This window comes from Chionomys nivalis, chromosome X (genome assembly GCF_950005125.1).
Source record: "Chionomys nivalis chromosome X, mChiNiv1.1, whole genome shotgun sequence".
In the NCBI taxonomy this organism is placed as follows: Eukaryota; Metazoa; Chordata; class Mammalia; order Rodentia; family Cricetidae; genus Chionomys; species Chionomys nivalis.
Genome location: NC_080112.1, coordinates 2,875,539 through 2,947,627, shown reverse-complemented (window position 1 = coordinate 2,947,627; position 72,089 = coordinate 2,875,539).

The window sequence follows — 72,089 nt, the reverse complement described above, 5'->3', positions numbered from 1 at the left end:
CATTTAAATGTCTCTCTGTACTTAGCTCATTCACAGTCAAAAAATTCAAAGATAACAAAGTAATATACATAATCCAAACTCTCTGTGAATTTTCCATTTTTACATGGCTTATTTTTCTTTACTCCTTTTATTCTATGACTATCTGTACTCTGTCTCTTTAAAGACTTTACCCTTTTTATAAAGCATTAACTTTATTTTATGACTCTCTATACTTTTTTTTCTTCTCTCTTCCAAGCCTATGTACATTTATCCAACACTATGACTTGTCTGGATTTGTCTTTATTGCATATCTGTAATTCTTTACTGTCCAGGAGCACTTTTTAAAATGCTAAGAACTTCTTAAAACTTATTGTTAGGGGAAATAGAAATTTATGCTTGCCTGCCCAGTCTAAAACTTAAGTTGTACCATTACTATGGTATATATGCTACTTCCTGATGGCTCAGCACAGTCTAGCATGGCAGAGTTCCTCAGCTGCCTCTGAGAGACATGCACAGTGCCCCATCTCTAGGCCCACAGTTGGTCCATGTCGCCATTAAATAAGCTGCAGCAGTCTGTTCACAAACTACAATCAAATGTTCTGTCTCCCAAAAGAGCCAGAGGTCACTCTGGAAGCATATCCCAGAAAGCTGGCATTTCAAAACCACCACTTTTTTTCTGCTGCTTCTGAGTCAGGAAAATCCCTCTTAAAGAAGCTGTGGTAAGCCACCATCAAACAGCAAGAAGCTGTGTTAAACTCTGTATTTTTTTTCCTAGAATTCCTTTTTAAGCCCTCTCAGGTTTTACATGGATATAGTTACCCACATTGGCACCAGTTGTTGGAAGGGGGGAGCTTGTTTGTCCCAACCACCCAGAAACAAAATAATCACACAGAAACTGTTGTGTGGGAAAATTGTCTGAATGAATGAATACCTTACCTGTACTCTACTAATACTTAGGAACTTAAAAGGTGATGAAACTACCTACATACACTCTCCTATTAGTTTCTCAACTCTTAAAGCTTGTATTGGGACATTACAACAATGTTTTGTGCCAGTTTTATAAACTTTTACACATCAATATGTGTTACTCTTTTAGATAAACCAAAGGTACATTTCTCAAGGTTCTGCTGCTTTCTTCAGCAGCATTTGATGGAGGATCTTTCTTATATATTTGTAATTGATAAACAAAATTGTGGGGTTTTTTAATTATTATAAACCTTGTATCAACTTTCCTGTCAAGATTATGTAGGAGAAGTTAAACATAATTGCATTCTATTAACCAATAAGAGTGTATTTCTTATGTATAGCTATATCAACATAAAGTTCTAAAATTCTAAATATGAAAACTTGGGAAGATGATAGGATAATGGATCTTCAAACACTGAAATATTCAGAATCTTTTTCTGGAAAAAAAATTAAAAGGACTTATAGCTCAGTCCTGTTTTATATTTCTAATTTACTGTTGATAATATATATAAATTCAATATACTGTGTAAGCTGTGTCCTAGTTACTGAATAGCTTATGAAATGCTACTTTGCCAAATAGACAAAAATAAAAAGAGGGGGAAATATGATTATATAAATGAAAAATAACAACATAATTGGGGGTTAAAACATGTGTAGGAGTAAAATATACCATAAAAATAGCACATAAGCTTAGGGAGAGAAGTAGAATTACACAATTATAAAATTTTACACTACATGATAAGTCATTTGATATTAATTGAAGGCATATTTCTTTGAAGTTTGGCTTATGTAACAGTGACTCTCAGCAGGCTTTACTGCTTATATACACTTGGGGGTTATAGGGGCCCAGTGAATCTGGTCAATTTCAGGGACTTCCTGAAGCTGATTTGATTTGTTTACTTCTGGTCTGGTCTTAAGAAACTTCCCTGTAGGATAGACTGTTTCAATCTAGTAGGAAACTGATATATAACATATTTCAAAATGCACAGAAGGTACACTTGAGCTCAACTTGGAAATATGCAGTTAAATCAGGTATAGATCATAATCTTTTTTTCTTGGTTTTACAAAACAGGGTTTCTCTGTATAGTTTTGGAGTTGTCCTGGAACTTGCTCTGTAGATCAGGCTAGCCTTGAACTCACAGAGATCTGCATGCCCGTGACTCCCAAGTACTGTGATTAAAAGTGTGTGCCGCCATTGCCTGGTGAACATAATTTTATGTATTAGAAGATATCATAATTTATGTTGAAAACCTTAAGAAATGCATAAATAAGTTACTGGAACTAATATGTCTGTTTTGAAAATTATTGACAGTATAGAAGTAGAGTTTGCAAAATTAATTTTCTGAGTACTCATAAAATTATCACTGTAGATAGTATTTATAAAATGAAACACATTCAAAAGTGTTCAGATGAAATACTAAATTTTAATAATACTAAGTTTTAAGAAATGATTTGACAAAGTATGTTTATGATATGAAAACAAAATAGAGATAAAAGGAAATCTCACAAATTAATAGATCATGTTCATGATCAGAACTATTGTTTTAATAGTAATTTTCTGTAGAGACAATGTACTGTAGTAATATGACCGGCGGGGCTGCGTCCCCGGCACCCAGCCACCCGCATGGCTTATGCCCCAAAATAATTACACGGAAACTGTATTCTTTTAAACACTGCCTGGCCCATTAGTTTTAGCCTCTTATTGGCTAGCTCTTACATATTGATCTAACCCATTTCTAATATTTTGTGTAGTACCATGAGCTGGCTTACCAGGGAAGATCTTAACCTGCGTCTGTCTGGAGTGGGAGAATCATGGCGACTCCTCACTCGGCTTCTTTCTCCCAACATTCTGTTCTGTCTACTCCACCCACCTAAGGGTTGGCCTATCAAATGGGCCTAAGCAGTTTCTTTATTAGTTAACCAATAAAAACAACAAATAGATAAAGACCCACCTCCATCAATGTACTGACAAAATAGTCTCAGCATGAAATTTTGTAATAGTTGATAAGCTGGATCCAAAATCCATTTGAAAATACAAGAAATTTAAAGTAGTCAAAACAATTTTGAAAAACTAATATAATACTTTTGGGATATATGTTACCAACTTAGATTTTCTATAGAACAACTGTAATCATGACAGCATAATATTGGTATAAATATAGACAAACAGAGCCATGAAAAGGAGTAAAATGCATAGACACAAAGCCATATGTCCTTATGATCACCTGATATAGAGATAAAATGAAAATTTATTGTTAAAGGAGTAGCTGAATAAGAAATGGTTTGCTGCAAATCAAAACAGTTCTGAGATTCCATCCTACACCTGTAAGAATGACCAAGATCAAAAACACTGATGACAACTTATGCTGGAGTGGTTGTGGGGTAAAAGGAACACTCCTGCATTGCTGGTGAAAATGCAAGCTGGTACAACCCATTTGGATGTCAGTGTGGCAATTTCTCAGAAAATTAGGAAACAACCTTCCTCAAGACTCAGTAATACCACTTTTTGGTATATATCCTGATGGAGGAAGGTCATTTGTCAATAAACAAACTGCCTTGGCCCATTTGATAGGCCATCCCTTAGGTGGGTGGAGTAGACAGAATAGAATGCTGGGAGGAAGAGGAAGTGAGCTCAGATGCAGGGCAGCTCCTCTGAGAGACAGACACCATGCTCCCCTCTCCCGGCCAGACGCGATGAAGCTCCGACCCAGGATGGACGTAGGCTAGAATCTTCCTGGTAAGCACACCTCAAGGTGCTATACACATGAATAGAAATGAGCCAAGCAGTGTTTAAAAGAATACAGTTTGTGTGTTGTTATTTTGTGGCATAAGCTAGCCAGGCAGCCATGAGCCAGGCTGTGGGAAGAGGCCCGCAGCTCCCCACTACAGAATGGCCCCCAACGTGTGGACAACTGAATCCACAGAAAGCTTGGGAAAGAATAGAGTAAAGCATATTTTCTTGGTAGCAGCAATTTCTTGGTTCTGTTCTGCTTGCTAGAGGCAAGCAAGCACTCTCATCTAAGAGAGGCTTCCTGACTCAGCTTTAACTGCAAAAACTTGCAGCTCTCTTAAGAGGTCCTGCCACAAAACACTTAAATGGTATTGATAAAAGCTGAACGCATGCTTTTCAGTTTTCAGCCGTAGCAGGAAAAAATGCGCTGTTTAAAAATGCCGTCTTTCTGGGTCGTCCTGCCAGGGCAAACTCTGACTGTTTGAGGCAGGAGGTCAGCTACAGAGAGAGCATTTGAGTGTTGTAGCTTGTTTGCTGGCAAGGACCTTGAAACGCCACAGAGTTGTGGTGATAAACATGGCTACAGCCGGTACCTCCGCCATGAGGCTGGAAAGCTAAGGAATGGGCTGGATCTAGCCGGCAAAGCCACGGCTTTAATCCTACCCATATTGCTCAGTAATTTGAAGGCTCGTGTGGTCAGTTAAAAAAAGAGAGATATGCAGTAAAGAGAGACTCAAAAACAAAACAAAAGAAAATTTCTAAATGATTTACAGTGTGTAAAAAATATATGCAGGCTAAAAGAAAGGAAGGAAGAAAGTAGTTGGGTGTGGTAGTACACACCTTTAATCCCAACACTTAGGAGACAGAGGGAGATTGACCTCTGTGACTTCAAGGTGTGGTAGCACACGCCTTTAATCCCGACACCTGGAAGGCAGAGACAGATGGATTTCTGAGAGTTCAAGGACAGCCTGGTCTAAAGAGTTATTCCAGGACGAAGATATATAGAAAATATAAAATAAAAGTAAAAGTAAATGAAATAGAGGTTAAAATAAAGCCGCACAAAGATGGAAAATACAATGAGAATCTTGATACTATATGCTATTATGCTCTGTTTGAATTGTTTCAATGCTGAGGAAGGAGCAACAGCTGCTAAAAGATATTTGTTTATAAATGCTGCTTAACTAATCCAAGATAGATATTTTCAAAATACTTTGACTTCAGAATTTGGATCTAAGGATATGATACTTTGGAAAAGAGTTTCTTCTTTTGTTTTCACAGCGGATGAGACCCTGGGATTTCTTCTATTTCAATATGGTATGATAGATCACACCCTCCTGAAAGGTTGCTGTAAACACCTTCAGAAAATTACTTTGCTCAACTGCCGACTGAGATGAACCTAGCAGACAGGTTATCCCATAAAAGACCCGAATAACAGCGCCCCCACTCAGCAGGAAGCAGTTTGGAGAGAAATAACTACGTCTATATCCCCAAATATTGTTTATAAATGTTCTTTTACATTTAAAGGGAGAGATGATATAGGTATGAATAATTTGCATTGCTATAGATTTTAAGGTCAATTTTGTTATATGTATATGTATTTTTGACCTTGATTAAGGTATTGTGATTGTGTAGTTCATTTAAAAATGTAATGTATATAGGTTGTTAATGGATAATTATCAATAATAGTCAAGCTTGTAGTCATGTTAGTTAGATTTTCTAGATGTACATAGATATATTTTAGATAGGCATTCTTCATATCTTTCAAAGATTATAAAATATGGCATTTTAAGTGTTTTAATAACTTAAGGTTTTTCATGACAATGAGACACGTCTGCTCCTGGCAGCACCAATCTACTTCAAGAAGAAAGAAGATGGGCATCGAAGAGGCACCTTATGGAGTTTGGTAGCCATTTGGGCAAGAAACTGCTCTTGCCTGGACTATTGTATAAACTGGACACAGAGAACCCACAGAGAGAGGACTACTGAACTTGCCTAAAGGTGAGATGATCTTTTGGGGTTCCTGATTCATGAAAGAGTCTGCGAGACATTCTGCAGGACACAGCAGATAGTGACTGACTGCCTTTGAATTTTCCTGCTTCGTGGAAATGTCTGCTGGATACCATGGACCTGTAGGCAGAAGATGGATGCCCCAACGGTACAGAGGAACTTTGGGTGACTGTCCAGGCAGCGAGATGTCTCTGTGATTTCTAGAGTTTTGAAAATTGTTTACTTTTTGTTTGCTTAGGTAATATTGTACTCTTCTGGAGTCTTTGATGTAGTTGAAGAATAGATAGCTAGTTATAGTTTTCCATTGTTATGATAAAAGATAAAATAGATATAAATATTGTAACTGTAATTCTTGCTTGATAACTGTTTTGTTATATGTAATTTTGCTATGTTAAAGTTAAAGCCTTTTTTTTTGTTTAAACAGAAAAAGGAGAAATGATGGAGGAAGGTCATTTGTCAATAAACAAACTGCCTTGGCCCATTTGATAGGCCATCCCTTAGGTGGGTGGAGTAGACAGAATAGAATGCTGGGAGGAAGAGGAAGTGAGCTCAGATGCAGGGCAGCTCCTCTGAGAGATAGACACCATGCTCCCCTCTCCCGGCCAGACGCGATGAAGCTCCGACCCAGGATGGACGTAGGCTAGAATCTTCCTGGTAAGCACACCTCAAGGTGCTATACACATGAATAGAAATGGGCCAAGCAGTGTTTAAAAGAATACAGTTTGTGTGTCGTTATTTTGGGGCATAAGCTAGCCAGGCAGCCATGAGCCGGGCTGTGGGAAGAGGCCCGCAGCTCCCTACTACAATATCCAAAGGATGCTCAATCGTGCCACAAGGACATGTGCTCAACTATGTTCATAACAGCTTTGTTTGTCATAGCTAGAATCTGGAAACAACCTAAATGCCCCTCGACCAAAGAATGGTGAGGAAAATGTGATACATTTACACAATGGAGTACTACACAGCAGAAAAAATAATGACATCTTGAATTTTGCAGGAAAATGGATGGAGCTAGAAAACATCATTTTGAGTGAGGTAACCCAGACCCAGGAAGATAATTATCACACGTACTCACTCATAGGTGGTTTTTAAACATAAATCAAAGAAAGACAGCCTACAAATCACAATCCCAGAGAACTTAGACAACAATGATGACCCTAAGAGAGTCATACATAGATCTAATCTACATGGGTAGTAGAAAAAGACAAAATCTCCTGAGTAAATTGGGAGCATGGGAATCATGGGAGAGGGTTGAAGGGGAGAGGAGAGGCAGAGAGGAGAGCAGAGAAAATGTAGAGCTCAATAAAAATCAATAAAAAAAAAGAAATGGATTGCATAGGCTCAGGCATTTGAATACTTGCTCTCCAGGAGATGGTGCTGTTTGGGGAAATTGTGGAGAGGGGCAGCCTTGCTGGAGGGAATACTTCACAGGGGACAACCTTTAAGAGTTCATACTCATGCTTCACTTTAAGTTTGCTCTCTTTGATTCCAGCATGGGAATGGAGATGTGATCTCTTAGCATCTATCTCTTGTTGCCATACCTGCTGCTTGCTACCATGCAGTCCTACCATAATGGACTCTTAGCCCTCTGGAACCATAAGCCCAAATAAAATCTTTCTCCCATATGTTTTGGTCATGCTTTTTATTACAGCAATAATAATTCCGTTTGTTGGGGTTTATATTCTGCCCAGTTCCCCACAGCTGGAAAGCCCCAAAGAAAATCACATGGAGAGTATACATTAGGTTATAAACTGATTGGCCCATAGCTCAGGCTTTGTATTAGCTCTTATAATGTATATTACCCCTTTATCCTTAACTATGTTAGCCACATGGCTTGGTACCTTTCTCAACAGGGCAGGTCATATATTGCTTCTTCGGTGATCTGGGCAGGAGTGCGAAGGGAGCTTCCTGCTTTCTAGAATACTCTTGTTCTTATCGCCCTGCCTCTACTTCTTGTCTGGTTGACCCACCTATACTTCCTGCCTGGCCAATCAGTTTTTATTTAAAACATGATTGACAGAATACAGACAATTCTCCTGCACCATTTCCCCCTCTTCTTTTTTAAACAAATGAAAATATCCATAGTCCATTGGTTGGGAATGTGGGCATAGTATTCCAGGCTACTTCCGGCTGGTTGGGGGCACTGATAATCGTATGGGGACCTAAAGAAAATTTAGAATTATCAAGTCCTGACTGGAGTATTCTGTGAGTCTTGATCATCTCAGGCAGCAGTCTTGAATCTGTTCTGGATATAGAACCTAGACATCTGGGCCATCTGTTCCTACCGGAGATTTTTCAGGTGGTCTTTCTTGATCAAACCTGATTTTTCTTAGGTCAGAATGAATCCACAGCCTCTCATTTCCTGTGGAAACAAGAGCAAAATCTCTTCTCCAAAGTCACATATCTTTTGACTTCAATTTTGAAGTCAAGGTATTTTCAAAATACCTATCTTGGATTAATTCAGCAGCACTTATAAGCAAATATCTTCTAGCAGCTGTTGCTTCTTCCTTAGCATTCAAACAATTCAAAGAGAATACAATAGCATACAGTATCAAGATTCTCTGTGTATTTTCCATCTTTTTGTGGCTTTACTTTAACATGTATTTCATTTATTTTTACTTTTAACTTTTGGCTTTTTGAGATAGGTTCTCTGTGTATCTTTGTTCTAGAATTCCCTCTGTAGATCAGGCTATCCTTGAACTCACAGAGATTTGCCATCTCTGCCTCCAGAGTGCTGGGATTAAAGGTGTGTGCCACCACACCTTGAACTCACAGAGGTCTCTCTGCCTTTGCCACCAAAGCTTTGGGATTAAAGGCGTGTGCTACCACACCTTGAACTCACAGAGATCTGTCTGCCTCTGCCTGCCAGGCATTGGGGTTAAAAGTGTGTACCACAACATCTAACTATTTTCTTTCTTTCTTTCTTTCTTCCTTCCTTCCTTCCTTTCCTCCTTCCTTCCTTCCTTCCTTTCTTTTTTTAAGGACTTTAACCTTTAGCCTGCATATATTTTTAACATATAGTAAACCATTTAGAGGTTTTCTTCATCTTTGTATCTATCTTTACTGTATATCTCTCTTTTCTGACCACATTAGCTTTTAATTTACTAAGCAAAATGGGTAGGATTAAAACTGTGGCTTTGACGGATGGATCTAGCCCATTCCTTAGCTTTCTGCAATTCCGGCCTCATGGCAGAGGTACCGCTGTAGCCATGTTAATTGCCACAACTTTATGGTGTTTCAAAAACCCTACCAGCAAGCAAGCTGCAACAGTATGTCCACAAACAACAGTCAAATACTCTCTATAGTCAGACCCCCTGCCTCAAAGAGCCAGAGTTTGCACTGGCAGGATGGTCCAGAAAGCTGGCATTTTAAAACGGCGCAGCTTTTTTCCTGCTACAGCTGAAAACTGAAAAACATATGGTCAGCTTTTCATCAACACCATTTAAGTGTTTCATAGCAGGACCTCTTAAAGAGCTGTAGGGTTTTGCAGCCAAAGCTGAGTCAGGAAGCCTCTCTTAGATGAGAGTGCGTGCTTGCCTCTAGCGAGCAGAGCAGACCTGAGAAATTGATCCTACCAAGAAAACATGCTTTACTCTATTCTTTCCCAATCTTTCTGAGGCTTTCTATGGATGCAGTTATCCATGTGGGTGCCATTCTGTAACATTAGGAGCAGGCTCATTGGGGTTTCTTTCCTGCCCTGCTCCTTCAGCTGTTTAGCCCCAAAGGAAATCACACAGAGAGTCTACATTAGGTTATAAACTGATTGGCCCATTAGCTCAGGCTTCTTATTAGCTCTCGTATCTTATATTAACCCATTATTTTTATCTGTTAGCCACATAGCTCAGTACCTTTCCCAGAAGAACAGATGACATATTGTTTTTTCTGTGGTCTGGGCAGGAGTGCAGAGGGAGCTTCCTGCTTCCCAGAATACTTCTTTTGCATCACCCCGCCTCTACTTCCTGTCTGGTTGACCCTCATATACTTCCTGCCTGGCCAATCAGCTTATATTTAAAACATGATTGACAGAATACAGACAGTTCTCCCACACCAACATTAAATGTCCATATGCAAAAGAGGCCTACAATTCAATGTAATCCCCATTAAAATCCCAACAAAATTCTTCACAGACTTTGAGAGAACAATAATCAACTTTATATGGAAAAACAAAAAACCCAGGATAGCCAAAACAATCTTATACAATAAAGGAACTTCTGGAAGCATGACCATCCCTGACTTCAAACTCTATTACAGAGCTACAGTAATGAAAACAGCTTGGTACTGGCATAAAAACAGAGAAGTAGACCACAATGGAATCAAATAGAAGACCTGGATATTAACCCACAAACCTATGAACACCTGATTTTTGACAAGGAGCTAAAAGTATACAATGGAAAAAAGAAAGCATCTTGAACAAATGGTGCTGGCAGAACTGGATGTCAACCTGTAAAAGAATGAAAATATATCCATATCTATCAAAACTCAAAACTCAAGTCCAAATGGATTAAAGACCTCAATATCAATCTGAACACACTGAACCTGATAGAAGAAAAAGTGGGAAGTACTCTACAACACATGAGCACAGGAGACCACTTCCTACGTATAACCCCAGCAGCACAGACATTAAGGGCAACATTGAATAAAGGGGACCTACTGAAACTGAGAAGCTTCTGTAAAGCGAAGGACACTGTCACTAAGACAAAAAGGCAACCTACTGAATGGGAGAAGATATTCACCAACCCCACAACAGACAAAGGTCTGATCTCCAAAATATATAAAGAATTCAAGAAACTAGACTTTAAAATGCTAATTAACCCAATTTAAAAATGGGGTACTGATCTGAACATAGAATTCTCAACTGAAGAAGTTCAAATGGCCAAAAGACATTTAAGGCCATTCTCAACCTCCTTAGTGATCAGGGAAATGCAAATCAAAACAACTTTGAGATACCATCTTACACCTGTCAGAACGGCTAAAATCAAAAACACCAATGATAGCCCATGCTGGAGAGGATGTGAAGTAAGGGGAACACTCATTCATTGCTGGTGGGAATGCAAACTTGTGCAACCACTTTGGAAATCAGTGTGGTGGTTTCTCAGGAAATTTGGGATCAATCTACCCCAGGATCCAGCAATACCACTCCTGGGAATATACCCAAAAGATGCCCTATCATACTACAAAAGCATTTGTTCAACTATGTTCATAGCAGAATTATTTGTTATAGCCAGAACCTGGAAACAACCTAGATGCCCCTCAATGGAAGAATGGATAAAGAAAGTGTGGAATATATATGCATTAGAGTACTACTCCGCGGTAAAAAACAATGACATCTTGAATTTTGCATGCAAATGGATGGAAATAGAATACACTATCCTTAGTGAGGTAACCCAGACACAAAAAGATGATTATGGTATGTATTCACTCATTAGTGGATTCTAGCCATAAATAAAGGACATTGAGCCTATAATTCATGATCCTAGAGAAGCTAAATTGGAAGGTGAACCCGCCCCCTCCCCCCCAAAAAACCATGTAGTTATCTTCCTGGATATTGGAAGTAGACAAGATTTCCAGGCAAAAATTGAGAGCTTGGGGATGGGGGTGGAATGGAAGTAAGGAGAGATGGGAGAGAGAAGTGAGAAGGAGAGGATGGGGAGAGCTTGGGGGAATGGGACAGTTGGGATGGAGGAGGGGTGGATATGGGAGCAGAGAAGTAGATAATTAAGGGAGCCATTTGAGGATTGACAAGAGACTGGACTTTAGGGGGGTTCCCAGGTGTCCAGGGAGATGTCCCCAGCTTGTTCCTTGAGCAGCTGAGGAGAGGGCACCTGAACTGGCCCTATACTATAGCCACACGGATGAATATCTTGCATATCACCCTCATATCTTGCATAGACCCCTCATCTGGTGATGGATGGAGATAGAGACAGAGACCCACACTGGAGCACTGGACTGAGCTCCCAAGGTCCAAATGAGGAGCAGAAGGAGAGAGAACATGAGCAAGCAAGTCAGGGCCACGAGGGGTGCGCCCACCCACTGTGATGGTGGGGCAGATCTAATGGGAACTCACCAAGGCCACCTGGACTGGGACTGATTGAGCATGTGATCAAATCGGACTCTCTGAATGTGACTGAGAAGGAGGGTTGACTGAGAAGCCAAGGAAAATGGCACTGGGTTTTGATTCTACTGCATGGACTGGCTTTGTGGGAGCCTAGTCTGTTTGGATCCTCACCTTCCTAGACCTGGATTGAGGGGGGAGGACCTTAGACTTCCCATAGAGCAGGGAACCCTGACTACTCTTTGGACTGGAGAGAGAGGGGGAGGGGGAATGTGGGGAGGGGGAAGGAAATGGGAGGAGGGGAAGAGGTGAAAATTTGTAATAATAATAATAATAAAAAGAGGCCTACAACTATTATCTCTCATGGTGTGAAAATATTAACTTGAAACTGATCAAAAGCCTAAATTGAAGACATTAAAAATTGTATCCCAGAAGAAAACATATGAGAAAATTTGAGTGACTGATTTTGGAATAGGAAAATATTTTTAAATTTTGTTATCATTGTGTTCATGATATAAATGTATAGACATGCAAGGCATAGTAGGTGTGGATATCAGGTGACAACTTTTGTGAAATCAGTTCTCTTTTCATTTTTACTTGGAATCCAGGAATCAAAGTCAGATAGCAATGTATGCATGACAAGCACCTTTAGCCACTGAACCATCTGACTGGCTTCTAAGAAAATATTTTTAAAAGAGGACACAAAATTGTCAACATATAAAAGAAAAACTGATGAGTTTTTGTTAAGAAATTTGCTCCTCCAAAGACTCTGTTGAGAAAATAAAATGGTAAACTATAGGCCAAGATAAAATATTTATCAATGTGTATCTGACAAAGGATTTATACAGACTTATTATGTATCTGCAGCTCAGTAATAAAATGGAAAATAATCAAATTTTTAAAAAGCAAAGTTGGGTTGCCACTTTCTCAAATAGAAATAAATCTTACAAGTATAATAAGTTAAAGTAAGAAAATCTAATAAAGTGAAATATTCATTTGAATAATATATAATACTTTAAAACATGTAAGTGCCACAATATTTTATAAGCATGTTGTCATAGTCAGTGTTCTATTGCTGTGAAGAAATACCATGACCAAAGTAACTATTATGAAATGTTGCGGGAGGTCCTTCCACTCCTCCACCCAATAGCCGCTGAGATACCAGCCCATTGGGGCGTGGTCTCTCTCCCTTTAAAAAAGCGGCCACTTCCCTCCTCGCGCTCTCTTACTTCCTGCTCCACTTCTGGTGACTAGACTCCCTTCCTGATTGCGCAGAGAGCTGTTGTCTGGGACGGTGATCTGTAAGTTTTTTCCCCTTTAAATAAATAACCATTATATTAATCATAATTCCAAACTAGCATGGGATTGTTTGTGACTTACGCCTTCGCCTTCAATGAAAGAATTTAATTGGGGCTCACATCTCAGAGGTTTAGTCCATAATTGTGACAGGGAGCATGGTGGCATGCATGGGACTGGAAGAGTAGCTGAGATATATATATATATATATCATATATATATGATCCTCAGGCTGAAAGAGAGAGACAGAGAGAGATTGAGAGAAGGGGGAGGGAGGGAAGGAGGAAACCTGGGCCTGCTTAGGCTTTTGAAGCGTGAAAGCTGACCCCCAGTAACATACTTCTTACAGCAAGGTCACACCTCCTAATCCTTCTAATCCTGTCAAATACATAGTTCCACTCCTTGATAACTAAACATTCAAATTTTGAGTTTATAGGGGGGATTCTTACTCAAAACAGTACATGTTTATTCAAACCATTTATTTAACCATTATGGCTGGTTGAACCATATTGAAACTTGGGGATTCTAATAAAATTTTTCAGAGTATCAGTCTCCTCTCAAGCAGAATTAGAGGGTACTGATTTCCAAGGCAAAGTGATGTATTTCTTTAGCAAATTGTGTTTACACAGGTGCTTGCTTTATAAACACAGATGCTCCCTTTTTATAAAAGTGAGGAAAACGAAGGTTTTAAGAAATCACAAATAGAGTAAAAATAAAATATAAAATTAACAGCTCCTAGAAAATATAAAAGAGAAAGAAAAAAGAGCTGTCATGGAGAGTGGCAGTGTAGAAAGAGCACACAGACCCCAATTACTCACATTAAAAAAAAAGAGGTAAATGGGCAAAATATCAGAATCAACCTTGCAGGAGTTTAGAAGCAGATCAAAATTGTAATAATCTAGAAAAAAATCTTCTCTTCTCTTTTTTTTAATTTATTAGATTTTTTAAAAATTCCAATCCAAGCCGGGCGATGGTGGCGCACGCCTTTAATCCCAGCACTCGGGAGGCAGAGGCAGGCGGATCTCTGTGAGTTCGAGACCAGCCTGGTCTACAGAGCTAGTTCCAGGACAGGCTCCAAAGCCACAGAGAAACCCTGTCTCGAAAAACCAAAAAAAAAAAAAAAATTCCAATCCAAGTTCCCACTCCCTCCCCTGTTCCTATTCCTTTCACACACACTCCCACCCCACTCCCATCCAATCTTCAGAGAAGGTAAGGCACATTGCCTTGTGGAAGGTCCAAGACCCTCCCTACTACATCTAGGCTAAGCAAGGTATACATCAAAAGAGAATGGGATCCCAAAAAGTTAGTACATGCAGTAGGGATAAATCCTGGTGCCACCAGCAGTGGCCCCTCAGTCTGCCCCAGCCATGCAACTGTCACTCACATTCAGAGGGACTAGTTTGTTCCTATGCTTATTCCTTTCCAGTCCAGCTGGAGTTGATGAGCTCCCATTAGCTCAGGTGGACTGTTTAAGTGGGTGAACCCATCATGGTCTTGACCTCCTTGCTCATATTCTCATTCCTTCCACTCCTCAACTGGACTTTGGGAGCTCAGTCCAGTGGTCCAGTGTGGGTCTCTGCCTCTGCCTCCATCTGTTGCTGGATGAAGGTTCTGTGGTGATAAGATAATAATCAGTCTGACTACAGGACAAGACAAGATCGGGCCCCCTCTATTGCCCAGGGTCCTAGGTGGGGTCATCCTTGTAGATTCCTGGGAATTTCTCTAAGGTCAGCTTTCTGCTAACCCTATAATAGCTCCCTCAATCAAGATATCTCTCTCCTTGCTCTCATCTCTGTCCTTTCACCATCTTGACCATCCCATTCCCTCAAGTTCTCCTCTACTCTCCTCCTCTACCCTCCTCTTCTCCTCTTACCATACCCTCTCCCCTAACCCCCATGCTCCAAACCCTGCCAGTCAATCCTGTCCCTTTCCAATTTCCAGGTGGGTCAATACATTTTTTTCCTTTGGATTCACCTTATTACTTAGCTTCTCTAGGATCATAAACTATAAACTCAATGTCCTTTATAGCTAGTATCAACTAATGAGTGAGTACATACCATATTCATCTTTTGGGGTCTGTGTTACCTCACTCAGGATAGTGTTTTCTAATTCCATTCATTTGTATTCAAAATTCAAGATGTCATTGTTTTTTACCACTGAGTAGTACCTTAATGTGTAAATGTGCCATATTTTCTTTATCCATTCTTCGGTTGAGGGGCATCTAGATTGTTTCCATGTTTTGACTATTACAAATAATGCTGATATACACATAGTTGAACAAATGCATTTGTAGTATGATTGAGCATCTTTTGGGTATATTTCCAAAAGTGGTATTGCTGGCTCCTGAGGTAAGTTGATTCCCAATTTTCTGAGAAACCACCATCCTAATTTTCAAAGTGTTTGTACAAGTTTGCATTCCCACCAGCAATGGTTGAGTGTTTCCCTTATTCCACATCCTTTTCAGCATAAACTATCATTAGTGTTTTTGATCTTAGCCATTCTGATAGGTGTAAGATGGTATCTCAGAGTCATTTTGATTTGCATTTCCCTGATAGCAAAGAATGTTGAACATTTCCTTAAGTATATTCTGGCCATTTGAGATTCTTCTGTTGAGAATTTTCTGTTTAGTTCAGTACCCCATTTTTAATTGGGTTATTTAGAATTTTCATGTCCAGTTTCTTGAGTTCCTTATATATTTTGGAGATCAGTCCTTTCTCTGATGTGGGGTTGGTAAAGATCTTTTCCCATTCAGTAGGCCGCCTTTTTGTTCTCTTTTTAAAAAAGTTTGGGAGGGTTTTTTTTGTTTTTGTTTTGGTTTTGGTCTGCTCTGTACTGTTAATGCCTGTCTCAGAAGGCCTCTGAGGTCTCTATAAGCCTGCTCTCTTGGTCATCTCTCCTGGTTTGCCCTCTTGGTGCTCTCTTTTAGTTCCCTCAGTGTTATAGCAAGCTCTTGGTCCCTCTTAATTCCCCTCAGTATTGGAGCAAGCTACGTTTCAGAGTTCCAGCAAGGTTGCTGGAAGATAGGCAGGTTTGGGGGCGGGATGTGGCTAGTAGTTTGAATGGCAGCTGAATGGGTTTGGGTTTGTGGGGAGCCTAGCCATAGGAAACTCCCTGCTGACTGGCTATAAAATCCAAGGAGTTGGGGAATGGGCTGAGGGTTTTGTCCCATAGGGAAGGTCCTCAAGAGTGGGACACCCTACCATGTTGCTTTCACTCACCTCTTAATTCTCTTCAGTATTGGGGCAAGCTGTGTTTCAGAGATCCACTGAGGTTGCAGGAAAAAAATCTTAATGAAGAAATTGTTACATTTTGGTAAGGGAATGCTGTGGCCTTTTTAATCTCCTGGTTATCATCCTCCTTCCTGAGATTAGTAGTTACCATGAGGCTTACTGACAAAGAAAACATTCTCAATAAAGACAACATCTGAAAGTACTGTGGATGGATTTCAACTTGTCTAACTGTATTCTGGAGTTAGTACAAGGACTTACATTTCTTTACCAAACTTTAAGCATTCTCAAAAGTAGGGGAAGCTTTTTAGGTGGCATCTCCAAAATGTATTTAATGGCAAAATATGAAGAAATCTAGAGAATGCAATAGGTTTAGGTAATAGAAAAACTGGAACCCCAGAGATAATTCTGTTATTTTAATGCCAGCTATTCTCTTTAGTGTATATTAAATAAACCTGTTTATTTAGAAAATAATGAAAATTATGAGAAGGAGAAAAAAGGAAAAGGAGATACATAAGGAGATATACAAATAGTTTTAAAGGTCAGGTATATTGTGACATAAGGTCTGGCACAATATGCTCATTGGTTCAACAGTGGCATAAATGTCACTATTCTGTTAAATTGCCACTTTCTGCTAATGTAGGATTAAAGTCCTGCTACACAAGATGGAACACATGCCTGGCACTGAAAACCTGTCTAAGAACCTATGGCTTCAGATGTCATAGGTCCTAAAAAAATAACTTTTTCTCTGTCCATATAAAACAATGCAGTTGCATTTTACTGAAGTGTACATTTGCTTTACTGGTTCTAACATCATACTAACATCTATAATCCCCTGCCTTCCTCAAATTTGAAATGATTAAGAGTTTGATGTCCTTTCATCTCAGTACATGGAACACCAACAGACAATACAAACTGTGATGGAGGAGGGTTATTTGTCTATGTGTTACTTTCATTGGTTAATAAAGAAACTGCCTTCGCTTCTGATAGGGCAGTACTTAGATAGGCAGAGTAGACAGAACAGAATGCTGGGAAGAAGAAGGCAGTGAGGCAGACGATATAGCTCTCCTCTCCAAGATGGACGCAGGTTAAGATCCTTCCTGGTAAGCCGTCACCTCGTGGTGCTACGCAGATTATTAGAAATGGGTTAATCAAGATGCAAGAGTTATCCAGTAAGAGGCTATAGCTAATGAGCCAAGCAGTGTTTAAAAGAATACAGTTTCCATGTAATTATTTCAGGTGTAAAGTGAGCCGGGCGGGAATGCAGTCCACCTTTCCTACTACAAAACTGGACATGGAAAAGCCTATGAGGCCTCAACACTATAAAGGACTATAGGAAACTGAGGAAACCTGGAAACAGGAGAGGTGCCAAATGGTCAGCACTGAAAACATACAAGCTTGTAACATTGTGTGGACTGAGAAAGTTATATTTAAGAGTATAACTAAGTCCTGTTGCATTATTGATACAATAGTGGCATGAATGTTATAGGGTTAATAAACCACTTTCTGCTAACATAGGATTAAAAGCCAGCTCAACAGGGTAGAACACATGCCTGTGATTGAAAACTTTTCTAAGAACCTATAATCCTATAAGCCAAGAGACCATGAATATGAAATAGAGTGTAAATGGATAAATGGGAGAGCTTGGAGGTAGGAAAATGAAGAGGAAATGTAATTATACAAAAGTAAAATAACATAATAAAATGAAACAAGAGAATGCAGGTACATAGTCTTGGGACATTTCAAAACAGTACTCACTTCATTTTTCTTTTATTCATGCCTGTTCTTTTTTGTTTACTATATTTGCACCAGTCAGCATTGCTAACCTGTATTCTATATAGAATATAGCTACAAATAATTAGTTTGAAATTTTAATCAATTGTTTTAACTTTCTTGTTCTTTTATTATGCACTGCTTGGATATAACACGAAGAATGATAAAAAAAAATAGCTGCTGCAAATAGAAAGAAAATTCACAATATCATGGATTACTATAAATACCAAGTAGCCTTTTGACAAATACAAATCTCTAATTAGGAACTTATGACAAAAAGCCACAAAAAGGATAATATGACTCTATGCACACATTTGATTATATAAACTGCAAGATCAGAAACCTGAGTATAAAGATATATCACAGACTAACTGCTCTTTAATCAGTTGCTATATTTGTACTTAATTTCATTTCCTCCAGGGTTGTTAACCAACAAAGAAAAGCACTTCCCTAAAAACTGATATGCGCACAAGTCACCTCGAGGAATTTTAATTTTTTTCTTTTCTTAATTTTTTTTCAATTTATATACCAACCACAGTTCCCCTTCCCTCACCTTCTCCCAACCTCACACCTCCCTTCTTTCCACACCCTCCATCTGCTCCACGGAGGAGGTAAGGCCTCTGTTGAGGAGTCAACAAAGTCTGGTATATCAAGTTGACGCAGAGCCAAGATCCTGCCCTCTGTATATGAGATAAGGAAGGTATCCCACCATAAGAAATGGACTCCAAAAAGCCAGTTCATGTTCTTGGGATAAATACTGGTTCTACTGCCAGTCCCCCACAACAGATCAAGCCACATAACTGTCACCCACATTCAGAAGACCTAGTTTGGTCCCATACAGGTTCCCCAGCTGTCAGCCCAGAGTTTGTGAGCTTGCACTAGCTCAGGTCAGCTGTCTCTGTGGTTTTCTCCATCATGATCTTGATCCCCCCCCCCCGCTGACCTTGCTTGGTTATATGATCCTTCCTCCCTCTCTTCAACTGAACTCCAGGAGCTCAGTCCAGTGCTTGGCTGTGAATCACTGTATTTGCTGTCATCAATTACTAGATTAGGTTCTATGATGACAATTAGGGTACTCACTAAATATTTTTATAAAAACGAAACCCACTACAGCAACTCTAGTATGGAGACTTCTATCATATGTAACATGTGCACAAAAAAATTTTAAACTGTTGTTTCCTTGACCACAAAGTCATAGAGAGACTCCCTAAAATGGATTTAAGGGAATAACCAATAACATGGGTAAATGAATAACCAATAAGCCCCATTTGTATTATTGGGAAGGTAGGATATAGAAAAAGAAGAAGTAGTATATTTTAAAAAATAATAAATAATCTGTAAATTTTCATAAAATATAACATTATTCAGTCTCTTGTAACTTCTAATAAAACAAAAAAAATTAAATCTTCCTAAATATTTGTTATGCACCTTGTAAAAAACTCCACAGTAGTTTTGACAATAACTACTAGCAAGAAGAAATCATCTGAATTCTGGAAGACCACCATTATATAGTAGGCCCTATCACCTACTAACTTCTTCACTGCATATAATCACTTCTTCTCTGTGAGCCTAATTTTCCTCAGGTTCAAATAGGAATTACTATGGACTGAATGATCATGACTCCTGATCAATTCACATGTTGAAGTCCAAATCTACAATGTTACAGTATTTTCAGGTGGATATTTGGGGGAGATAATTAGGTCATGAGAACAAAGTTCTCATGGATGAAATTAGTGTTTTTATAAGAAAAGGAGATGACAGGAGAGGAAGAGAGGGAAGAAGAGAGGGGAAGAGAGGAGAGCAGAGGAAAGGGGAGAGGAGTGGACAGGAGAGGAATGGCCTGTTTCCATGTCCAGAAACAACTAGAAAATGGCCACTTATAAACCCGAAGGAGGAGTATAATGATATTTTGTTTATGTTTTAACAAACAAAGCTTGCCTGAAGATAGTGCAGAGCTAAGCCACTAGAGGTCAAGTAGTGATGGCATACATTTTTAATCCCAGGATTTGGGAGACAGAGGGAGACAGATCTCTGTTAGTTCAAGGCTACCCTGTGTTGGTGGAGATTGCTCATTTGTTTCCCACCACCCAGACCCGAAATAATCACTCAGAAACTGTACTAATCAAATTACTGCTTGACCTATTAGCATATATATATATATATTGACTATATGGCTTATCCATGACTCTACCTACTCTCTCTATATATATGTCTCTTCCAGCATGGCTATATTCTGTTAAGCCACTGACCAAAAAGCAGCTTCTTTATTAACCACTAAAAACAACACATATACAGAAGGACTTTCCACACCATTTCCCCCTTTCTGTTTAAATGAAAAGTTTTAATTTTAACATAGTAAAATTACATATAAAAAACAGGTATCAAAAACTATAGTTACAAAATTTATATCTACTTTATCTTTTATCATAACTAAGGAAAACTACAACTATAACTATATTCTTCAAATCTATCAAAGACTCCAGAAGGATATAATATTACCTAAATAAACAGGAAGTACATTGTAAGCAACTTACAAAACTCTAGAATTGACAGAGACATCTCACTCGCTAGACAGTTATCCAAAGTTCTTCTGTAATGTTGGGACATCCATCTTCAGCCTACAGGCCCATAGCATCCAGCAAACCTTTCCATGAATCAGGAAATTTCAAAGACAGTTTTACCTATATTGGCAGTTTGTCAAGCACTTTCTTCTGTGTCCTGCAGAATATATGGCAGACTCTTTCATGAAACAGGAACCGCAAAGGATCATCTTGACTTTAGGCAAGTTCAGCAGTCATTTCTCTGGGTCCTGCATGTCCAGTTTATACAGCGTAGCATCAAGAAGTTCAGGCAAGAGCAGTGTCTTGCCCAAATAGTGAACAAAATCCATAAGGAGGAGACTTCATTACCCATCTTCCTCTTGAAGTAATTGGTGCTGCCAGGAGCAGATGTGTCTCATGTCATGAAAAGTCCTAAGTTCATAAAACATTTTAAATGCCATATTCTGAAGGTATCTGAAAGATTTGAAGAATACCTATCTAACTGAAATATATCTCTATATATCTAGAAAACCTAACTAACATGACTACAAACTTGACTATTATAGATGACTCTCTATTAACCTATATTTCTTAATTATATATTACATTTGTAAATGAGCTGCACAAACATAATACCTTAATCAAGAGTAGAAATATATATAACAAAATTGATCTTAAATTTGTATCAATAAACCAAGATCCATACCAATGTAAATCTCTATAGCATATTCCCATTTAAATATAAATAATCATTTATAAACAATATTTGGGAATTTGGATATAGTTCTTTACAAACTGCTTCCTGCTTTTTGTTGGGCAAAATAATTTTTGGGGGTGTTCACAGTGACCTTCTGAAGGGTATTGGTCCATCAAACCACATTAGTCTGAAATGAATCCACAGGTTCTCAGCTTCTATGGAAACAAAAGAACCTCTTTTCCAAAGCAACTTATTCTTAGACCCAAATTTTGAAGTCAAGATACCTTTAAATTATATATGTTGGTTTAGCTTAGCAGCCCATATAATGAAATGTCTCTCTGTACTTAGCTCTTTCCCAGTCAAAAGATTCAAAGAAAATATAATAATATACATAATCCAGACTCTCTGTGTATATTCCATCTTTAAGTGACTTATTTTTCTTTATTTCTTTAATCTATCTATTTATTTCTTTACTCCATCTCTAAAGACTTTGTTTTCTTTTTTAAAACTATTTATTTCCATTTATAACTGTCTATACTCTTTTTCTTCTCTCTCCTAAGCCTATGTACATTATGTAAACACATTGTGGCCCATTTAGAGGTTTTCTTTTTTATCTAAATCTGTCTTTATTGAGTATCTGTAATCCTTTTCTGACCAGGATAACTTCTTAAAATGCAAAGTGGTGTGGCTAGGACTAAGCCTGCTTTGCCTGTTGGCTCCACCCAGTTCAGTATTGTGGATGTCCATTCACTGCCTCTGAGGCTGCAGGGTGGTGGGAGCCATGTTCACCACCTCAACTCTGATAACCAGTTGGCCCATGCTGTCACCAAACTTGCAGCATACTGCCCACAAACTCCATTCAAGTGCTCAGCCTCCTGAAAGAGCCAGAATTTGTACTGGGCTGGTAGCACAGACCAAGAAGCCGCCATTTTGAAACCACATGTTTTTTTTCCTGCTACCGCTGAATCAGGAAGACATCTCTTAAAGGAGACACAGCACATCTACTTGCTGTAAACAAACAGAGCCCATTCAAAAAATGTTCTCTCAGATTTTATGGATGTAGTCACCCATGTTGGTGCCAATCTGTTAGGGGAGGCTGTTAGTTCATTTTCCAACTGTTCTGCCTCAAAATAATCACACAGAAACTATATTATTTGCAATACTGTTTGTCCAATAGCTTAAGCATAATTTTAGCTAGCTCTTATATTCTAAACTAACCAATTTCTATTAATCTGTATATTGCCACATGGCTTTGGCTTTCCAGCAAGGTTCCAGTGTATCTGTCTCCTGCAGATGGCTACATGGCTTCTCCCTGACTCTGCCTACTCTCTATATATCTCTTCCAGCCTGGCTATATTCTGTTAAGCCATTGGTCAAAAGCAGCTTCTTTATTAACCAATAAAAGCAACACATATAAAGAAGGACTCCCCCACTCCATTGACTCTGTCTAAAAGAGAAACAGAGCTTACACAAAGGTGATCCCAGCACTTGGGATCACATGGCTTTAATCCCAGCACTAGGGAGGTGGAGACAAGAGTCATATGACTTGGCAGAGAGAGAAATATAAGGCAGGAGGACACAGAAGCTCAGTACAGTCTGAGGTTTGATGGAGACAGTTGCAGTCTTGAGGTTTGGTGGAGACAGTTGCATTCTGAGGATTGTCCCTGTAGTCAGAGACCAAATTCTGAGGATACAGTGTGAGGACAGGATAACCCCTTTGATCTGAGCATTGGTAGAGGTAAAAGGTCTTTCTAGTGGCTGGCTGCACTGCTTCTCTTATCCTTCAGCATTAACCCCTTAATATCTGACTCTGGGTTTTTTATTATTAAGACCAACTAGAATTCATGCTACAAAGGGGCCTTATTAAACACTGCATCTACCAGAACCTTGATCCTGGAACTCTGAGCATCTAGAAGAATTAAAAGGAATATTGCTTCTCTAATTTTTAGCAGCATAAGGTATTCCATAAATCTCACAATACAGAGATAGAGTTGCTTTGAGGATTATTCAGTCACCAGCTCAGTTGTTTTTGCCAACTGTCTTCCATATTCTCTGGCTGTTTCCTATCTTTTTGTCTGTGAAGGATAAGCCCCTATTATCCTTCAATTATTGTCTTTAGGACTATTTTCTCTAAAAACTCCGCAAGACATTATTAGATATTTCTCTCCATTATATATTTGTATGTATATTGTGGTAGAATTGGCCACTCAGCATTCCAAACAACTTTATATACATTTTTTCTTCAAGAGAATCTAAGAACCTTAGGAGCAAAGGCTACATAATTTTTTCTGTATCCTGAGCACCTTACCAAAAAAAAATACCACAGACATTAAAAAGAAAAAAAAAAGCACTTTGCAAAATGTCTGAAAACAGGATTTAAAAATCTACATAAAAAAGAACAAAACATTACTTCAAAATGTGCTACAAAGTTACAGCAATCAAAACAGCATGGTGCATATATATATATATATATATATATATATATATATATATATCATGTGAGCGATTACATAGCCCATAAATAAATCCACATATATTTGGCAGACTGGGTGCCATGGTGAAAGGATGCTTAAAAGAAATCCCACACTAGCTCAGAATTGAGAAATAGATGATTATTTATTTAGGGGTAAACTCACAAGTCAGAATCCTCTGCTTGAAAAGAGAACAGAAACAGAATCCAGCAACCAGAAAGAGAGCAGAAGCATGTTCTACATCAACTTACACAGTATAAGAGGCCACGCCCCAGTGGGCTGGTAACCACTGGCTATAAGACTTCTTACAGCAGACTAGTTTTCAACAAAGGCACCAAGAGCAAAGAATTGGGAAAGAACAATGTCTTCAAGAAAAAAACTATTTATCTACATATAGAAAAATGAAACTAGAACTCTGTCATCAGTCAGAATAAGTAATCCAAAATGATCTGAAGACAAACAAAAACTAGTAGGTGAAAACATGGGAAAATATTTCATAAAATTGATCTGCCAAGGGATTTTTATTACCCCAAAGGCAAACATAGCTGTGGCAAAGGGGCTAAATTATGTTTCTGCACAACAAAGGAAAAAAAATCATTAATTGATTAAAGAAGCAACGTAGCAGGAGAAAATATAATAATTGTGATATAATTAAACATCTGACATAGAGTTAATATCCAGAATATAAAAGGAACTCAAAGAAACATCAAAAATAAAACAAAATCATTAAAAAATCTGATTAAGAAGTTGGCAATAGCCTCAATATACATTTTCCAAAATAAAACATACACTTGTGAGAAGGTGAATGGACCTGGAAGACATTATGCCAAGTGAATAAGAAAGGTGCATAAGAGCAATATCTTTTTGGTCTCACTTGTAAAGAAAATCTAAAATAGCTGATCTTGTAAACTATACAATAAAATATTAATTGTCAGAGGATAAAGAGAGTAGAGGGATGTGGGCAAGTGATTAGTCAATCAAAATTGGTAGACATATACAGTATCCTAGAAGGAAAAATCCTGGTGTTCTATTACATGGTGTGGTGACTATATAGTTAGCTATAAAAGTATATATATTTAAAGTAGATACAAGAGAGCATTTAGGATACTCACAGCATAAAAGAAATGACAAATGCTAGAGATGACAGAGATGCTAATTGCTCTGATTTGATTTTTTTACAAAGTAAACATATATCTAAATATTGTAATACGTACTGTGTTAATTAAATTAAACCCAAAAAAGTATTATATGAAGCAATTAGTTTTTCTTCTTTACATGTATATATTTCATGTGTAGGCATATTTGTATTTATGTGTATGTGCATGCATGTATACATGTATGTGGAGACCAGAATGTCAATGCTGTCTTCCCAGTCCTTCCTCATCTTAAATTTTGATATTTCTATATTTCTCACTAAACTTGGTGCACACAGATTCACTAGGCTTGCTAAGCATCAAGCCCTGGAGAATTTTTTCTTCCTCCTCAAAACTGGGATTAAAGGCAAGAGCAGGCATGCCATGCTTGTGCAATTGCTGGGGACTGAGCTCAGATCTTCATGCTTTTGCAGAAAACACATACTGGATGACTGAACTAATCTTAGAAAGTGACTATAGGAAGATTTCCCAACAGAAATTATATTTATTTTGAAGTATAGGAAGCAGACAAGAGAGAGGATTTATAACATAGTGAGAAAAAAAGCCACACATGAAATGAACCACATGAGTCTTTTCATTTGATCAAATGTTTTGAGTTTTTCTAAACCTCAATGATACTAAGAAATTAAAGAATTTTGAGATATTTCTTAAGAATTTGTGTATTAAGTATTACTCAAATAAAATAAATCTTGTTGGGTTTTTAATTGGAAGCAGTACTTAAGATGCATAGGGCTTGAGTACACCTGCAACCATTTTTTTTTACTGTCTGAGACATCTTCCCAGTCCCAAATGTTCAAAAATGGTAGATATTGTGACATTGTATATGTGTAAAACTGTATAATTTGAAAATTAATATAGACTGATAGAAAATCAGTGGTAATACAGGTATCATTGAGGAGAGTTAGGTGGGAGGAAAAGGTTATTAATGAGAATAAAGATGAGATTTGAAGATTAGATAATCATAGTTACCATCCTCTTATGATCTAGCCAAGCCATTTCCAATACAAGATTTAGACTCCATAGGATAGAATGTTTATTAAAAACATTTAGCATACATTCCTTGCTTAATATTGTTTATGCTGGTTGTAATTCAAATTTTATACTTGATCTGTTCCTAGTTTATATAGTTTTGTATCAGATTTGGAACTCTCTTATTTAAACAAAAGGGGGAGGTGCTATGAGAGCTCCTTCCACTCCTTCAGCCAGTAGCCTTTAAGATACAGTACTGTGAGAGCTCCTTTCGCTCCTTCAGCCGAGCCTTTAAGATACCAACCCACAGCCAGGCGGTGGTGGCGCACGCCTTTAATCCCAGCACTTGGGAGGCAGAGGCAGGCGGATCTCTGGGAGTTCGAGGCCAGCCTGGTCTATAAGAGCTAGTTCCGGGACAGGCACCAAAGCTACAGAGAAACCCTGCCTCGAAAAAACCGAAAAAAAAAAAAGATACCAACCCACTTTGGCATGGTCTCTTATACTATAAATGCATCTGTAAAGTGTGCACTTGTTCTCTTGCTTCCACCTCTCGCTTCTGGCTGCTAGACTCTGTTCCTGTTCCCCATTCATGCAGAAGACTGTTATTTAGGACAATGATCTGTAAGTCTTCCCTAAATAAATAACCCTTTATTATTCATAATTCTGAACTAGTGTGGGATTATTTTGTGACTTCCATCATCATCTGGCACCCAACATGGGGCTGTGGATTCATTCCAGGTTAAGAAAAATCATGTTTGATCAAGGAAGACCCCCTGAGAAATATCTAATAGGAGCAGATGGCCCAGATGTCTGAGTTCTACATCCAGAACATATTCAAGACTGCTGCCTGAGATGATCAAGCCTCACAGAATACTCTAGTCAAGACTTGAACCAAATTCTATATTTTCTTTAGGTCCCCATAAGATTATCAGCACCCCCAATCTACAGGAAGTAGCCTAGAAAAACTACACCCTCATTCCCAAAAAATAGATTATGGATATTTATCTTTGTTTAGAATATTGGCTATAAGTTGTTATGGATAATGGTCAGGAGAAAAGCTAAACAAAGGATATTAGATTCAGAGTTCTTGTTACAAAAAAAGTGGGGGGTGCTATGGAGCAATGATCTTTTATCCTGTTACTTGTATTATTTTTAATAAAATGATGATTGTCCAGTTGCCAGACAGGAAGTATAGGTGGGGCAAACAGGCAGGAAGTAGAGGTGAGGCAATGAGAATTCCGGGAAGAGGGAAGTTTCAGTCTGCAGTCGTGACCCAGACACAGAGGAAGCAAGATTTGACTCATTGCTGGAAAAGGTACCTAAACTACATGGCTAACACAGACAAGAATTATGGGCTAATAAAAGTTGTAAGAATTAATAAGAAGCCTGAGCTACTAGGTCAATCAGTTTATAATTAATGTAGACATCTGTGTATTTCTTTGGGACTGAATGACTGCAGGACCCAGTGGGACAGAAACCTCTGTCAACAGGCTGACCTCAAACTCACAGATATCCACCTGTCTCTGTCTCCCAAGTACTGGAATTAAAGGAATGTGCCATCTTGCCAGGTAAAAGAGGCCAATCTTAAAGTACATGTCATTAACTCAGTTGTACTTGTAGGAAGAAGAGAATATAAGCTGAATATCTCTAAGATCTTCAGGAAAACTCCATACAATGACCTTAATCTCAGGTGATGTCTCAAGGTCACCCTAGAGGATATCCTACTACTGACATTTTTTTAACCAGCATAATTTCTAACTGCATTCTAAATACTTATATACAGAGATAATTATAGCCCTCACCTCTCATCAAAGAAGCTTCTTTTTTCAGCATATGAGGACAATTACAGAAAGCAATAACTGATCCAAATACAAAGATTATCTTACCATGTATGTCCAAACCAAGTTGACATATCTATAATACGACAGAATGATGGAGGAAGGTCATTGGTTAAATAATAAAGAAACTGCTTGGCCCTCATAGGTTAGAACATAGGTGGGTGTAGTAAACAGAACAGAATGCTGGGAGGAAGAGGAAGTGAGCTCAGAGGCAGGGCAGCTCCTCTCAGGGCCAGACGCGATGAAGCTCCTACCCAGGATGGACGTAGGCTAGAATCTTCCCGGTAAGCGCACTTTGGGGTGCTACACAGATTATTAGAAATGGGCTAAATTATTACGGAGAATTAGCCAAGAAGAGGCTAGATATAATGGGTCAAGCAGTGTTTAAAAGAATACAAATTGTGTGTTGTTATTCTGGGGCATAAGCTAGCCAGGCGACCAGGAGCTGGGGCGGCAGGAACACAGCCTGCAGCTCCTACTACAACAGAATGATTGTAAGAGCCAGAGGATGAGGATTTTTTGTGTGATTGTGTGTCTTCTATCTAGGACAAAGGAAGTTACACCCATGAAATCTCAACAAATGCTTGCCTAAATAAAATGTGAACAATGACAATAGCAGATGACATCTTAGCATGGTTGTGAGAAATCTCACAAGGCTCCACCCATAGATGAAAAGATAAGAGCTACAGGCAATCAATGGCTAATGAGAGAAGGGGGAGAATCAGTCCTCCACGGGAATTACGTCCCCCATGACAGACTATCCAATAACAGGTGGTAAGCCCTAAACACACAAACAACCCTAAATTGACTCATCATGTGTGTATGTGTGTATACATGTATATACATATGTGTGTGTATGTGTGTGTGTTTGTGTATCAAACAATAATGATTAAAGAAGAGGTCAAGAGTTTGAGAGTGGGGTTGGGAGCATGGGAAGAGTTGGAAATGGAGAGGAAGGGGTGGGGATAGGGATGATGTAAATCTAGTAATTATGTAATAAATTTTTAAAAACTTAAAAAATTAAGGTAAGTGATGTTAAACAAAATTTATTCCTTAAATATTCAGCATGAACTTACTTGTACCATTCATGGGTCTAGACACTGGAAATACAACAGGGAGAAGAAGTACTTGTTCTCAAAGGATTTACATTCTCATCAGAAAATAGACAAAATATAAGTATGTATACATATATTTATACACATATATGAGTTTATAGTCCTAGACTTTATATATGCATATGTTTATGTATATATATTAGTCATATTTAATATCTGAAAGTCACTAATATGCTCTTTAATCTGTTTTTATTTCTGTATATACATACATATATGAGTGAGTATATTAATAAACATGTAAATGTGCTTATCAATGAAATATTAATAACTGAAGAGAGGCATGCATAAAGATAGGAAATAAACTCATGCAATTATCTGAAGAGACTATGACTCTAAAAAAGGGAAGAGGCAACGTGCAGGACCATTCTTGGCATGTTTAAGGTACATGTAAGAAGCATATGTGGCTATACCAGCTGATTAATAAGGACCATAGTATGATACCCAAAAAGCACTATAGCTCACAGTAAGAAATGTGAGTTTTATTTTGAGTGAAACATAATTTACATTACAAAAACTGCTTCATTGTTGTTTTGGTTTACATTGGTGTGTTTTGTTGTTGGTTTGGTTTGGTTGGTGATTAGTTGGTTGGTTAGGTGATTGGTTTAGTTTTGACTTTTTGAGAAAGAATTTTGCTATACAGCCAAAGTCAGCCTCAAACACACAATCCTCCTGCCTTAGCCTCCTTAGTGCTAGGATTGCAGGTGTATATCAACATTTCAGGTTCATTGAAGGATTTTGAAGAGAGGCATAAGTAACATGACTTAAATTATCACACTGTTGCAATTACAGTGAGTCTCAATAATATGACAAATATGTTCTTAAAATTACTGTGCTGGAGTTGGGCAGTGGTGGTGCATACCATTAATCCCAGCACTCAGGAGGCAGAAGTGGGTTAATCTCTGAGTTCAAAGCCAGCCTGGTTCCAGGACAGCCAGGGCTTCACAGACAAACCCTGTCTTGGAAAAAAAATTAAATTAAAAATTACTGTGTTGGGGCTGAAGAACTAGCCCAACCTATAAACCCTTGCCACGAGTGTGACAACTTGAATTTGATCTTCAGTACTCACATGAAAGTTGTATTCCTAGAACTGGGGACCTTGGGACTACAAGATCCCTAGGGCTTGGCTTGCTGGCTAGCCAGTCCAGCAAAATCTGAACTGAAAAGCTCCAGTTTAATGAGAGCCCCCATCTCAAAAATAGGATGAAGAGCAATTAAAGAAAACACCTCATATGACCTCTGGCCTCCACATATACATAGCATATACATGCATGAATATCCATATACAGATATTCAAGCAAATACATGAACATACACAGACACATACAAATCAGTGCATCCTGAATCATTATATAACAAAACCCAAAGGTTTAGAGGGAAAGAATTGTTTAAGCCCATAACATTCAAATATTTTATCATTGATACATAAAGATTCAGTAATCTTATTTTTAAGCAGTATGTTTTACACCTGCCAAATGGTAAAGAAATTAAAAAAAAATACTGCACAAAGATATGATACATTATCCTGAAAAATGTAAGACATTTACTCATAAAAATGAGAATTAATCAAAAGTTCTGGACACCTATAATTTCATATATTGTTTATTATAAAGTGTCATAATAATATATAAAGATTTCTTTTCCCTACATCTTCCAGACAGGCTGTCGCTACCCTAACAAAAGGTCAGGATGTTGTTTTGCTCCTTCTATGTAATTTGAAGGATGCCTGAATAGAGATGCTAATTTAAACCTACATGACTGAGATAGCATACTGATGTGACAGAGGAGACACAGGTAGATGTGGACCTGACTAAAAGCCATTCACCTGGTTACCTAGGAAACAGAATGTTAATGAATTTACCTCTCAGTTTACATTTTGGTATAAAAGCTGTTTGGAGAATAAACGAGGAGGAATTCTGAGGATGTGAACTAAGATTTCATGAGGTAGTTTGTGTTGGGGTCTGGTTGAGAAAAATAATATATGGTTCAGGCTAGCACCAGACCCCCCAACTCTCTCTCTCTCTCTCTCTCTCTCTCTCTCTCTCTCTCTCTCTCTCTCTCTCCCTCTCTCCCTCTCTCCCTCTCTCCCTCCCTCTCTCCCTCTCTCTCTCTCTCTCTCTCTCTCTCTCTCTCTCTCTCTCTCTCTCTCTCTGTGTGTGTGCATGTGCTCATGTATGTTTGCCACAACATGTGAATAAAGAGTTCAGTTCTTGGGACTGAACTCCCATTGTCAGGTTTGGTGGCAATTAGTTGATTCTTTCCTAATTTCATTTGTTTCTAGTACGATTTATTTTCCCTACCTCTTGAACTTACATAAGTCTTTCCTTCTCTCTTGTATGTAATGGTCCTTTAAATATCTCCTGCGATATCAGCTTAGTTATTTTTCAGTGACTTTTAAAATTTATTTTGGTTGAAGATTTTAAATAGATCAGCCCATGCCCTTGTGGCCTTTAATGTTTCTGCTAAAATGTCTCCTGTTTTTCTGATGCTTTGCCTTTGTAAGTGATTTGGCATTTCTGCCTTCACTTCAGTGTTCTTTCTTTGTTCTGTACTCTGAGTACTTTAATGACAATGGGTCATAAAGAGGTGCTTTTCTGGTCATGTTCATTTGAGGTCCTAAAATGCCCCCTTGTACTTTGTCTATTTTCCCCTAGCTTTTGGAGACATTCTGCTACAATTTTCTTAAATAGGTTTTCCGTACCTTCCTTTCATAGCTTGGTTTCTCCTGTACACTACAGATTCACAAGTTTAATCTCTGAATTATACCCTAGAAGTATTAAACCTTATTGTCACAATTTTAAATTTGTGACTAATTACCCAACCTTGCCTTTAGGTTTTTCTTTTTTTTTTTCTTTAAACTTTGATGTTTATTTCACGTGTTTACATTTTTATTTAGACCATTGTACACACCAGGCAATTCTGTTTAAAGAAATCTGACTTTGACTCCCTGCTTGCTCCTTGACTACTAATGAATTAGAGGATTGGGGTTCAACTTTGTAAATGTTCCTCTCTGAGAATTAAGAAAATATTTCTTAACCCTAAATCTGGTCATATTGTTTTTTTTTTATTTATTTATTAATTAAAGATTTCTGCCTTCTCCCCGCCACCACCTCCCATTTCCCTCCCCCTCCCCCTTCAAGTCCCCCTCCCTCATCATCCCTAAGAGTAATCCAGGTTCCCTGCCCTGTGGGAAGTCCAAGAACCTCCCACCTCCATCCAGGTCTAGTAAGGTGAGCATCCAAACTGCCTAGGCTCCCACAAAGCCAGTACGTGCAGTAGGATCAAAAACCCATTGCCATTGTTCTTGAGTTCTCAGTAGGTTTTTCTTTATTATTTCTTTCTCCAGGTGTCCATTGTTGATTATATCCACTTGTTTTTTTCCCACTTAATTTATTCAGTTTTATTATTTTGAAGATTTCAGATCTTTTTCTGTCTTTGCTGAATATTTTGTCCATGTTGTTGAGTTTCCCACCTAAGTCCTAAACTGGCTGACTTCGTCATTTTATTCATCTGTTTATTTGAATTCTTTTTGACTCCATTGGTTGTTTGTTTTTTTTCCAAATTATACTTTTGCATTTTTTGTCTGACATTTCAATCATTGTGATATTTTTTAATTTAGTTGTAAACTTTTGTAGAAAATGTTTTTTTATATTTCTTGTGTTTCTATGTTATGATTTATCCATCTATTGGACATCTCCTTTGACTCTATATGAAGAACCTTCCATGGGCTCACTTAACCCCAATACTACTCAGAGAAAGAGAAGAGACAGCTGCAACAGAAACAACACCAGAACAAGCCAGATACATAAATACAATTTTTAGAAAAAAATAAATGTGTTAAAGAAATGCAAAATAAATTATAAAAGTAAAGATTAGAAAAGGTAAATGTAATAATAATAGAATAATAAAGGAAGAATTATGAAACGATATAAAAAAGCAAGGTTATGCTCTTCAGTATCGAGAGGGAGGGGGAGTGGACTGGGGGGAGGAGAAGTGGAGTGGGGATAGGGGGAGGGGAGCGGGGGGAGGGGGCAATATGTGGGAGGAGGGGGAGGGAAATGGGAAACGGGGAGCAGTTGGAAATATTAATTAAAAAAGAATAAAAAAATAAAAAAATAAAAAAAGCAAGGTTAAATAAAAGAAAGAGAAGAAATGCAAAGAATTTAAGGAAAAAGAAAATTCAATTCACTAAAATTTTCTATAACAAAATATTAGAAGGAATCACAAAAGTGAAATAAACATATGACAAAGAATAAATTAAAAATATGAATGTCATAAATAAATACAATTCTTGAAATATAGTAAAAATATCTTTTAAAAAAACAAATAGAGAACAAAGAATGGAGAAAATTGTCTATTGTTGGAATCCATGAGGTCTTGAAGGTAGAGTGGATCGTATCTTGAGCCTGTTGTAATTCTTTTCTGTTCACACTGTGCAGGTGACTGCTGCTTAGAAGTGGACTGCCGGCTTCTTGAAGGAAATGATGTTTGTCAGTATTAGGGCTTCCATTCATTTCATTTGTTTCTCTTTTCACGCTAGGATCACTACTGGCCATTAGGATCTTTATGGTTTAGGCGCTGGAAAGATTTCTATTTGCTCCAAGCCCCTTCCAGTTTGTGTTGCCAGGGGTAACAAACCTCCAAGCCATGAGCTGTGCCCCAGTGTGCCAGCGAACCAAAGCAAAGAGAGCACTTAGTTCTGCACTGGAGAATGAGCCTCCAGAAAACCCTAGGCTCCATAGCAAGTCTCATTGCTTCCAGATCCTGTCAAACAGTAAGCAACTCTGCAAAATGAGGAAGCACTAAAAATTTAAGGAAGGATCCCTGAAAGACGTATAATCCCTGAAACCAGTGCATTTAGTCTCTGCAGGAAGCCACAAGGGTCAAGGCCCCTGATCACCATGACTTCTAGAGCCTGAACTCCCTGCTGTTTTAAGATCTCAGTGCAGCAGGCTCTGTCTCACTAGCATTATGCAGAGGAACCCCAGATTCCAGGCCTTGCAGGCCTTTCTGATTTATAGATCCTCCTAGGGCTCTGTTTCAATGACTCCTTGGGGACAGTCTAGAGAAGAAATCTATTTTTTCATTCCTTTTTCTCAGGAATGTGATAGCCAGACCATCTTGAGAAAGAGTCTATTTGAGACTGACTCTCTGGTTTCTGAGAGATGAGGCTTTCTCTTGTGACTTGGACTTACATTTTGCTGTTATAGGAGATTACTTGTTTGTGACTAGCTTCTTTTTTTTTCCTCATTTTTTTATTCTTTTTTAATTAAAATTTCTAACTGCTCCCCGTTTCCCATTTCCCTCCCCCTCCTCCCACATATTGCCCCCTCCCCCCGCTCCCCTCCCCCATCCCCACTCCTCTTCTCCTCCCCCCAGTCCATTCCCCCTCCCTCTCCATACTGAAGAGCAGTCCAAATTCCCTGCCCTACAGGAAGACCAAGGTCCTCCCACTTCTATCTAGGTCCAGGAAGGTGAGCATCCAAACAGGCTGGAAAGCAAGACCTTTGAGGAAGAGGAACTAAATAGTTGAGATAAGACTCAAACCACTGTGAAGAGAATTTAACAGCAAGAGGACTGTTAAAATAGTGAATCCAGCCCGCACCTTTAATCCCAGCACTGGGGTGGGGAGGCAGTAAACTGAAATCTGTGAGTTCAAGGCCAGCCTGATCTACGAAGGACAGGCAGGACTTTGACACAGAGATGCTGTCTCATAAAAAGAAAATCCAAGAAGAAAAGTGAATCCTAAAGAACTAGAATTTTCCCACTGAATCCCACATTAGGAAAAAAATGTGCCAAAGGGGGACTCTCCCAGATGGATCAACTTCTGCATATCTCCTGACCTTTGATCTTTCCTATGAAATTGTAACATGGTTACAGGGAATGCACAGAGAATCTAAGAACACATCTGTCCTTACTTCTGGATAAACTGTAAAGAAATTTATTTCCTTTCTCCACAACCTCTCCAGCAAAGGCTATCCTTGGTGTTTTTGATTTTAGCCATTCTGACAGGTGTAAGATGATATCTCAAAGTTGTTTTGATTTGCATTTCTCTGATTGCTAAGGAGATTGCGCATGACCTTAAGTTTCTTTTGGCCATTTGAACTTCTTCTGTTGAGAATTCTCTGTTCAAATCAGTGCCCCATTTTTTAATTGGGTTATTTAGCATTTTCACGTCTAGTTTCTTGAGTTCTTTATATATTTTGGAGATCAGACCTTTGTCTGTTGTGGGGTTGGTGAAGATCTTCTCCCAGTCAGTAGGCTGCCTTTTTGTCTTAGTGACAGTGTCCTTTGCTTTACAGAAGCTTCTCAGTCTCAGGAGCTCCTATTTATTCAATGATGCCCTTAGTGTCTGTGCTGCTGGGGTTATACGTAGGAAGCGATCTCCTGTGCCCATGTGTTGTAGGGTACTTCCCATTTTCTCTTCTATCAGGTTCAGTGTGTTCAGATTGATATTGAGGTCTTTGATCCATTTGGACTTGATTTTTGTGCATGGTGATAGATATGGGTCTATTTTCATTCTTCTACAGGTTGACATCCAGTTGTGCCAGCACCATTTGTTGAAGATGCTTTCTTTCTTCCACTGTATACTTTTAGCTCCTTTATTGAAAATGAGGTGTTCATAGGTTTGTGGGTTAAAATCCGGGTCTTCTATATTTCCCTTTACCAGTTTATGTTTTCTATTTTCATTTGAAATACAGGAAAACTAGGTAGTGGGTTTATGAACCTAAGGATCACAAAAAGTAAGAGCATATTTGTTCAAACACTCCTAGAGACAGAATTGCTGGGTCAAAGTATATGTACACTTTTAATTTTCTTAGGTATTATGAAATTGCCCTCTGAAATTATATTAATTCACATGCCGAAATGTGACAATGCATTCTCCTCAAAGCCTTAGCTACTGCCTTATATTATCAAATATTTTGATCTCCCTCAATCAGACATTTGAAAATGTATCTCAGTGAAGTTTTAATTTGCATTTTTCTTATTCAAATTAGACTGAACATCTTTTCTTATGGTAAATGACCAAGGACTGAAGATATAACTAGACCCGTCCAGGAAGCTAGGACTTGTTAGAGTAGACAGACATTTTTTATTCTTCTTTCTCAATTTATTCAATCAGTTTTATTTATTGAGTACTTAATGTGAACAATGCACTGATCTATTGGGTAAGGGATCTAGCAGTGAACAAAATCATGTCAAAATCTGAGAGGAAACCCTTCTTATTCTGCTAGTTGAGGTATAAACTTTTACAGCCACTTCATAAAAGTCTAAAAATAGAACTGTCATATGACCCCTATCTATATCACTCCTGGATACACAGCTTAGGGATTCTAAGTCAACATATCACAGAGACATTATACAAAGAGGACTATAAATTAGCATAACAGGAAATTCTTGCAAGTACTGTTTTTAATAGTCAATTCATTGGACCATCCTAAATGCCCATCAACATGAGTAAAGAAAATAGGGTACATGTGAACAACAGAATTTTATTCTACCATAAGGAACAGGATTATTCTGCTTAGGAGAATGAGTGGAACTAGAGATCACCATATTAAGCAAAATGAGTTGGACTTAAAAACAAATGTCAAAGCTTATCTCTCTTCTTCTTCTTCTTCTTCTTCTTCTTCTTCTTCTTCTTCTTCTTCTTCTTCCTCTCTCTCTCTCTCTCTCTCTCTCTCTCTCTCTCTCTCTCTCTCTCCCTCTTTCTCCCTCACACACATACACACAGTATGGAAATAAAGAGAACACTTTTATTAGCATTTAAGAAAACTAGATGCTCTAGCAGAGGGCTTGGGTTTGGTTCCTAGTATGCACATGGTGGCTCACAACAACTTATAGTTTCAAGGTATTCAATGCACTCCACTGGTTTCTATGGTCACTGCATGTGTGCATATGGTCCACAGACACATGCAAGCAAAACACCAATGCTCATAAAATTAAAAATAAATAAATACTTTTTAAAAAGAAAAGGCGGTTGGGGATTTAGCTCAGTGGTAGAGCACTTGCCTAGCAAGCGCAAGGCCCTGGGTTCGGTCCTCAGCTTCAGAAAAAAAAAAACAAAACAAAAAACAAAAAACAAAAAAAAAAAAAAAGAAAAGGCAGCTGGGCGATGGTGGCGCACGCTTTTAATCCCAGCACTCGGGAGGCAGAGGCAGGCAGATCTCTGTGAGTTCGAGGCCAGCCTGGTCTACAAGAGCTAGTTCCAGGACAGGCTCCAAAACCACAGAGAATCCCTATCTCGAAAAACCAAAAATAAATAAATAAATAAATAAATAAATAAACAAAATTTTAAAAAGACAAAAAATGAGAAAGAAGAGAGCTAACAAAAAAGGGGAGAAAGGGACAAGACAGGTTACATGATAATATATATGAATGCAAATGCAACTATGGAAACCTATCATCACTTTGAGCAATAAATATATGCATGTAATCCTTAAAGATATAAAGAGAAACAACGTCTGTGAAGGCCAGAGAGAATAAGACAAGATGAATAGGGATTGCCTCAGACTATCTTGTAAATAAAACAACCCTGAAAAGAAAGTACAGAAGAAGCAAGATTTGAAAAAGTAAACTTCAAAGGAATATAGAAAGCTTAGAAACCCACTGAGAAACACTGAAGCAAAGTCTATCCACAAAAGCATCCCTCCCCTGATAAACAATGCTAAGAAAGCAGCAGCAATCACATGCCTATCTTTTTAACCCTTGATGCTAGTATACATGGCTCAATCACTGGCTAAAGGATACATAGTACATTGCTTCCCATCAAATACCAAAGCAGATTCCAAGGTTGCTAGTCTAGAAGATAATGGCTCATGTCACTCACTTCTGGTGAATAGCAAGTTCATTCCTGAAAGAATCTCCAGCGAGTGAACTGCCAAGGCTGCTAGACCTTGGGATCAGATCTTAACTGTTTTAGTCAAATATGAAGGAAGTATTGGAAAGCAGAACGGAATAGAAGAACCTTAAATAAGTGGTAGTGTTAGAGAATAGACTGTAGGGGCAGGAAGATGGCTCAGTTGGTAAAAGTGCTAGCTAGCTGTGTAAACCTGAGAACCCAAGCTCAATCTCCAGAACCCACATAGGATCTGGATGCATTGGCATGCATTTATAATCTCGGTGATGATATTGCCAGGGATGGGAGGCAGAGATGGGAGAATTGTCCAAAAGCTCACAGACCAGATAATCTTGAGTGCACATACAGTAGAAACTAGAGGGACTCCTTTAGAACTATGAAAAACATGTCTATTGTTTTAAGTCTTGATGTAAGCCAGAATAGTTTATAAAATTTAATCTAAGAAACTGTGCCATATGGTTTTTAATTTACATTTTCATTGAGATAAATATGCATTGGCCCTAGTAGTTACAAGAAATAATATATGATTTCTGTGTACAATTTTACCCAGTTTTCCAAAAATTATAACATCTTACAAAATGGTAGCACAAGATCATAAAGGAAGGTATCAATATTTGTATAAACTATTCAGTTTATTGAGATTTCTCATTTATTTGGTGGGAGGGAGACTGTAATATCACAATGTCATGATAATCAATATTCTGAACTTGAATTTCTTTATCACCATAGAAATTCATCATTTTGCCATTTTATAAAGTCAACTACACATTTATCATATTTCTATTCTCCCTAACTTACCTTGGCAACCACAAATTTTGTTTTTCACCTAAAAATTTATCCTTTTAAAATGTTATTTGTAATAAATCATACATTATACAGTCATTTCAGGTTGACTTTTTCACTCAGAATCGCTTTTGATATCCATCTTTTTTTTTTTTTTTTTTTTTTTTTGGTTTTTCGAGACAGGGTTTCTCTGTGGTTTTGGAGCCTGTCCTGGAATTAGATCTTGTACACTAGGCTGGTCTCGAAATCACAGAAATCTGCCTGCCTTTGCCTCCCGAATGCTGGGATTAAGGTGTGTGCCACCACCGCCTGGTCCACCATACTTGTTTCATGTAGCAATAATAACAGACAAGATGGGATAGAAGCTCAGAGGTAGAACTATTGTGCTATGCTACAGTTGGTTACTTAGAATTTTTTAATTGCCCAACTATTTTATATAGTAGTTGTACCATTTTACATTCCTCCAATATGGGGGTGATTCAGTTTCACCAGTATTTGATGTTAATATATTTTAGAGCATTTTGATAGGTGTGTAACATTTTAGTATGGCTTTGATTTGTCATTTCTCTGATGGCTTATGAGGTTAAATATCTTTTCATGTGGCCATTTGGGTTTGAACTATCTTCTCATTGGATTTCTGCTAATAATTAGCCAAGTTGGTTTTAAACAGAATGTGAGTCAACTAATCGATGACATTCTATGGAAGGAGAGAGCCAATGTGAAGCTGAAGTTTTCAAAATGCACATTGTTCATATGGTGATCTTGCCCCAACTTCCCTCTAGTTAGCATGTCATGTTTATTTCCTACTCACTAACATGCCACGAGAGAATACCCCGTATTCTCTTTCGTATTCTCTGTATATACTCCATCCTTTATCTAGCTTGCTTCTTCACTCCCATTATCTGTTTGCTTATTTCTCCATCTCCAAATGTCCATAGTCCAAGGATTACCAAGTTTCACATCAGAAAGTCACCTTCTTTAGTAAAGCCCCCTTGATTGTAGCACCTAGAAAAATGTTTGGTTTTCCTTAGCTTTGCCTTTAACTAAATCACTCTAGTTCTTAGTCTTAGTTTCTAATATCAGTGCCAACCACACATGCACTTTTCTGAGGACAAGCTAGCATATATAAAGCATTTATAAAAGGACTAGCACATAGAACTGAAACATTGACATTATTACTCCATACTTACTCACCCTGCAATCATTTTCAAAATCAGGCTTCTCAGTCTTCCTTCTTAAAGTCATCCATATTCTTTTCTTTCTGACTTCTCTTTTTCTTACTTTTTCTGACTTATCCATCTTTTGATGGGTGTCCTTAATAAAGCTTTTTGTTGCAGGCCTTCTATTAACCTTTACACTAAAACCTTTATGATAGACCTCTTTCTTTGCAAAGCTGACCCTCACTGGGGTGATAAAAGCCTATGGCAACCGACTAACAATTGCCCTTTGTCCTTTCCTGCACTTTATTCATTTTTTTTTCTTTCCAGAGAAGGGGAAATGTTGCAGGAAAGGGGGGCTGCTATGCCAGCAAACCTGTCTTTCAGCAGTGTGGTAATTGGGCCAGTCAGTGCCACTCTGGGGGAGCTCCCACATTATCACTCTCTTGAGAGGTTGCTGAGGATAGACTGCAATAACAAATGGTGTTTACTTCAACTTTTGGGAAACTAAACAAAATAGATTATGCATTGCCATGTCTTTTTAATAAGCCATCTCTACTCATGTTTGAAAATATGTAGCTTTTAAATAAATCCAATCAGCAGACAAAGCACTTTCAGTTCTTCACATTATCAATCTCTACTGACAGGATCTGCAGTTTCAGCTAAACATTAGAGAGGCCTGCAGGCCACTAACTCCCCGCTTCCCCTGTCAGTTGCAAGCTGAGCTCTACTGTGACCTCTGAAAGCCCCTCACACACACTCTCCCATCCATATCCACCAGTAAGCAGGTTCAAAGGAAAACTGTGTCTTTATCCACAACAACTTTGAACAGACTCTCATGCTAGAAGCTGTGCTGCAAATTTTACTGGTAAGGAGTTAATTTATACAGATGGTTGTCATTTTTCCTCCAGCTTACCAGCCTCTTGGCTGAGAAAAGGAGAAAGCCTTTAGAGGCATTCATGGGCCCCAAAGTGGGAGAGGCTTTGCACGTGACCCATATACCACTCTGGACCAGACAATGTTCCCGAGTCCCACCCTCCAGGCTCAAAACAGATAAAACATCACCAAGGAATTGTGAACTTTAGCACTGGACTTTTAATTTCTTGCCAGTGCTTGGAATCCATAAAGAACTTAAAGGAGGCCAATCAACTTACTAGCTGTGGGAAAGAATTGTGTAGGTATTTAATTATAAGTATTTCAAGTACATTTTAAGCCCAAGAAAATATGCCTTTGCAATTGCTTGTGTTGGTTTTTCAACCCAAAAGGCCACAGATGTGTGCTAAAGCAACTTGTGAAAGTGCTAATGGGGGATGCATCACCTCAGAGTCAGACACTGCCAAATAAGGCGCCCTTGAGCAAGAAAGGAGGCACCCTCCTTGCTGTGTGAAACCCTCTTGGTTATGCAGCTCTGCAGGCTAGGTAGAATCAAAAACTTAGGATCCATTGAGCTGATGAGACTCTATATTAAGAATCACATGAGCTGATAAGACTATATATTAAGAATCACATATATAATATGTGATATATGATCATAACATGGTAACGCTAAATGGAAGTTGTTCTATTAACATTTGGACATCAGTGTCTTAATCTAGAAGAACCCAAATTTTGCTAAACATTCTAAGGAGTATTTCCCAATTTCCATATGGTGTGACACCATTTACCAATCATATGTGGAGCTGCCATTAGGAGCTGAATCAACTCACCACATAAAATCCCATCTTCTACTGCTCACTTGTTCCATCCCTACTATTTCCAAATGATCTTGAACTTAATGGGGGAAGTAGGGACCAGGTGCAACCATATAATGTCTTTATGACAAAGACTCTGAGGTACTGGTTTATAAACCTACCTAGTACTATTGCCACAGCCCCCCAACCAGCCAGCTTCCTACTAACCATTCCACACCCGAGTCAATCAAACCATACCTTATCCTTCATTTCCCATTTTAACTGTCAGTCTATGACCATCTTATCCTGCTCTCACTACTATAATACACTGAATCCTGCATCCAACTGTCCACTTATCTTCTATTGGCCAATGCGAATATTGCTAACCATTTCCGCCACAAAAGCTATCCCACTTACTCTTCATGCTCTCTTTGATTATGAAAGCCAGTCCAATTGATTTTGTGAAGATAATGTGGCATATATGTCAATAGAAGAACTCCAACAGGAATACACTCTTTTTGACTGTTATATCCTTGACAAATCTTTGTATCTCTGAACCATCATTTCTTCATCTATAAGCTGAAAAAATTAAATGGAGATGTACTTATTAATCACAGTACAGTTTTAAGAACTCAAGAGGTTTTAGTTGAACCTAAGTCTATGTTGTAATCAGTTAATTTAGTAAAATCATTTTACCGTGCAAAGAATGGAGTTAAGTGTTCTGATAAAGTTAGAAGCAAATGTAAAACTTGAAACAAGAGGTCCTTTTCATTTGGGACTCAATTTAATATACTACCAAAATCATATACAAACACTTCAAATTGTAAATAGTAATGAGAAAATATCAATCTAAAACCATGTTAGGCTGGACATGGTAGCACAAACCTATAACTGAAGTGCTCAGAAGGTAGAAGCAGAAAAATCACTACGTGCCCAGCCCGCGCAGACAGAAACGGCAGTACCCGGCCCGCGCAGATGGAAGCAGCGGACCCCAGCCTGCGCAGATGCAGCAGATAAGGGATAGTCCAGGCATGAAATAGTGAAGCCCACACTGAGAGCAGATCACCCCACTACAATTAAATCAAGTAGGTTTTTTGGGGCCTGGCCTGCACAGTGGGAGGCCTTTTATTGGCGAGGTCCACGGGTGAACAGGGAGCCTGGTCCTGTCCCTGAAGACCCTCCTGAGTGGGGAGAGTGTTCTTGGCCCACGGCAGGACACAGGAAACGGAGCAGGAGCATTCCCCGACCTCCTTGTCCCCCCGGTTAGCCTGCGAGGGCTGATACCCTCTGCTGGGGCTGCTCCTCCTCTGCTGCGACCTCTCTCTTCCTGGCACATCCCAGCTTGTGCCCAGGGCCCTCCTTCAGTCCCCCTCCCTTGTGCGGGGCCACAGGATCACCCAGTATAGCCTGTTTGGGCACTGGATCGGGAGCTCAGGGCAGAGGGCAGCGGGAGTTTCTCTGTTTTGGTGGCTGGCCTACAGAGGGGTAGGCCTTTTGTTGGTGAGGTCCCTGGTGAACGGGGAGCCTGGTCCTGGTCCTGAAGATCCTTCTGAGTGGTGAGAGAGATCTTGGCCCATGGCAGGAGCCAGGAAATGGAGCGAGGGCACTTTGTAAGTGGGGCCCTTGGCCAGCAGGGAAACCTGTTCCTGACTTAAAAGACCCATTAGATAGCATTGATAGGAGGAGATGGGCAGGCGCCAAGGCAAGAATTCATCCAACAATCTGAAAAACAACATGAAAACACCAGAACCCAATGATCTTACAACAGAAGGACTTGAACACCCTAACACAGAAGAAGTGGAAAAAATGGACTTTATGAAAGCAATAGAGTCCCTTAAACAACATGTAAAAAACGCCCTTATAGAAATGGATGAGAAGTATAACAAAAAGTTTGATGAAATGAGTAAATACGTAAATGATACCCTGGGAAACCAAGAAAAAACGATCAAACAGGTAATAGAAACAGTTCAAGAATTGAAAACTGAAATCAAAGCAAGGAAGAAAACACAAACTGAGGACCAGCTGGATATGGAAAATCTAGGTCAATGAGCAGAGACTACAGAAACAAGCATAATCAATAGAATACAAGAGATAGAAGAATCTCAGATTCTGAAGACAACATAGAGAAAATAAACGCACTGATCAAAGAAAACAGCAAAGCCAACAAATTCTCATCAAAAAACATTCAGGAAATATGGGACACAGTAAAAAGACCAAACATAAGAATAATAGGGATAGAAGAAGGAGAAGAGTCACAGCTCAAAGGCCCAGAAAATATTTTTAACAAAAATATAGAAGAAAACTTTCCCAACATAAAAAAAGATATTCATTTGAATATTCAAGAAGCCTACAGAACACCAGACTGGATCAAAAAAAAAAACATCCCCTCGCCATATTATAATCAAAACACAAAATATACAGATTAAAGAAAGAATAATAAGAGCTGCAAAGGAAAAAGGGCAAGTTATTTATAAAGGTAAACCGATCAGACTTATATCTGACTTCTCTATGGAAACCATGAAAGCCAGAAGGTCCTGGATAGAGTTACTGCAGAAACTAAGAGACCATGGATGCAAACCCAAACTACTATACCCAGCCAAGCTATCGTTCACTATCAATGGAGAAAACAAGACATTCCAGGATAAGAACAAATTTAAACAATACGTAACCACAAATCCAGCCCTACAGAAAGTAATAGAAGGAAAATCACAACACAAGGAATCCAACATAGCCAACACTGCCTACAATAACTCAGGCATCTAGCAACCCTTCACCAGTACGACTCAAAGAAGGGAGACACACAAACTCTACTACCAAAAACAATAGGAATAACCGGAGTAAACAACCACTGGTCATTAATATCACTTAATGTTAATGGTCTCAATTCACCTATAAAAAGGCACAGACTAAGAGATTGGATACGAAAACAGGATCCAACATTCTGCTGTTTGCAAGAAACATATCTCAACCACAAAGACAGACACCTACTCAGAGGGTTGGGATAAGGCTTATCAAGTAAATGGACCTAAGAAAAAAGCAGGTGTGGCCATACTAATTTCTAACAAAACTGACTTCAAACTAAAATCAATCAGAAGAGGTCGAGATGGACACTTTATACTCATAACAGGAACAATTCATCAGGTTGAAGTCTCAATCCTGAATATCTACACCCCTAATATAAACGCACCCACTTATGTAAAAGAAATATTACTAAAACTCAAGGCAGACATCAAACCACACACACTAGTAGTAGGAGACTTCAACACACCTCTCTCACCAATGGACAGGTCAATCAGACAGAAACCTAATAGAGAATTAAGAGAATTGTTGGAGGTAATGAAGCAAAGGGACTTAACCAACATCTATAGAACACTCCACCCAAAGAGGAAAAAATATACCTTCTTCTCTGCAGCTCATGGAACCTTCTCGAAAATTGACCACATACTCGGAAACAAAGGAAACCTCCACAGATACAAAAAAATATCAGTGTCCACCTGTGTCTTATCAGATCACCACGGAGTAAAGTTAGAAGGCAACAACAATGCTACCCCAGAGAGCCGACAAACTCATGGAAACTGAACAGTCAACTACTGAACCACACCTGGGTCAAGGAAGAAATTAAGAAAGAAATTAAAGTCTTCCTTGAATTTAATGAAAATAAAGAGACAACATACTCAAACCTATGGGACACGATGAAAGCAGTGCTCAGAGGAAAGTTCATAGCACTAAGTGCCCACTTAAAGAAAACGGAGAAAGCATACATTGGGGACTTAACAGCACACCTGAAAGCTCTAGAAAAAAAGAAGCAGATGCGCCCAGGAGGAGTAGAAGACTGGAAATAATCAAACTGAGGGCTGAAATCAACAAAATAGAAACACAGAAAACAGTCCAAAGAATCAATGAAACAAAAAGTTGGTTCTTGGAGAAAATCAACAAGATCGACAAACCCCTATCCAAACTAATTAAATGACAGAGAACACGCAAATAAATAAGATCAGAAATGAAAAGGAGGACATAACCACAGACACAGAGGAAATTCAGAGAATCATTAGATCTTATTACAAAAGCCTGTATGCCACAAAACTGGAAAATGCAAAAGAAATGGACATTGTTTTTGGATAAGTACCATATACCAAAGCTAAACCAAGAACAGGTGAACGATCTAAATAGACCTGTTAGTCGTGAAGAATTAGAAATGGTTATCAAAAATCTCCCTTCCAAACAAAGCCCAGGACCAGATGGTTTCAATGCAGAATTCTTCCAGAACTTCCAAGAAGAGCTAATACCTATACTTCTTAATGTATTTCACAATATAGAAACAAAAGAGTCATTGCCAAATTCCTTTTATGAAGCTACAGTTACCCTGATACCAAAACTACACAAAGACCCAACCAAGAAAGAGAATTACAGGCCTATCTCACTCATGAACATCGATGCAAAAATTCTCAATAAAATACTGGCAAACCGAATCCAAGAACACAGCAGAAAAATTATCCATTATGATCAAGACTTCATCCCAGAGACGCAGGGCTGGTTCAACATACACAAATCTATCAATGTAATCCACCATATAAATAAACTGAAAGAAAAAAACCATATGAACATTTCATTAGATGCTGAAAAAGCATTCAACAAAATTCAACACCCCTTTATGATGATGGTCTTGGAGAGATTAGGGATAAAAGGATCATACCTAAATATAATAAAAGCTATTTACAGCAAGCCGACAGCTAACATTAAATTAAACGGAGAAAAACTCAGAGCCATCCCACTAAAATCAGGAACACGACAAGGATGTCCACTCTCTCCATACCTCTTCAATATAGTGCGTGAAGTGCTAGCAATAGCAATAAGACAACATAAGGGGATCAAGGGGATTAGTATTGGAAAGGAAGAAGTTAAGCTTTTGTTATTTGCAGATGATATGATAGTATACATAAGCGACCCCAAAAACTCTACCAAAGAACTCTTACAGCTGATAAACACCTTTGGTAATGTGGCAGGATACAAGATCAACTCCAAAAAATCAGTTGCCTTCCTATACACTAAGGATAAGGAAGCAGAGAGGGAAATCAGAGAAACATCACCTTTCACGATAGCCACAAATAGCATAAAATATCTTGGGGTTACTCTGACCAAGGAAGTGAAAGATCTATTTGGCAAGAACTTTAAGTCTTTGAAGAAAGAAATTGATGAAGACACCAGAAAATGGAAGGATCTCCCTTGCTCTTGGATTGGGAGGATCAACATAGTAAAAATGGCAATTCTCCCAAAAGCAATCTATAGATTCAACACAATCCCCATCAAAATCCCATCAAAATTCTTCACAGATCTGGAAAAGACAATAATCAACTTTATATGGAAAAACAAAAAACACAGAATAGCCAAAACAATCTTATACAATAAAGGATTGTCTGGAGGCATTACCATTCCTGACTTCAAACTCTATTACAGAGCTACAGTATTGAAAACAGCTTGGTATTGGCATAGAAACAGAGAAGTCGACCAATGGAATCGAATAGAAAACCCTGGCTTTAACCCACAAACCTATGAACACCTGATTTTTGATAAAGGAGCTAAATGTATACAATGGAAAAAAGAGAGCATCTTCAACAAATGGTGCTGGCAAAACTGGATGTCAATCTGTAGAAGAATGAAAATAGATCCGTATCTATCACCATGCTCAAAACTCAAGTCCAAATGGATTAAAGACCTCAATATCAGTCCAAACACACTGAACCTGATAGAAGAGAAAGTGGGAAATACTCTACAACACATGGGCACAGGAGAACACTTCCTACGTATAACCCCAGCAGCACAGACATTAAGGGCATCATTGAATAAATGGGACCTCCTGATACTGAGAAGCTTCTGTAAAGCAAAGGACACTGTCACTGAGACAAAAAGGTAACCCACTGACTGGGAGAAGATCTTCACCAACCCCAAAACTGACAAAGGTCTGATCTCCAAAATATATAAAGAACTCAAGAAACTAGACCGTAAAGGGCTAATCAACCCAATTAAAAAATGGGGCACTGAGCTGAACAGAGAATTTTCAACAGAAGAAGTTCGAATGGCCAAAAGACATTTAAGGTCATGCTCAACTTCCTTAGCGATCAGGGAAATGCAAATCATGACAACTTTAAGATACCATCTTACACCTGTCAGAATGGCTAAAATAAAAAACACCAATGATAGCCTTTGCTGGAGAGGTTGTGGAGAAAGGGGTACAAATCCATTGCTGGTGGGAATGCAAACTTGTGCAACCACTTTGGAAATCAGTCTGGCGGTTTCTCAGGAAATTCGGGATCAACCTACCCCTGGACCCAGCAATACCACTCTTGGGAATATACCCAAGAAATGTCCTATCATACAACAAAAGTATATGCTCAACTATGTTCATAGCAGCATTGTTTGTAATAGCCAGAACCTGGAAACAACCTAGATGCCCTTCAATGGAAGAATGGATGAAGAAAGTATGGAATATATACATATTAGAGTACTACTCAGCAGTAAAAAACAATGACTTCCTGAATTTTGCAGACAAATGGACAGAAATAGAAAACACTATCCTGAGTGAGTTAAGCCAGACCCAAAAAGAGGAACATGGGATGTACTCACTCATATTTGGTTTCTAGCCATAAATAAAGGACATTGAACCTATAATTCGTGATTCTAGAGAAGCTAAATAAGAAGGTGAACCCAAAGAAAAACATATAGGCATCCTACTGAATATTAACCTTCATCAGGCGATGAAAGGAGACAGAGACAGAGACCCACATTGGAGCACCGGACTGAAATCTCAAGGTCCAAATCAGGAGCATAAGGAGAGAGAGCATGAGCAAGGAACTCAGGACCGCGAGGGGTGCACCCACACACTGAGACAATGGGGATGTTCTATCAGGAACTCACCAAGGCCAGCTGGCCTGGGTCTGAAAAAGCATGGGATAAAACCGGACTCGCTGAACATAATGGACAATGAGGACTACTGAGAACTCAAGAACAATGGTAATGGGTTTTTGATCCTACTGCATGTATTGGCTTTGTGGGAGCCTAGGCAGTTTGGATGTTCACCTTACTAGACCTGGATGGAGGTGGGTGGTCCTTGGACTTCCCACAGGGCAGGGAACCCTGATTGCTCTTAGGGCTGACGAGGGAGGGGGACTTGATCGGGGGAGGAGGAGGGAAAAGGGAGGCGGTGGCGGGGAGGAGGCAGAAATCTTAAGTAAGAAAGAAAGAAAGAAAGAGAGAGAGAGAGAGAGAGAGAGAAAGAAAAGAAAAATCACTACATGTGCTAGTCCATAAAGGTCTACACAATGAGTTTCAAGCTAGCTAGGGTGAAGAAGAGGCAAAGGAGATAGAAGGAAGAGAAATATAGATGATAGGTAGATAGATAGATAGATAGATAGATAGATAGATAGATAGATAGATAGATAGATAGATAGATAGATAGATAGATAGATAGATAGATAGATAGGCAGGCAGGCAGGCAGGCAGGCAGGCAGGCAGGCAGGCAGGCAGGCAGGCAGGCAGACAGACAGACAGACAGACAGACAGACAGACAGACAGACAGACAGATAGATAGATAGATAGATAGATAGAGATAAATAGATAGATAGATAAATGTTCTAAATCATGTTATTTATTCTATTAGATATTAAAGTATCGAATTTTGTACCAGAGATCTTTTAAATAGATAAACAACAATTATCTCTACACTAAAAAAATCTGTCACACATGAAATCCCATGTATATATTTGTCTATTCCTAAAATAACCTGCATTAGTAATGGTAAGACAAGTCCCTCCCTTTATCTTCTCAGTTTTAAAAAAAGTTCCTGGTATTGTTACCCCTTTCATTTCCTAACAAATTTTAGAACCAACTTCTTGAATTCTAGAAAATGTTTTACTGGGAGGTATCTATTTAAAATATTATTTCCATAGAATTGACATCATTATACTGTTCTGTGTGTTTTGTCAAGTATTAAGTAGCTTTACAAAAATTACGGCATACATTTGTGAAGCATATGGATACTTATAAAAACTAAAAAAATAGATTATTACCCTTAATAAATTTATAGTTTAGCAGAGGTAGGCAAGTGATGAATAAGTGAGCACCATCTTATATTTCACAGAAGTATGACCATGATCATAATGGAAAAGCAAGCAAAGAGGACAATGAAACATGGAGGATTCAAAGAGTGGTATATGGGTCACGTGCAAACCACTAGTATTCAATATAAGTTGGGCATGGTAGATAGGTACCTCATTTAACTTCATAAAGGACAGACTGATGTGTGATTGCCACTTTACAGATGAAGGAAACAGTAAAGGCAATGAAGTATTGCTTATCAAGTTTATGCTGATAGAAAGTGACAGAGACAGGGCTTCAACTACAATAAGCTTTATTATTGAGCTCTATGGCCCATGTACAAGTATGTTTCTCCACTTAATCATGCATTTTCTATCCATTAAGAAAGTATAACAGGGGCTGGAGAGATGGTTCAGAGGTTAAGAGCATTGCCTGCTCTTCCAAAGGTCCTGAGTTCAAGTCCCAGCAACCACATGGTGGCTCACAACCATTTGTAATGAGGTCTGGTGCCCTCTTCCGGCTTGCAGGCATACACACAGACAGAATATTGTATACATAAAAAAAAAAGAAAATATAACATGATTGGGGTGGCAAGATAGTTCAGTGCATAAAGTACTGACTGCTTCACAAGCATAAGGATGTGAGCTAAGATCCCCACTATAAAGATCACCTATATAAAAGCCACTCATGGCAGGAAGAAGAAATAGGTTGTCCTGAGAGTTTTCTGGTCAGTCAGCCTAGCCAAATCAGCGAACCCCAGGTTCACCTTGTCTCATTCTTAAAAAGGCAAAATATGCTATTGATGAAGATCCCCTGTAACAGGAGGAGTGGACTGCTTGTTGTCCTGACCACCCAGCTAGCTTATACCCAAAATAATCACACAGAAACTGTATTAATTAAAACGCTGCCTGGCCCATTAGCTCTAGTTTCTTATTGGCTAATTCTTACACCTTAATTTAACCCATTTCTATTAAACTATGTATCTCCACATGACTGTGGTTTACCAGCAAGATTCTAACTAGCATCCATCTCAGGCAGGAGATCCATGGTGTCTGCCATTCTGCCTTTCTTCCCAGCATTAGGTTCTGTCTTCTCTGCCTACCTAAGTTCTGTCCTATCAACTAGGCCAAGGCAGTTTCTTTATTCGTTATCCAATGAAAGCAACACACAAACAGAAGGACCTCCTACACCAATCCCCACCCCTGTAAAGTCAACCTCTGGCCTACACACACACACACACACACACATACACACACACACACATACACGTTACACATGCATACATATTCATTAAAGTCAGTACATTTCTTGTTAGATTTCTTCATAGGTATTTATAATATTTTCTGTAATAGTTAAATAAATATTTTTACCACTATATTTTGTAAACAATCATTGCTAATGTCTGAAAAGCTATTGATTTCTATGTGGAAATTAGCGATCTTTTAAAATTATATTTTTATTTTGGGGAATTGTGATTATATCACTTTCCCTTTCCCTCCTTCAAAACCCTCCTATGTACCCTCCTTGCTCTTTTTTCATTAACTGTTACTATATAAATATATGTAACATATATATTCCTAAGTACATAAATACAGTTTATTTCATCTATCTAATGTTATTTGTATGCATGTTTTCAGGGCTGACCATTTGGTGTTGAATAAACAATTGCTGTTCTTTTCCATGGGGAAGATTATTTTTCCCATTCTCAGCATTCTCTCAGTGCCTGTAGTTCTTTGTTGAGACCTTCTGAGCTCCTCGACCCCATCCATACTAGCAGGTTTATTGGTGTCTTCCTTGTTCCAATCATGTTTAGGCAGTCCTATTGGTAAGATTTTATGGGTATAGCATCTCTGACATTGCTATAAGACACAACCTCACAGCCGGGCAATGGTGGCGCACGCCTTTAATCCCAGCACTCGGGAGGCAGAGGCAGGCGGATCTCTGTGAGTTCGAGACCAGCCTGGTCTACAAGAGCTAGTTCCAGGACAGGCTCCAAAACCACAGAGAAACCCTGTCTCGAAAAACCAAAAAAAAAAAAAAAAAAAAAAAGACACAACCTCACAACAAACTCCCTGTTCCTCTTGCTTTTACAGTCTTTCAGCCACCTCTTCTATAGTTTTCTCTGAGCCTTCAGTGTAACCAGAGGCCACTTGTTTGTTTCTGACAGCCCAGCCTCAAAATAACCACACAGAAACTGTATTAATTAAATCACTGCTTGGCCTATTAGCTCTAGCTTCCTATTGGCTAGCTCTTACATCTGAATTTAATCCATTTCTACTATTTCATATTTTACCCCAAGGTTCGTGGCCTACCAGCAAGGTTCTGTCTGGCGTTCTGTCTCTGGCAGGGCTACAAGGCTTCTCCACGACTGTACCTTATTTCTCCCAGCATTTAGTTTAGTTTTCCCTGCCTACCTCTATTCTGCCCTGTGCAGGCCCAAGACAGTCCTTTATTAATCAATGGTATTCACAGCATACAGAGGGGAATCCCACATTACTTCAGTACAGGAGTATTTTGTTGACGGTACTGGGCTCCACAACTCTGAATTTTTATTAGTAGTGACTTTCTGTTATGATCTCTATCTGTTGCAGAGTCAGGTTTCCTTGATGAGGGCTAACGAACACACTCATCTATGGATATAAGGACAGATATTTATAATGTTGTTAGAGATGGTGCTGGTTTAACGATGTGATAGTTGTAGGTTCTCCTTTAAGATCCATGACTTTATTAACCCTGGATAGTTAGTTAAGTTTCCAGTTCCAGGAAACAGTTTCCTCTTGTTGAGTGGGTGTTAAGTCCAATGAGAAAGCTGTTGGTAATCACTAAGGTATGCAAGCCACTACTTCACCCTTAGAGTTTTTCTGCCATGCTAAATGTTGTTTTGGTTCATAAGCATCATAGCATCTTAGCCAGGTAGGACTATTGATTGCTTTCCTTCTTTAAAGCTTGAAGGGCACCTTCTAGTACTATAAAAAGAGTCTGTTCAAATCAGTTCCAACTCATGGGTCTGTGGGCCCTGTGTCTGAGCAACCAAGGGAAATAATAATAGCCTATAATGTTGTATGAGTCTCTTGGATAATCCTAATCAACAACTCAACAGAGGACTTCTCATAGAAAAAGTCACACTGAGTGAGGCAACCTAGATCCAGAAAGACAAAAGTTGAATGAGTGTTTTCTCTCATCTGAGGCTCCTAGATACAAATCGTCAATGTGAGTACATAATCTGGAGTAACTGCAGAAATCAGGAAAGTAAAAAGGGATTATTGTGGGTTTAGGTCAAGGTGGAGCTATAGAAAAGGGACACCTGTTGGTTCCCAACAAGATATGAGTGTCAATGTCTAAACCCCTGAGAATATCATGCTATTCTAATCAGTATTATGGTTCAAAGTTAAAATAATACATAAAAATAGTTTCTGTTTACTTTGAGTATATACTTTTAGATTTTATTATCTTTTCTTAGTTCTAAGCAGTTTAAATTTCCAACGTGGTTCTTTATTTCACACACTGCTTATTTAGAAATATCCCCATTTAATTCCCAAGCATATCAAGAGATTCTGATCACCCAAATTATTGATTTCTAATGTAACTCCACTGTGATAAGATATCTACTGTAAAGGGAGGTTTCTCTGTCCCACAGTCACTTCTAAATAATCACTAAGAGACTTAATATTAATTACAGAATGCTTGACCAAACATCTCAGGCTTATTACTAATGAGCTTCTACTTCTAAATTAACCTATTTTTTTATTAAACTGTGTTTGGCCATGTGCCTTGTGACTTACCTATGCACTAATACATTTTGCTCCTCTGGAGGTTGGCATCTCCCCTGGCTCTGCCATTCTTTCTCCCTGTATCCAGTTTGGCTTTCCTGCCTAGCTATATTCTGCCTTGCTATAGGCCAAAGTGACTCTTATTATCAACCAATGAGAGCAACACACATTCACAGCATACACAAGAGTTATGGTACAGCATTTTTTCAGCCTTCTGAAAAGGATTAGTAACTGTTTTATTGATTAATATATTATTAAATTTGACAAATATTTTAAACACTTTTTAAATGAGTACTTTCTGTTGTCTGAGTTTTCTGTCCTGCCTGGTTCCCACAATCGTTAAGTCCCAAAGAAATCACACAGAGGTCTACATTAACTATAAACTGATTGGCCCATTAGCTCAGGCTTCTTATTAACTCTTACAACTTATATTAGCCAATTATTCTTATCTATGTCAGCCACATGGCTCAGTACCTTTGTCAGCGGTGTAGTTACGTCTTGCTTCTTCTGTGACTGCACAGGACTGCAGAGGGAGCTTCCCTCTTCCCAGAATTCTCCTGTTCTCCTTGACCCACCTCTATTTCCTGTCTGGTTGTCCTGCCTATACTTCCTGCCTGGATACTGGCCAATCAGCATTTATTTAAAAAATAATTGACAGAATATAGACAATTGTCCCACACTAACTTTTTATCACTTGTTAAGTGCAATGTCTTACAAATGTCAATTAAGTCAAATGTGCTAATCATGTTTTCTTTTTCTGTTATTTCATAATTGCTGCATATGCTTACTTCTTTAGTGACTAATCAGCAGATTCTAACTTACATGGTAAAATTCCAAAATGTTATGTAAATTGGTTCACTGATAAACAAGTACCTTAAAACAACCTTTCTTTTATTGTTCCTTGTCACAATTTGTGACATTTTTTTCCATTCTTTTTTTTTCTTTCTTTCTTTTTTTTTTTTTTTTTTTTTTGGTTTTTCGAGACAGGGTTTCTCTGTGGTTTTGGAGCCTGTCCTGGAACTAGCTCTTGTAGACCAGGCTTGTCTCGAACTCACAGAGATCCGCCTGCCTCTGCCTCTGCCTCCCGAGTGCTGGGATTAAAGGCGTGCGCCACCACCGCCCAGCTGTTTTTCCATTCTTAAGGCATATATATGTATATATTATTAATATTTTTGTTAAAACATAATATTTTGTGTAGTAATTTCCTCTGAGATAAAACCATCCATCTTGGAAAAAAAGCTCATATTTAAGACACATGATATACTAATGCAGTGGTTCTCAACCTGTAGGTTGTGACCCCTTTATCAAACTTCTGTCTTCAAAAATATTTACATTATGATTCCTAATAGAGGAAAAATTACAGTTACAAAGTAACAAGGAAAGTAAGTTTATGGTTGGAGGTTATCACAACATGAGGTTGCAACATTAGTAAGATTGAGAAGCACTGCTCTAAGCAGAGGTAAACACTCCATCCTTCTGTTAAGTTCAGAAATAAACAGCTTCAGGAAATCCCTAAAACTGACCAAATTCACTAGGCCCCATCCTTTCCAAGCATATATAAGCTGTAAGGACTGCTGAGAGACACTCTCAGACAAGCTGAGCTGTCTAGAAGAGGCTCAGATCAGCTGAACTATCAGCAGAAACCAATTGAGCTGTCATGAAGAGGCTTAGATCAACCCAGACACCTGGAAAAGACACTATAACCTGCTGAGCTGAATTCAGGCTTCTCAGTGTGCTCTATGTTTCAAGCTCTCATGAGCTGTCACCTATGTTAGGGTGAGCTTTTGGTGATGCAGCTGTCTTTGGTTCATTTCTGATCCTGTCAGTAACTATATTCCTGTAACTAACTCTGATAAAGCTTATTGGTCCACCAACTTAGTCTTAGATGGTATCCTTACTTTAGTCAGAAGATTTTTCTTCATTTGTCCCCGTGAACAGTGTTGCATAAAAATTAATCTATGTTTTTCTATAGGGATGATTACATTTCTTGTTGCTTTTTTATTTCTTCCTGCATATACATGGAATTATTTTTGTTCTTCCTGAAGAACATCTTTTAGGAATTTGTTCAATGTGGGTTCTTCAGTGATGGATTCTCTCAATTATTTTCATTTGAAAATACCTTTGTTTTGCCACTGTTTTTTAAGAATAACTTAATGAATAAAAGAATTTCAGGCAGGTAGTTATTTAATTTCATTTTGAAGGTGTCATTTGTTTGCCTCTGGATTCAGTTATTTCTTTGACAGCGAAATTTCCACTTAGTATAAACCTACGTTTTACTTTTGTCAGCTTTAATTTTTTTTCACTTTGTCTTTGGTATTTAGAAGGTTTGTATGTGATGTGTATATAAGAGTGTTGTGATAAGAGCGGCGGGGCTGCGTCCCCTGGCACCCAGCCGCCCGCATGGCTAGCTTTGTGCCCCGAAATAATTACATGGAAACTGTATTCTTTTAATCATTGCCTGGCTCATTAGTTTTAGCCTCTTATTGGCTAGCTCTTACATATTGATCTAACCCATTTCTAATATTTTGTGTAGCACCATGAGCTGGCTTACCAGGAAAGATCTTAACCTGCGTCTGTCTGGAGTGGGAGAATCATGGTGACTCACTGACTCGGCTTCTTTTTTTCCAGCATTCTGTTCTGTTTATTCTGAAAGACCCTCACCCCGGGTATATCACCCAAACTGCTAGCATTTGTAACGCCACTTGCAAGGCCAGTACCTCATAGTAGCAGAAGGGCTGAAAAAGGTCAATTCTAAAGCAGGCAAGCCCGCCAAAACAGGATATCTGTGGTCGAACATCTGGTCCCAGGAGGAACAGAAAGCACCCCGGGTCCCTAGGCTGTCCCAACTCAGCGACTTATTTGATTTCCATGGAATGGGGAACTTGTCCTCAGCTCAAACTCAGCCTAAGCCTTGCCACATTTGAATGACCCAATCAGAACCCTGTAACCAGGCATCTCGCTTCTGTAGCCGCGCTTTTTGCTCCCCAATCCTATAAAAACCCCCTGCCCCAACCATGCCCACCCACCTAAGGGTTGGCCTATCAAATGGGCCTAGGCAGTTTCTTTATTAATTAACCAATAAAAGCAACAGATTAGAAAAAAATCACTCCCACATCATAAGAGAAATCTGTTTTTGTTGTATAGGACTTTCTGAATCTCTTCACCGTCTTTCATTGATTTTAGAAAAATCTTAATCATTTTTCTCCTTAAATGTTGTGTCTTCTTACTTCTGTGTTTCTGATATTCCAGTCCCATATATTTTAAACTCTTAACATGCCATATTCTCTTCTCTGAAATTATTTCCCTTTCTTTTGTCTTTTGCTATTTCTGTATGGATCTTTTTCCTTCACAACAGTATCACTTCCAGACTCATCTCCGCAATTCCATCTTCATTGTGATCTTGACCTGAGAAGAGTCCCTGATTATTAATTCAGGTTAGTATGAAGCAACCTGTTCAACCTTTTCTAGATGTGGAATTTCTTTTGTAGTGTTGAGCCTAAAAAGCTTTGAACTAAGTCTAGCATCACAGATTGTATTCAGTGAATTTAAGCTATTATGACAGGGGAAATGAGTCAACAGTTTCTTTTTGTATCAACCTTGACTGTTTCTAGAATCATTATTCTTGTAAAACAGATGTAATGGTTCTTGTAAAACAGATGTAATGGTATTTTTATTTCTCTACCTATAAAACTGTTAATATACCATAGAGATGACCTGTTTTTCCTCAAAGATTTCACTTAAAAATGCTGTTTTCAGAGATATGTTTTCCTTTGGGGTTATTTCTTCAGTTTCTTCTATAACTATTAATTATTGAAAACTGGATCAGTAGTTGAGGAATCTCATGATCTGGTCTTCTATCTCTTCTTGAAAAAATTAATAGATGTAACATATAATTTAATAAGATCCCTTTGGGATTTGTGCTGATATATTGTTTATTATTTACAATAGAATCTCTATTTTCTGGATTTTAAATTATACATAATCAAATTTGCTTTATTAAATTTTTAGTATAAAATTTTTTGGTGTCATGGATCAAGCCTACTGTTTGGGGGCTATTATTTTTATAAAAATTAATGTGAATCATTTGGTGCTAAAATGGTGTAAATCTCTTTTTTCTCAGGCTTAGTGTCAGAGGAGGATACATGATCCAGATGGTATGAAAGATAAGAAACCCAAATCATATCAGGCTTATGTAGACGAGAAGTGAACTTTTACTATATTCAGACTATAAGATTTCAAGATCTGTTTGCCATTTCAGCACAATTGAGCCAATTCTAATTAGAGAAGCAGTTTAAAATATTTGGTATCTTAAAATGTAATTGGTTTTTTAAAAGTATTTGTAAGATACTAAGTGTTTTTTTGTTTCAACTTATATGCCTTTTTAAAGTTTTTTGAAATTATTTAGTTTTTAAAAAATCTTTCCAGCCAATTAAGGAACTCAGTGCAAGAAAGGACAAGTGTCTAATTCCATTTTGATCCCATCTTTATCATTTGTCTACTTAAAGTCAGAAAAAGTTTGCATTTGGTGACTGAAAATGTCCATATTATTTTAAGAGTCCAGCTGGTAAAATTGTGTGTGATTTGTACGTATAATCTCTCTGATGACAAGCCATTTCCTACTCAACTGTGCTTTAATATCTCAGATAAACTTCAAGCATTTTGGTTTGGCTTGCAAATTGAAAAACCATACTATGGATTGTTCAGTCAAAGGCAAATTTTAATTTCAGTGCCTTCCTTCCTTAGTAAGTGCCATCCAGTCTTCTCCCAGAAAACTGTGTGATGAGAAAGAAAGTTTCTGCCTAAAAACTCCCTTCTGCTTCCCTGGATCTACATTCAGATGTGCAAATACTTCCTTAGAAAGATCTAGTCAGTGGTTCCATTGAGTTACCCAGCTATTATTTGATTACTTAAGGAAAAGGATTATGACAAGAATTTGTTTGGCATATTTTAGTTATATAAATCTAAAGGAAGCCCTTAAACAGATAAAAAAAATATGCTGTTTTGAAAGGCCATAATGATTAACACACACCTTTCCTTCATTTGAATATTGTAATACAGGGTTCTACAGAGGAACAGAACTAGTAGCACAAACATGTATAACAAATGACATTTATTATATTATCTCACACAGCACAGGCCATGTAGTCTGTTGACCGAGTTTTCTGTCCCAACAGGTCCCACAGTCGTTAAGTCCCAAAGAAATACACAGAGGTCTACATTAATCATAAACTGATTGGACTACTAGCTCAGGCTTCTTATTAATTAATTCTTACATCTTAACCCATAATTCTTGTCTGTGTTAGCCACATGGCTTGGTACCTTTCATCAGCAAGGCATTCTCATCTGTATCCTCTGTGTCTGGGTGACAACTGCAAACTGAATCTTTCCTCTTCCCAGGATTCTCCTGTTCTTGCCATCCCACCTATACTTCCTGCCTGATTGCCCCGCCTATAGTTCCTGTCTGGCTACTGGCCAATCAGCGTTTTATTAAAATACAATTGACAGAGTACAGACCATTGTCCCACAGTACTAGCCTGACATTAATAATTATTAACCCATTGATTAAGTACCTTGATATAAGTGTAAGAGACTAAAGAACAGATTCTGATATGGACAGCTCCACACCTTTCCTTCAAAATCTTTACATTCTAGTAGCAGATAGATTCACCAATAATCCAGGCAGTCAGAAAACTTGAAAATGAGATTTTGGCAAAGAATAGTAGTTACAATGTAGTCCTGAGACAGGGATGTTCATTTTGCTAACAGATACAAAAGAGATCCAACTGGGTTTCAGCTACATAAAGGAACTAGATTGTGTACTGATGTGGGATTCCCCTCTGTATTGTAGAAGGAGCTGTGGGCCGCTTCCCGCCGCCTGGTTCCCACATGCCTGGTTAGCTTATGCCCCGAAATAATTACACAGAAACTGTATTCATTTAAACACTCCCTGGCCCATTAGCTCTAGCCTCTTACTGGCTAACTCTCACATCTCGATTAATCCATTTCTAATAATCTGTGTAGCACCACAAGATGTGGTTTACCAGGAAAGATCTTAAGCTGCGTCTGTGTCGGGAGAATCATGGTGACTGCCTGACTCAGCTTCTTTCTCCCAGCATTCTGTTCTGTCTACTCCGCCTACCTAATTTTCTGTCCTATTAAAGGGCCAAGGCAGTTTCTTTATTAACCAATGAAATCAACACAAAACAGAAGACTCCCACATCACTGTATGCTATGAATATGCTTTATTACCATTGCTTATTAAAGAAGCTGTTTTGGCCAATGGCTTAGTGGAGTAAATCCAGGCAGGAAATCTGAACAGAGATATAAAGAGAAAGTAGGAAGAGTCAGGGAGATGCCATGTAGGTGCTGAAGGAGAAAGATGCCAGGCATCAGTCAGAACCTTGTCAGTAGGCCACAACCTCTTAGTCATTCACAGAATAACAGAAATTGGTTAATTGATGGTATAAGAGCTAGCTAGAAAGGTATCTAAGCTATTGGCTAGTGTTGTAATTAATATAGTTTCTGTGTGATTATTTGTGTCTGAGCAGTCTAGAAACAGAAGCAGTCTCCACCTACAATGTACAACTTATTTCTCACAAGAAAAAATTAAATTTTATGTTACAAACCATCTTTAAAGGTTTTCAAAAGAAGATCAAAATGAAATATGTTAAGGATAAGGAGAGTAGACTTTAAGGGAGCAAGGACAGAGGGAGAGAAGCTGTTACCATTCTCCAAGCAACAGTCTGCTGACTTAAGACCAAGGAGATGTCATTGGATATGAAGAAAAATATATGAAAACATACTATACAGATATAACTTATATAATATACTCCATATTAGATATTGAGGATAATAAAAAGCAGAAACACATGATTCAATGATGATTCCCAGGTTTAGAATTTAAATAATTGAATTGGTAGCGATTTCATTTGCTGAAAGACTTTTTTTAATACTGAAGATTAAGATAGTGATAGATGGATCAAAATTCCTATTTTGATAAGAGCAAACTTGAAAAATCAAAGAAATATTCAAGTAGAAAATCAGGTAGTCACTAGGAATTAAGGGACCAATTTTATGGTGTGCACAGATATAATAATTAACTCTGCAATACCATGTGAACTCCTACAGTATTAAAGAAAGAAACCTGTTGGAACCAATAATACACTGTGATATGTTCATAAAATCAAACACAATTACTGTAATTTCCAAATCAGTAGCATTTGACCACTACAGAAGAATATAGCTGGAATGTGGAATGTAAGGCTAGAACCTTTTCACATGATGCACATGTGTAAAAGAAAGAGTTAAGTAGTTTTCTGATTAAAGTGGAAATCAAAACAAGTAAAAAATTAAAATTTGTAACAAAGATTAAGAAGATGTCTAATTATACCCAGGTGTTCATAGTTCCCTAAATCTTCCTCTAAATTATATCCTATTTATATTTAATATTTATGCTAATACTTATTCATAGCTGATTTAGAAAAGTGTTTGCTCTCCATGGAAAAATGTAAATTAGTAGAAAATCATGATAATTCTCTTTAATTTTGTTTACCATGCCAAGGTGTTCATGACACACTATCATAACCAAAACATATATTTCTAAGCATCTTATTCAAATTACAGAAAAAAAACAAAGACAAAGTAACAGTTTCTCAAACATTAACCTTATATGAAGAAGGGTACACAGAAATTGCAGATGCCAACATAGAGAAGTATAGCTAGATCAGAAAAATTAGTCCCTTGAGGTAGTATCACTTTGCAAGCAATATGTGGGATTTTCCCCTATAACTACTGTACAGAATTGAAGAAATGACTTTCAACTGGATAATTTATGACTTTATTATTAAATTAAAGTTATGACTTGTTTTAATGAAACAAGTCATCTGTGTGCATCAAGAGATTGGGAGAAGGCTGGTGAGATGATTTAACAGTTAAGAGTACACACTGCTCTTCCAGGGGACAAGAGTTCAATTCCAGCACCTATATCAGAAGTTTTACAACTGCCTGTAACACCAGCTCTAATAGTATCCAATACCTCTGGTCTCTATGGGCACTTGCACTCACAAACATGGACCTGCATACAGACATATACACAGATATACAATTAAAAACAATAAAGGTAAAATTTAAAAAAGAAATTGATAGAATCTGGATATACAATGATAGATATTTATAAACCAGTGTGGTAACTCTAACCTATAACATGTCTTTAATCCCAGCAGTTGAGAGGTAGATGCAGGAGGAAATTTATAAACTCTGTAAGTTTGATATGAGCCTTACCTATACAGTGAATGTCAGGCATTTGAGGGATACACTGGTGAAACCTTGTCTTTGAAAAGATTGATAGAATCTACATTCTGTGGTACAAGTTCATATTGGTAGCCAGAGTAAAGATTGGGGTTCTGTACTTGTCTTCTCCCTGTGACTGATGTCACCTCTCACTTGAATGTAATGTCATGCATTCCCCATCCCTTACACTCATGCACAAACACAAGCAAGTTCTCTATGTACAGTTAAGGTTGAATAGTTGAAATGCTTTTCCAACATAGCACCCACAAAAGAAAGAAAGAAAGAAACAAAGAAAGAAAGAAAGAAAGAAAGAAAGAAAGAAAGAAAGAAACAAACAAACAAACAAACAAAGAAACAAACAAAGAAACAAAGAAAGAAACGAAGAAACAAAGAAAGAAGAAAAGAAAGGAAGGAAAGGAAAGGTAAGGTAAGAAAATGAAAACCAATAGAAATAGCACAAAAATTCAACACATGGAGAGCCTCCAAAAGAAGATGGCAATGAGACTTAACATAGACCCTTATAAATGCCTAGGGTTCTGGAAATGGTTAGCGTTTATTACAGACTGCATGTGTACCTCTGACAAAAATTATCACCCATTGGCACTCATTTACTCATCTCTAAAGATGTATAAATATCTATCATACCTTTCATTGAATAAATCTATCATACCTTTCATTGAATATATGTATGTCTGTATATGTCTATATAATTAATGTTTAAGTTTTCCACAATGAACAATGAGTTTTTCCTGAAGTGACATTTGAAGTTTCCAGGAAGAAGATGGGGCCCCATAACAACAACTCCACCTGGTTGATATGACGTCATGATACTAATAGTGCTACTACAAGTCCTGTTTTGGGTATCAGCTGCACAGATGGTTCCAACTTGGTTAGCTGAAATGGTGTACATCTTGTACAACATTCTGGCCAGACCTCCACAAAATACTCAGAGACTATTTGCAATTTTAAAAGACATTGATCTTGAAATTTGACCATCATTTTACTTTCACAGGATCCCCCAGAAAGAACGTCACCCCCATGATAGCTGGAAGTAATTCTAGAGGACGACGTCCCCTCTCCTAGCAAAGTTTGTCCTCGGGTCTAGGGACATTATTTAGGGGTTGATTATAATTAGTAATATAGTTGAGGGGGGGGAATTTTATAAGCTCAGGGATCTTTTTGAAAAAAAAGAGAGAAAATTGGATGATGGGATAATAGATAATAATGGTATTTGTGAGTTATTGTTGATAGATAATTACATTGGCATAGATTTTTGTATATGGATACAAAGTTAAATTATATTGAATATTGCATGCATGCATGCTTCTACCTCTGTTTAAAACATTTTTATGTATTGATATATATATTGTATTGCTATATATTTACGATATTGCAGTGTACAATTCTACCTCTGATTAAGATACTTATATATTGTTTATGTATTGATATGCATTGTTTACATTTGGAGGTCATTGTCCTCATTTATTGTACAGTTGTTTATTCTCTTAGTCTTTAAATTAGATAGTTATTAACAATGGTAGATCAATAGTCATCTATGTCTGTCATATTTATTGTTAGACTAATCAGGTTCTTTAGATACATAGAGATTATATTCTGTATAAATAATCTTCAACCTCTTCAAAGAGCTGTAGAAAATGGCATTTAATTTAATCTTAGAGTTCTGTGGTAGTGAGACACAATCATTCCTGGCAACACCGATCTATTCCCAAGAGATTGTTGAGCACCAAAGACACTCCACTTGGAGCTTGTCTTCTTCTTGACAAAACTGGCCTCTGGGCAAGGAACTGCCCATACCTCAACTACTGAAAAAAATACATAGTATCCGGAAATGGATAAGCAGAACTGTCAAATCTTGCCAAGACAGGGTAAGACAGTTTTGAAAAATCTCTTGCCTTTAAATAAAAATAGTCTGTCAATTATTCTAGGCCTTGGTCAAAGTTGGTTGCTTCAATGCTGCAAACATGACTTTGGGTGATTGCCCAGGTAGCCAGTTGTCTCTGTGATTTGTTACATGTTTGGAAGTTGTTAGATTGCACTTCCTAATTACTCAGGTTACATTATTTCCCTTCTTGGATCTTCAATGGGGTTGAAGACTAGATAATTGTAGCTACTTTCTTCTCGTGACTTGGCCAAGTTTTTATTATGCAAGACTTAAGCTAGTTAGGATAGGATATTTGTCCTTATTGTATATAATTTTGTAGTAGGTTTAGAACTCTCTTACTTAAAAAAGGGGGGAGGTGCTGCGGCAATGCCTTCTGCTCCTTCAGCCAATAGCCTCTGAAATACCAGCCCACTGGGGCGTGGTCTATTTCTCTTTTAAAAAGAGCTGCAAGCCTCGGCTTGCTCTCTTGATTCCGACTCTTGGTTCCGGCTCTTGCTCCAGCGATTAGACTCCTTTCCTGGTTGTCAGTGTTCTGTAAGTTTCCCCTAAAATAAATACCCCTTTTGAATCCAAACTGGTGTGGGATTGTTTTGCGCATTAATCCAGCCATGACAATCTCAATAGAGGCCTGAATCTCAGTAGTTTACCCTGAGGCAATACCTGGTTCCCATAAAGAATCACAAACTGAGGTGGTACCCAGGCACTACCCAGGAACAGACCATCCAAAGAAAATTCCTAACATTCTAACCATTGTAGACAGGATCACCTGCCAGCACACACCTATTGCTTCTCACAAGGACACCCCTAGACAAATGTCAGCCAATCAAGGGTCCTAAAACTTAGAAACCCATCACTCCACACCTTGCTAATGTAAATTTTCTTGTTTTTGCCTTTAAATAATGTCTTCTAGAAGGGCAGGGTACCTCCTCTTCCTGCTGCTACACCAATTACTTTGACAAGGTCCCTGCCGACTTGTATTGTGCACAGAAAAAAAGAAACTTGCTTTTGCATTTCAGAGAGTCAATATCCCTGGTAATGTTTTGGGGTCCCCACAGACCGGGCACAACATTTGGGGGCTCATATGGGATCCCCAGAGATCACAATCAGAACCCCCAACCCCGAAGGTTTGTTCTGATTGACCACTGTTAAGTCTATCTATGTTTGAAGTCTAGTCTATCTTTTTTTGTTTTTGTTGGCACTGAACTTAGAATCTGAATCTGAACAGCTCGATTTGCCCTGGCAGACATGGTCAAAAATCTGTTAAAATTAAAACTAGTCAAAAGTTAATTAGTAACACTGGGAATTGATAACTTAAAATCTATACATGAATAATTTTAAAGAAACCAAAAGGCATAATTTCATTTTGGATTTTAGATTGCCATTTTGCTAGAAAAGAATGGATGCCACATGATTTCACTGCCATCTTGAGTAAAGGTGACTACGTGGAGTAGGACTAACAGATCTCCAAAATAGTTTGAATAGTTTGAATTGGGATAGATTTTTGCATGATGACTCATGCCTCATTCTAAAAGCAAGTATATATATGATTTAAAGTATTAAAGCTGTACCTAAGTGTTTTTATACTCAAAAATTCACCTTGTTCTGCCAAGTAGACTTTAATTTAAGAGTCACCCAGGTGATAATGGTTATAAAGACATAAAGGGATCATAGGAAACAGCTGAGGTTTACAAATGTATGTAAGGACTAGAGACCAAAAGAATGTGCAGTTGCAAGAATGGACCTTAACAGTTTTTAGAAATGCCAGTGCCAGGTGATAATCACCAGAAGTACCAACTACAGAGAAATAGAGCAGGCTGAGATTTAAAAGATAGGCTATCTAAAATATATGCCATTGAAGATAGAGCAAAAGAGGTCAAACCATTAAAAAGTTGAGAATCAATGGCTTAAAAATGTATCTCCTTGTTCAAGGTCTATTCAGATTTAAGAATGTATGTTTAGGCTCCTTGTCTTTGCTAACTTTGCTGGGTATAAGCTATTTGAATAAACTGAGTCATAAACTTTTTTGTATTGATACTAAGGGGAACTTCAATTGAAAACTTGTTGTTTTCTAAGGCTCTTACTTAACAGAGATAAAACTACAAAGTCTTTTTCCCAGGGTCAGGCATTGGGATAAAGCTCCCATTCCCTAAGGTTGCTTAGAGAAAGTTCTTGCTTCCTAAAAAGGGTGTCAAAATCTCTCGCAAAAATGAACTTGTGGCTCTTCCCTAAATCTTGGCTGTGTTGCCTTAGAACTTGTCGAGGGCAATGCCATCCCCTGGGCTCCCTCCTGTTCCTATTTTGCCCTGGGACCTTTTCCTTACCTTTGCAGGAGACAGAACTAACAGCTGGATACCAACTTGTTCTGTTTTTACCCCCAGAATGATTCTTTATTAGCTTCAATTCAGAATCATTACTTTTTTAAGGCTAAACCTGACAGAATGTAAAGTTTTGGTCTTATAAAAGCTTCTTATAAAAAGAAATACAAGTTAGTCAGTCATCCTTAAAGTACTGATATAATTAATTACCGGGATAAGCCTTATTTGGGACCCTGTATATGTTTTCAAAGTCAAACTTAAAACAAGTAACTAGAAACAAAGTTTGTCCAAAAAGATATACCTAGGCAGCCCTTATACTTCAGAGATCTGCAGAATATGGCATTTAAAAGAGTGATTTAAAAGCTTATTATATTAGACAGAGACTCTGAGACCCTAGCAGTGACCCACGGTCTCCAAAAAATGATTACAGGACACTATGGTGTTTCCACCTGGATTATGATGATGCTAACCAATGGGCGAGATGCCCCAGTGCAATACTTGCTGCTAGGACCCAGCCCACACTATGAACAAACAGCAGGACATTGGAGAATTGATTGCACCACTTTTGCCTAGACAAAATAAAGGCAGTCTTTTCCATGTCCCTCTTTCACAGGAAAAAAATATTCACCTTATGGGCCTGGCTAAGACTGTAAGTCTGCTGTTCTGGATACTTCTGCCTCCAATGCTATGGAGACCTGGGTATGGCTAACTCTATATGGACTCTGGTCCCTGTCATTTTTAATAGATTTGAAAGCTGCTTGGTCTGTACTCAAGTATAGTTTATTTATTTTTCTGGGATCTTTGATAGTATTGATGACTAGGCCAGCTATAATGTTGTCAGTTTAGCAGCAACAGGTATCCAGATCCTTCCACAAAGCTATAGCCAGCTTGTTAGCTTGTTTTATAGATATAAAAATCAAGCCTAGCTTTTTCTAAAGCTACTAGGTCTCTTGATTAAAAAAGTGTTTTAAGATATATAATGGTCTGTTGCAAGGGAGAAGGCCGCTTGTTCTTCCCAGATGCCCAGCTAGATTAGTCCTGAAATAACCACACAGAAACTGTTCATTAAATCACTGCTTGGCCTATTAGCTCTAACATCTTATTGGCTAACTCTTACATCTTAGTTTAACCCATTTCTAGTAATCTGTGTATTGCCATGTGGCAGTGGCTTACTGGGAAAGATTTGGCACGTCTGTCTCTGGTGGCTCCATGATGTCTCTCTCCTCTGCCTTTCTTCCTCCCAGCATTCAGTTCTGTCTTCCCCACCTACCTAAATTCTGCCCTATCAACTAGGCCAAGGCAGTTTCTTTATTCATTAACCAATGAAAGCAACACACAAACAGAAGGAACTCCTACACCAATGGTCTGAGATTATAAAAACTCATAAGCTTTGAGGGTCTAAAAGTTATTTAAGATGTAAATACAGGTTAATATGCATAAAATGTTTCTGGTTTCTTTTTCTTTCTATGGTATAGTTCTGATAAACTGATAGAGCAATGACTACTTACTGCTTGGGTCACAAGCTCAAGATTTTAGATCTATTCTGGTTGCCATTTAAATATGAACTTAAAGGTATTTCTCATTAGGCTAAAGACATCTCTGTCCATTCCATACCTGGCTCTCTGGACACCAGAAAAATATACATGCTTCTAATCAAAATCTGTAGTTTTTTTCTAGAACTCAAAGGTATGAGTCTATGCCTGCTATATACAGATAGCCATTATCTGCTTTTATCTATGATACGGATTTTGATATGGTCCTGAAGGTTTCAAATGTATTATTTTCCTTTAAATACATAAATTTTAACTTCTGTTCATAGATTAAACTTATCTCAATAGGTTTCCTCTTGACTGGCAGACACATCTAAGCATCAGTTGCTCACTATAATCTGCTCTGAATGACAGTGAGCCCTGGATTTGCTGAAAGATGATGTGGACCAGTCCAGCTGATGCAAATGTTCCCTGTCTCTTCAACAGAGTCTGCAAACCAGAGGCTTCTGATGGGTGCCTCATTGCCTGAACTCCCTCCTTACCTTTGGCTAGCCTTTCAGCCTTCTTGGGCCCTGAGAACAACACCCAATGTCAGCTTGAAGTAGTTACAGGAAAGAACACATCGTCCCATGCTCCCTGCCCAGAATAGGTTGAAATGCTGAGACAAGGGGGATCTCCCTGGCACGGGGGACAAAATGACTTCCTATGGTGCCCATTGATATACCAGAAAAATAGGTCCAGAGTTGTTAATTAATGGATTTATTAACTAAAATGGTCCTACAATTAAAAGACACTTTGGTTTTTGTGTAGAACCACAGAACCAAAGAGGACATTTAGGATTATAATTACAATTTTGTTGTACTCAAAAGATCAGAGCTACAGGGGCTGCTGGTAGGCAGGCCACTGCCCTGGAAAAATCTGTTAGCTAATGGTTCTTTGGTCCCAATACATGGGCAAGCAGGACTCATGATGGAGTTATTCTTCTTTTCAATCCCCAATTTTTACTTATTGTCTGTGTTGCCAGATAAAATAATATGATATAATGTAAACCTATAATGCCAACACTTGAGAGTTAGAGGCAAGAGAATCAGGAGTTTAAGATCAGTCTCGGCTACATAGTGATGAACCTAAGCCATATGAGACCCTATCTCATAAAAAGAAAGGCAACATGTAAAAAATATATTTTGCAAATCAAGCTGTACTAACCAGCCAGCAGGCAAGCCTCCTGTAGGCAGGCTGCAGCAACATTCCTGCATCCAACCCTGTAATCTACAAATCCCATTCTGCCCCCAAACCCACCCTTCCCCTGTGACCTTAGTGGCTCTCTGGGACACAGACTGGGATGGCACAGAGCAGACCAAGAGGTGAGTGACCAGTCCCCTAGCTGGACAGCCCAGTCTCTAGGCCCTAGGATACAGGGCAAAAACCCAGGCCCCTCCCCCACCTGCCTCAATTGCCTAAGCCTGCCAGAACCAAGCCTCCTGCAGGCAGGCTGCTTCAATGCCCCCACATCTGACCCTGTAATCTATGAGTCCCACTCTGTCCCCCAACCCACCCATCCCCAGGGACCTTAGTGGCCCTTTGAGACCCAGACTGGGACTGCACAGAGCAGACCAAGAAGTGAGTAACCAGCCCCTCAGCTCAACAACCTAAGGCCCCTGGGGAAAAACCCCTGCCCCCTCCCCCTCCTGAGTCATCTGCCCTAGCTGGCCAGCAGATAAGACTCCTGTAGGCAGGCTGCTCCAACACCCCTGCACTGGACCCTATAATCTACAAGTCCCACTCTGCCCTTAAACCCATCCATCCCCAGAGACCTCAGGGACTGTGAGTCACACAGACAGTGACTACACAGAGCAGACCAAGAGCAGCTCCCTGGGACATAGCAACTGCAATGATAGGTTCAATAGCGGATACCTGAGACACAGGCACCAACTGCAAGAATTGGAACAAGAGGCAAAGACACTGCCTGCACCATTGGAGGAAGTGATGGGTAGGCACCAATACAAGAATACATTCAAAAACCTAAAGAGATCCTGCAACAGGAAGACCTGAAGTCCTATCACAGAAGAAGCATGAAAAAAAAATGACCTTAAATATAACTTTATGAAGATGATAGAGACCCTTAAAGAGGAAATGAAAAACTCCCTTAAAGAAATGGAGGAAAAGAAAAAAATGGAAATCAATAAATCTCTTAAAGAAAGCCAAGAAAAACAACAATTACACAAGTGAAACAGTTCAAGACTTGAAAATTGAAATAGAGGCAATAAAGAAAACACCAACCGAGTGAATTCTGGAAATAGAAAAGATGGGTAAACAAACAGGAATTAAATATGGAAACATAACGAACAGAATAGAAGAGATGTAAGAGAGAATCTCAGGAGTTAAAGATATGAGAGAAGAAATAGATTCATTGGTCAAAAAAAACGTTCAATCCAACAAATTCTTAACACAAAATATTTAAGAAATCTGGGAAACCATGAAAAGACCAAACCTAAGAATAATAGGCTAGAAGAAGGAGAACTCCAGTTCAAAGGCACAGAAAATATATTCAGCAAAATCATAGAGGAAAAATTTTCCAACCAAAAGAAGGATATGCCTATGAAGGCACAAGAAGCTTACAGAACACCAAATAAACTGGGCCAAAAAAAGTACCCTTGTCATATAATAATCAAAGCACTAGACATACAGAATAAAGAAAGAATATTAAGAGCCATAAAGGAAAAAGGCCAAGTAACATATAAAGGAAGGCTTATCAGAACTACACCTGACTTCTCAGTGGAAACCCTGAAAGCCAGAAGGTTCTGGACATATATGCTTCAGACACTAAGAGACCAAGTATGCAAGCCCAGACTACGATACCCAGCAGAGCTTTCAATCACCATCAATGGAAAATACAAGATATTCCATGACAAAAACAGATTTAAACAATATCCACAAATCCAGCCTTACAGAAAGTACTAGAAGGAAAATTCCAACCCAAGGAAATTAGCTGCACCCACAAAACATAGGCAACAGATAACCTCACACTAGTAAACTCCAAAGGAAAAAAACACACAAACACTGCCACAGAAAAATAACAGGAATCAACGATCATTGGTATTTAATATCTCTTATTATCAATGCACTCAATTCACCTATAAAAAGATACAGGTTAACAGAATGAATATAAAAACAAGAATCATCCTTCCGCTTTGTACAATAAACACACCTCAACTTCAAAGATAGACATACCTCAGAGTAAAGGGTTAGGAAAAGATTTTCCAATCAAATGGACCCAAGAAACAGGCAGGTATAGCTATTTCAATATTTAATAAAAACAGACTTCAAACTAAAATCAATCAGAAGAGATGGAGAAGCATCACAGAAACAACCCATCAAGATAAAAGTCTCAATTCTGAATATCTATACCCCAAATCCAAGAGCACCCACATACATAAAATAATTACTAAAACTTAAATCACACATCAAAGCCCACACACTAATAGTAGGAGACTTCAACACCCCACTCTCCCCAATCAACAGAACAACTTTAAAAACTTAATAGGGAAATAAGAAAACTAACATATATTCTGAATCAAATGGACTTTACAAACATCTCTAGAACATTTCACCCAAACACAAAAGAATATACCTTCTTCTCAGCACCTCATGAAACCTTCTCTAAAATTGACCACATACTTGATAATGAAGCAAACCTCAAGAGAAACAAAAAAAAATGGAATAATCCCCTGTATCTTATTGAATCACCATGACTTAAAGTTAGCATTCAATAACACTAATTGCAGAAAGCCTACAAAGTCGTGTGATGTGGGATTCCCCTTTATATGCTGTGAATATGTTTTATTGCCATTGGTTAATAAAGAAGCTGTTTCAGTCAGTAGCTTAGCAGAATAGACCAAGGTGGGAATTCCAAGCATTAAAGGAGGAAAGAAGGCAGAGTCAGACGCCAGAGGAGACAGACACTTGAACCTTGCTGGTAGGCCACAACCTCGTGGTGATGCACGGATTAATAAAGATGGGTTGATTTATGATGTAAGTGCTAGCTAGAAATACGCTTAAACTATTGGCCAAACAGTATTGCAATTAATATAGTTTCTGAATGATTATTTTGGGTCTGGGTGGCCGGGAACAATCAATCAGTCACTGCCAATACTTGTGGAAATTGAACTTGCTCAATTTAATCACCCCTGGTTCAAGGAAGAAACAAATTAATGACTTCCTAGAATTCAACGAAAATAAAGACACAACACACCCAAACCTATGGGACACTATGAAAGCAGCTAAGAGGAAAGCTTATAGCACTAAGTGCCTATATAAAGAAAGTGAAGAAATCCCACACTACTGACTTAACAGCACACCTGAAAGCTCTAGAACAAAAAGAAGCCAACTCACCCAGGAGGAGTAGATGACAGGAAATAATCAAATTGAGGGCTGAAATTAGTAAAATAATGATGGAGGAAGGTCATTGGTTAAATAATAAAGAAACTGCCTAGGCCCATTTATAGGCCAGCCCTTAGGTGGGTGGAGTAAACAGAACAGAATGCTGGGAGAAAGAAGCCGAGTCAGGAGTCGCCATGATTCTCCCACTCCAGACAGACGCAGGTTAAGATCTCCCTGGTAAGCCAGCTCATGGTACTACACAGAATATTAGAAATGGGTTAGATCAATATGTAAGAGCTAGCCAATAAGAGGCTGGAACTAATGGGCCAGGCAGTGATTAAAAGAATACAGTTTCCGTGTAATTATTTCGGGGCATAAGCTAGCCATGTGGGCGGCTGGGTGACGGGGACGCAGCCCCGCCGCTCTTATTACAACAAAATAAAAACAAAGTAAACAATACAAAGAATTAATGAAACAAAGAGCTGAATGAAACAAATGAAAAATCAACAAGATAGACAAACCTTTATCTAAACTAATCAAAAGGCAGAAAGAGAACATCCAAATTAACA